Genomic DNA, 70,236 nt, shown 5'->3' with positions numbered 1-70,236 from the left:
TAAAGATATTTTTGCCAATAGTTGCAAAAAAATAACATCAAAATAGGTATTGAGTGATAATACACGTATAATCCAGTGGAATTGCTTGTCAGCTCTGGGAGGAGGGAGGGAAAAATGGAGGGATAGAACATGAGTCATGGAACCATGGAAAAATACTTAAATAAAATGTTTTAATTAATGAAATCATCCTGCTTTTTACTTCTTGTGGCATGGTAGTATTGCATTACAATCATATACCACAATTTGTTTGGTCATTCCTCAATTGATGGACATCCCCTCAATTTCCAATTCTTTGCCATCACAAAAAAAAGCTACTACAAATATTTTCATACAGATAAGTCCTTTTCCATTTTTTAAAGATCTTTTTGAGATACAGACATAGTAGTAGTACTATTAGATCAAATGGCACACGCAGTTTTATAACCCTTTGGGTATAGTTCCATATTACTCTCCAGAATGATTAGATCCATTCACAATTCTACCAACAATGCATTAGTGTTCCAATTTTCCCACATTCCCCCTAACATTTATCATTTTCCTTTTCTATCATATTAAGCAATCTGATAGGCATGAGGTGGTGTCTAGAATTGTTTTAACTTGTCTTTCTTTAGTCAATGGTTATTTAGAGAATTTTTTTTTCATATTGACTATGGACAGTTTTGATTTCTTCAACTGAAAACTCCCTGTTCTGACCAATTATCAATTGGGGCATGACTTGTACTCTTGATTTGGTGATTTTGTTTATTAAGAAACTGTTGATTTACAAAAGTTTAAGCAGGTTTTGGAAAGAGGAGGGAGAGTAGATGTAGGAAGACCACTGAAGAGACTAGTATGAGAAAACAAGGGGGAAAGCCTACTCTGGAGGGAACCATGGGAAGCAGAGGAGGGAATGGATACATTGATGTATTTATTCATTCAGCATACTCATTGATTATGTACCATGTGCAGACAACTGTGTTGGATCCTGGAAATGACAGGGATTTGGATAAGGCACAATTCTTATCCTCATGAAGTTGACAGCCTAAGAGGTTAAGATACAAACATAGATATTCTAAATTTGTTAGACACAAAGAACTAAAAGTAGAAATAAATTTTGGTGGAAAATGATGTGAACTTGGGAAAGAAGCTCACTCCATCTTAGAATTTGTAATTAAAAAGAGAAGGGAGATTGTGGGAAGAGGGCACATTAGGACCTTGGGGAGCCCAGATCTCACTCAGATACCCCAGTGAAGCTGTTCTAGGAAGAATAATGATAAATAAAGTTAGAAGGATTCAGCTATAAACTCTGCCATCAAGTACTGTACAGATACTTTCATAATTCTAGAGAAACCCTGAGGGAAGACAAGCCAGAGTATGTGAAAGAAGAAGAGTAAAATAATATGGCCCCATGATAAATGGCTAGAGCAGTGCCCAGCAAAGATGAACCCAGAGCCCCAGGTGCAGCAGGAAATACAACCATCCCAGTATCCAGGCAACCTATTCTTTTTTTTTTTAATAATAATTTTTTATTTTTAGAAAAATTTTCCATGGTTACATAAGTCATGTTTTTACTTTCCCCTTCACCTCCTCAACCCCCCTGTTCCCCTCCGCTGTAGCCAATTCACATTTCCATGGTTTATTATGTGTGGTCAGTCAAGACTTATTTACACATTATTGATAGTTACATGGGTGTGGTCTTTTCAGGTCAACATCCCCAATCATGCTTGGAAAGAGTTCTCCAGTAGGGTGCTCCAGAGATCTGTGCTGATCTGTTTAACATTATTGTCAATGTTGAATAAAAATATTGATAACATGCTTAACATAACAGATCTGCAAGTGACAAAGCTGATAGAGACCTCTAATACTCTGGACTTTATTCCTATTTTTGAATCCCCAGTGCTTAGCAAGGTTCTTTGCATATAGTTAAGCACTTAATAAACACTTACTGATTGATGACTGTGCAACAGTTAGGATTCAAAATAATTCTGACAGTCTAGAATTTTAGGCCAAATCCAACAAAGTGAAATATAATAGGAATAAATATAAAGTGTTACACTTTATTTTTTTAAAGATCAATTTCATAAGTATAAGATAAAGATGGTATGATTAGGCAGAAATTGTTCTTTAAAAAACTGAGTTGTGTTGGATATCAAGCTTAGTATGAGTCAATATTGTGATTTGGCAGCCAAGGAAATTAATAACATTTTAAGTTACGATGAGTGACATCAAGAAGTGATAGCCCTGCCCTACTCAGACAGCAGCTGAAATGTGTGGTTCAGTTTAGGACACCACATTTAATGAAGGACATTGATAGGCTAGAGTCGTGTTAGCAAATGCATGGCACACATGCCTCCATCTCCAACTGGAGAAATTTAGCCTGAGAAGAGAAGATTGAAGGGATGTGATAACAGTCTAAATATTTGAAAAGCTGCCATGTGGAAGAAGCATTAAGCTTGTTTTATTTGGCCCTCAAAGGTAGAACCAGAGGCAATGGATGAAAGTTTCAAGGAGATGAATTTAGGATTGATGTAAGAAAAAATTCCTGATGATTAGCATCATCGAAAAATGGAATGGGTTGCCTCAAGAAGCAGTGGGTCCTGCTATTATTAGTTTTCAATAAAAGGCTAGATAGCCATTTTGACAGGTAGATTACAGCAGATATTATAATAGGGGTTAAGTTCCTAAAGTTCTCTCTCACTCAAATTATTTTGTATTTATTTAGCTCTTTACAGATGATTGGTGAAGTTCCTTCAGAATTCTAAAACTCTATGAAAACTATAATTTTAAAAAAAGACGATAAATACCTTGAAAGACTGTTCTGGCATAGTAAATAAGTACTTTTCTTAGTCTTCAGTTCTTTTCCACCAAAAAAGAGCTGCCGTGAGTAGTTTTGTCCATATGGTTCTCTTTGCTCTTTCATTGTTCCCTTTAGGGTTTAGGCATAGTAGTAGTTGGGCAGCTAGGTGACAGTGTTTAGAATGCCAGACCTAAAGATTTATCATCTTGAGTTCAAATCTGGCTTCAGATACTCCCTTATTATGTGACCCTGGGCAAGTCACTTAATCCTATTTGCCTCAGTTTCCTGATCTGGGGAAGAAAATGGCAAGTCATTCCATTATCTTTGCCAAGAAAATCCAAAATTAGGTCACAAAAACTTGGATATAACTGAAAACTACTGAACAACAACTAGTAGTGGTAAACTGAGGCAAAGGGTATACCCAGTTTTCTAACCTTTGAGGACATAGTTTCAATTGCTCTCCATAACAGCACCAAACACCAACAGTACTATTAATGTACCTGTTTTCCCACAGCCCCTCCAGCATTTGTCACTTTCTTTTTAGGTTAACCTTGCCAATCTGATGGATATATTTCTCTTTATTCTTAAAGAGATTTTCTAGTCCACCATTTCTTTCCATTCCTTCCATGAGGCCAAGATCAAAGAGATTTCTGAGACCTAGGAGTACTCAAGGGGCAGGTGATAGGTTTGACCCTGAGACAGGAGGGATCTCACCTTGATGGACAGGGCTCTAAACAGAGATGAGTGATTTTCCCATTTTAGTAATTTTAACATAAATTCTCTGTCATACTCATAGATCTATAATGAGCATGGGTATGTCATAGGTATCTGCTCTTGGTAGGATATGGTATCAGCACACCCCTGAGTAGTTTGCAAGGCAGTATACTATTGCAATCTCTGGGAGATAGACTGATAATTATTTTATCTGGCAATCTTGGAGTTTCACCTGGAGAAGATAATGATTTTTTTTTTAAAAAACATGAAAAGTTCCCAAGATTTTTCCCAATCCAGGCTCATTTGGCTGTCGGGTCAGGGTTCAGTTGGGCTTCTCAAAGTTGGTTTATAGTTGGAAAGGATTATTGTTATGTATCAGAAATCCCTGGGGAAAATGGAGGCTTAAGCAAATCCAACTAATTACTATAGTTCATATCTTTTCACTTTTTTACCTTTTATTCAATGTTCCAGTCAAAAGTGATTACCAGTGGTTCCTGAACTTGATCTTCCATCTCCCATCTTAGTGCTATTCCCCAAGTCTGGAATAAACTTCCACATCCTCTCAGAACGATATTCTTTCACTCAACTCCTAATGCCCCTAATCTCTTATTGCTAATATTCTCTCCCTCCCCAAACTATTTTATTTTTCTTTAGCTCTTTACACATTGCATCTTTTAGTAGAATATAATCTCTTTAGGGCCTAGGATTATTCATTGTTTTTATATCTCTAGCTCCTAGCAACATTGCCTTCTACAGAGTAGCTGTCTAATAACTATCTGTTGAATTGAGTTAAATTGAATTGGACCCATTTCCCAGAGAGGGTTAATAGAGTTATAGTACAATTTTATGGTTGAGGACTAAGGAACTAATTGAGGAACAATCAGAAACACATTTAAGCACAATTAAGGCACACACAGTGCCTGGTGAAAGGGTATCTTTGTGGTCAGAAAGGTATAAATTCATTTGATTATTGGATATTAATAGTTTCTCATTTATTCTTTTCTGAAAACCTCTCAAAGTTTTTCCTTCTCTAGTCAGACTAGGCTTCTCTTCAGAGAACCAGGAAGAGATAGGTGGTTAACAATGTCGGAAGCTATGGAAGGGTCAGGGAAGAAAAGAACTGAGAAAAAGCCATCAGATTTATCAGTTAAAAGATGCTTGGGGGGGGGCAGCTGGGTAGCTCAGTAGATTGAGAGCCAGGTCTAGAGATGGGAAGTCCTAGGTTCAAATCTGGCCTCAGACACTTCCCAGATGTGTGACCCTGGGCAAGTCACTTAACCCCCATTGCCTACCCTTACCACTCTTCTGCCTTGGAGCCAATACACAGTATTGACTCCAAGAGAGAAGGTAAGGATAAAAAAAAAAAAAAAAAAAAAAAAAAAAAAAGATGCTTGGCTAACCCCTGAGAAGGCAGTTTCAGTAAAGTAATGGTGTCAGAAGCTAAATTGCAAAAACTTGGAAAGTGAAAGCAGTTAGAGCAGCCAACTTGAGGAGCTTGGTTGTGAAAGGAAAAGAAGCACAGGCAGACAAGGAGAAGACCACTGATTTGTCTACTGTGAATATGATCCAGATTCAAATGGGTTTGTATAGTGGGGGGGATAAAAAGTGATTATAAGTGCCTCACTCAAAAAAGAGAAAAAGTACCCCACACCAATATGTGTGAGATGCAAGTGCCCCACTCCCTCAAATAAACACAATCAGAGTCTGAAGGTAGGAGTAATAAGAGGCAGTTGTTTATTCCCCTTCAAGAAAGAGACACTCCAAGGATGGGCTAAGAAATGCTGACTGACTAGGCAGCAAACAGGCAATATATACACAATGTCCCTGCCCCCTCCTCTGTCAGACCCCCCACACCAGGTTTTGATCTACAAATCAAAATGCCGGTGTTTCCAACACAACTCAGGTGAAGGAAGGGAAGCAACTGAGCTGTTCATTATCCCTTCTATCCTTCATCAGTCTCTCTTCCAAGCCTGTCCTGGAGTTCTCAACCAAAAAAAAGGTAACAAACTAGCTTTTAAAAGCTAAATGCTCATTCTGAGAATAGCACACTCAATTCTGTCCCATACACATAGGACCCTATTTCTAATGTCTTTCTATTAGAATTACCTTAGTTTCTAGATCTTGGATTAACCTGATAAAACAATGATGCATGTCCTGGAAATAAAACTACAGATATTCCTGTACATGAATGGTTTAGACCAGCCCTAAACAGTTTATGAGTCCCTACAGCTAATTATTCTAAGGCTATCTTCTTTCATCATTACCTAAGATACCATCCTCGTTTATATTCCATGCTGCTGACCAACAACCAGTTCCTGTTCTTATACAGAAGTTTCTTTCTTGTTGTCTAATCTTAGAGATTCCCTCCCCTCTTTCTTAGAATACTATAAAAATTGTAACCTTCTCCTTTTCCCTGGGCTTGATTCTATTCCAGCCCCTGCATGTGTGTCTTGTTTCCTCTCTCTTAAAGGAAATAAACAATTTTGCTGAGCATACTGTAGTGCTGTGATTTTTAGGACTAACAGGCATATCACCATAGCTCTCTGGTTTCAGGGGAGCAATTATCCTGTTTCTCTCTAGTTTTAAGGATTGACACTACTAAACTGGATACCAAAGGGAAAGGATTGTTTTTTTCTGTACTGGATGCCTTGTTCAACCTGGTCAAGTCTATGGACTCAATAAAACATTTTTAAATGCACAAAATACATAGGATTACAAAGGAAACCAAATATATGTTGGGGGTGGGGTACCTAGATGGTTCAATGATTTCATAGAATGTTGGATGTGGAATCAAAAATATCTGCATTTAAATTCAGGCTCAGATACTTATTCTCTGTGAATCTGGGAAAGTCATTTTACCTTTTTCAGCCTCAGTTTTCTTATCTACAAAATGGAGATACTAATAGTTCTTAATTCACAGATATATTGTGAGGATCAAATGATGTGAGAAATGTCTTCAGGAGAGGGGAGCAGCCCACCTCCCCCACCCCCCTTTGACTTTCTAGCAATGAACTCTGTGCTGGGGCAAGAATGCACATGTCCACAGAGAGGGCTCTGAGTGCCCCCTCCGGCACATGTGCCATAGGTTCACCACCATGGTTATAAGCTAATGGGAGGGGACAACTGTTAAGTTTAAATTCTTTTGAGAATACTTTCAGGATAAGGATCTTGCCATCTCCCCAGAATCCAGACAACGGACCTGTTTGGTGAAGGCACCAAAAAGATGCCTAAAGACCCTTCACTGGACCATGAAGATCAAAATTGAACTTTGGGTGCAGTTGATTTGAACTATGGGGAGTTGAACGAGTTGGATGCATTCGTTTTGAATGTATACTACTATGCCAATAGGGGACTGCCCCCAAATTGGTTTTTTGTCAATGTGGCTAGTTTTATCCATTTGTTCATCTATTTCTTTTATCCCCCAAATTCCTGAAATTTAGAAGTTGTCTATGTTTACAGATCCAGCAAAGAAAAAGGGCCAACCTTTTTTTTGCCGGATCTCAGGGGGAAATGTATGTTTGGAATTGGGGAGATGCCATTTAAAAGTATGTTACAAATTTCCTATGGACACGTGGGGACTGTGAGACTACATTTCCCATGATTCCAATGGGTTTCCAGTTTCCGGTTTTTGGGCGTGGAGACGATAAACGTCCCCACGCATAGGGCAGCTTAAATTCAGAGGAGGGCCTAGAGAAGCTCTCCTTGGGTTTCCTGGTTAGCTGGCTGGTATACAAGAGAAAGAGGATGGGCACCAGTGGTAAATTTAAAAGATAGTCAAGTGTGGTCATATATATATATTTTACCAACAAAGCTATGGCTATTAAAATATTAATTTCTCTTATACTATCAGTCTTTATCATTTTTAATCGTAACACGACATGCAAATAACCATGTACAAACAAGATTATAGCTAGGATGAACTGGAGCTATTAGGATTAAGAGTAATTGGAGAGATGGGGGCAGCTGGGTAGCTCAGTGGAGTGAGAGTCAGGCCTAGAGACAGGAGGTCCTAGGTTCAAACCCGGCCTCAGACACTTCCCAGCTGTGTGACCCTGGGCAAGTCACTTGACCCCCATTGCCCACCCTTACCAATCTTCCACCTATGAGACAATACACCGAAGTACAAGGGTTTAAAAAATAAAAATAAAAAAATAAAAAAAGAGTAATTGGAGAGACCTTTCTAGCCCTGTGACCCTGGGCAAGTCACAACTCCCATTGCCTAGCCCTTACCATTCTTCTGCCTTTGAACCAATATATAGTATGGATGCTTAAATGGAAGGTAAGTGTTGTTTTTTGTTTGTTTTTTTAAGAGAGTGGGAAATCCCTTACTGCTAGTTATAGAATTAGGCAAACAGAAGTCTTCCTGACCTAATAAGTAGCATAATAACCATGCTGCCAAGAAGATGTCCAGAGTATGATATAAAATTGGATAGGCAACTATCAGTCTGCAAAAATCAAAGAACTACCAACATAGTTATAATAACAGGTCTTAAATAGGAGGATATAGTCAAGAGACACCACACCGAGTCACTATCCTGGGAAGAACATATTCCCAGGATGGAGCTCAGACCCCGAGATCTGAGACATCCACTGAAAAAGAAAATGGGGTGCTTATATATATTTTAAGAAAAGGGGAAAATCAACAGCCTGATTACATGAATTTCATTGAGGTTTGGGAAAGAAGGGATAGTCACAGTCACAAATACTTGAGTGATTGTATTGACCTTTAAGGTTTTTGACTTTTTTTAAAAACTCAGTCTTTGAGGAAAAGGCAAACCCAATTTATAGTTAATTCAGTCTTTGCCAGTCTTTACTAGTGGCTAGGGTGGAGACATGGAGAATCATAATCTCTAAAGATCTAAAAATGAGTACCATGCAGAAGGCAATGGGAAGCCATTTGAAGGCTTTAGGCATACTATAGAAGATGACAAATAGGGAAGTAAGAAGGATAAGGGGAAAATAAAAGATGTCATTAAAGCAAAGAATGGTCTGCCCCGTGGCAAGAGTAAGAGCTGACCAATGGACAGCTTGAGGAAGTGGGAAGGATCCTGGGGATGGGGGATGAGGAGGTATGGGATGGGACCTCTTATCATGAAACTATGGGAGAACGTGAACATAAGCTGGGCAAGCATGGATGAGCTGTAATGTAAATTATTGGAGGAACTAAGTCAGTGAGATCTGTAGGAAAATATAAGTGAGGTAATGGGGTCACCAGGGATATTACAATAAACTAAGTGGTTTGTGGGAACACACTCTAGGATTTATGAGAGACTGGACCAGGGTGAAGAGACCAGAGTTTTACTGGATCTCCACAGGAATGGCAGTTGATCTTAACTGTCACCCAGCTTCCACTAGACCAGAGTATAGTAACAGGCTAACAAGGTAAAAGGGACTTAACAGCTTTAATTATGTTAGACTAAAAGGTGGGAAAGGATTTCTATACTTAAAATCTAAGGGATAAAACCACAGGGCAATGGGAGGACTTATACTACTCTTATCTAAGTGATCTAAAGTAACAGGGCCCAAAGAGCTATAAATGGAGTCTCTGGGTTTCTGCCTCAAACCTGGAACCTGCCAGGCTTGAGTACAGCTAGGGCTTTTGTGGCTTTGGGAATTCTCACTGCAATCCACTGATGATCTCTGGATGCCAGGAGCTAAAGTTGTCTCAGGAACCAAGTAGTAAGGGTTTTGCTTGAAGCACTGTCCGCCAGAACTCAAACTACACCTCTTCTCTTGGCTCTGTAGATCTTGTCCTTTACTAGATGCCACACCACACAGGATCCCAGGGGAAAACAGGAAGCAGGATGTCCTTTGCTCTGAGGTCTCCCAGGCTGGCAACGGTTTTGCCCACCACTAATGGAGTCCACACACAGATCACAGACAGACTTCCTCCTCCTTCATTCCAACCTGGAATTCCAAGCTCCAGCTCCTTCCTGCTAGGTACATCTTAATTCCTAATAACTAGCTAATCTGTAATGTAAATTATTGGAGGAACTAAGTCAGTGAGATCATAGCTCCATTTGAGAGTAGGATCAAGTCAACTTGGAAGGAAGTCTCCAGTGGAGAGACTAAAGCAATTTATGCCTGACTCTATATTACCAAGGTGTCACAGGAGTGTATTTCTCTCTCTCTCTCTCTCTCTCTCTCTCTCTCTCTCTCTCTCTCTCTCTTTTTATCTCCCTCTCTCTCTCAACAAAGCATTGCATTTTAAGTGATGGTTTCCCATCATCTATTTTTAATAGTGGTTAAAGAGGGTGTACCTTGAAATTTTCAATATCCCCTTAAATTTGATCAAAGACACAAATAAAATGTGTCAACCCAGAAAAAAACACAGAACCACCAAATCAGTTACAAAGAACATGTCTTTAGGGGGTTGGCTCAGTGGATTGAGAACCAAGCCCAAAGATGGGAGGTCCTGGGTTCAAATCTGGATTCAGATACTTCCTGGCTATGTGACCCTGGGCAAGTCATTTGACCCCCATTGCCTAGCCCTTACCACTCTTCTGCCTTAGGACCAACAGTATTGATTCTAAGTCAGAAAATAAGGAGTAAAAAAAAGAAGAAGATATCTTTAATCAGGACAAGGAAGACAGTGCTCTTATGGCCATCCCAGAGTCCTGTTTCCCAGAGACATTGTTTCCAGATATCAGAGCTTAGTTCTGTGTGGTGTTGGTATATATGCATATGCTTCTATGTAGTGGCCAGAAGAGTGTTGTCTCCCTTCTCCAGATTAATGACATGTTCTTTGTAACTGCTTTGGTGATTCTGTGTTTTTCCAGATTGACTCAGGCTTACCAAATATGAAGATTACAAAAAGCTAGATTGAATAGTTAAGAGACGAGAAGACAGCCAGCATCCCAAAAGATCAACATGAGCTAGATAATTGGGTTAAAATTAATAGAGATAGATAGAAATCTTGTATTTGAGTTCAAAAAGTAAACTTCATCAGAAAAAATGCAAGAGGTATGTCTAGACATCAATTGATCTGAAATTTTTTTTGTGGACTGCCAGCTCAATGAGTCAACAGCTAGGGGAGGAGAACAAATATTTATTAAGTACCAAGCACAATGCTAAGCTCTTTACAAGTATTATCTTATTTGATCTTCCCAACAACTGAGGTGAACAGGGTTAAGTGACTTGTCCAGAGTCACAAAGCTAGTAAAGGTCTAAGGCTGAATTTGAACTCAGGTCTTCTTGACTCCAAGCCCAATATTCTATTCACTGCACATAGTAGCACATTGGCACACAGTAGGTGCTTAAATGTTGTGGTTGCTCTGAATTCTGAAATTTCTGGGATACTTCCAATTTATATCATATTGTACCCCAGAATCTATGAAACAAAAAAAAAAAATTTAACCCCCCCCCCCAGTTGAAACTTAAAGGGTTATTTTCTTTACCTCTTGGAAGGATAGTGTTGTTAATGAAAGCACATCCTAGAGGAAGATGTGTTTTCTTGGGGAAATCTCTAATATTTGCTTCCTAAATCCACTGAGGAGTAAACAAAAAGATTCCCTGCCCCCTTGATTTTTTAAGATTAACTTTTGATGGACAAAAGGGCCAGTCCCTATATCTATCTAGTCACTGGTTTTGATCTCAGGGGAAACAGAGTAGACACCTAATTCTGAAATGAAGCACCAGCCCTTTCTTGACCTGGGTTCTAGGGAGGCTGGGGAAGTTAAGAACACCAGATCAAAGAGAGCTACTAGCTAAAGTCCTTAGTTATTTATAATGCAACTAAAATCCTAGTGCTACAAGCTTCTATGAGGGTTTCCAAATCCAATTTAATTCAACAACCCTCCCCACCCCCTTTTTTTAGCACCCACTATATACAAACTACATATAAAACCAAAAACAAATAACTCTAGTCCTCAATGGATCTGAGCTTTGAGAGAAGCTAGGGAAGTCTAGAGGAGAACTTGTGAGGAAGAGTGAATTTCAGACATGGGAGATGACTAAAACAAGGCAAGAAGATGGGAGGTGGAATGACAAGTGAGGAATAGCAAAAAAAAGGAATAATTTGTTTGTTATTCAGTCTTCTCTAACTCTTTGTGACCTCATGGAGTAGTTTGCCATTTCCTTCTCCAGGTCATTTTACAGATGAAGAAACTGAGGCAGACAGGGTTAAGTGACTTGCCCTTGATTGCACAGCCATTAAGGACAGATTTGACCTCAGAAAGATGTCTTCCATTGTGTCACCTAGCTGCCCAAGCCTTCCTATCGAAGATGGGATGTTAGTGCTTGAAGCAAGTGAGATCAGTAGACAGAGCAGAGGTGTGAAAGTGTTCTAAGCATGGAGGATAGCCAGACAAAATGCCTGGAGCATTTGTGGAAGATCCAGGAGCCAGCATTACTGTATCAAATTGATGGGGAGTGGGGGTGGCACCGGCTTTCCCTAGACACCCCCAAACAAAAAAAATGTCCCAGGTCAGATAGTACATAAAGAATTCATTTTCCCTTTCATTCCTGCAGTGCTGAAGGAAGGTGACTTTAAGCTGAGAGGAATATCCTCTCTGGCCTCTCCCCTCATTCTCCATGAACACAGATAGGCATCTCCCAGCTTGCTTCTGATATCTTTTGAGCTCAGATATCCACCCATCCCATTGTTAGAATTAAAATTAATATTCAACTACTCCAAGTATTATATTTAACAAGATTTATTAATAACAACTTGAAGTAAAAAGGAAATAAAAAGCTAGAGTAAAAAGCCAGCTTTCCCAGCTGTGCACAGGAAAAAGAGAAAGAGAGAGAGAGAGAGAGAGAGAGAGAGAGAGGTGGGGTTACAGCCAACTATATACAAAACGTGACCATGCAACGTGGTGGAGAGATTAAAAGGAAGGGAAATAAGAAGGAATTCTGGGGAATATAGTTCAAAGGTACAAAATTTCTAATTAATACACCCTAAACTGAACAAGTTCACCCCCTTTTGACTTTCAGGAACAGGACATAAAGATATGACCCATCTTGAGTCACCCCATCATCATCTCTAGGCTCTGTTGTCAAGAAGGTATAAGTATCCCAAATCCCATTCCCTTTGGGAGGCAGTATTCCACCTGCTCCTGCCTCCCAGCCATTCAACCCAATGATTCAACTTGCATTCAATTTAATTTGGAAAATTCAATTTAAGATTGGAAAAATAGGAGATTGCTAGGCCATGAAGGCTTCGAATGCCAAACAGAGAATTTTGTATTTGATCAGAGAGGCAATAGGGAGTCACTGGGAGTTTACTAAGTAGTGAAGTGACTTAATCGATTTGCCCTTTAGGGAAATCACCTTGGCAGCTTTATGGAGGATGGATTGGAGTAGGGAGAGACTTGAGGCAAATAGACCACCCCCATCCCATCCCTAAAGCAGGCTATTGCAATAGTCTATGGGGGAGATGAGGGCCCATACTAGCCTGGAGGCAATGTTTTTATTGTTTTGTTTTGTTTTTTTTTATAACCCTTATTTTCCATCTTAGAATCAATGCTGTGTATTGGTTCCCAGGCAGAATAATTGGAAGGGCTAAGCAATGGGGGTTAAGTGACTTGCCCAGGGTCACACAGTTGAGGCCAGATTTGTACCTAGGACCTTCTGTCTCTAGGCCTGTTTCTTGCAACATGGAAAATGGAAGGGTGGAATTCCTGCAAGATACAGGGTCAAGCCCCACCCAGAATACCAGGGGACTTCCCCTGGAGAACTCTAGGTGAGGAAACAGTTTGAAAGCAGTTAAACAGTTGATTCCTGGGGGTTGAAGCAAGCAGGTCACATTGCTTGCTGTTCCAGGTTTTGGGATTGCTTTGGAGGCCATCTGGAGCAAGAACCATCTTGGTTCTGCTCAGTGGTTTGCTTGTTTAGCTGAACTAGACCTTTCTAGCAACAGCACAATTGTTATTTAGTTGTTTTAGATATTAGAAGTGATAATTACAGGCTTGAGGGAAAGCTAGGTAAAAGTCTGCCACTCCCTGCTGGGGGGGGGGGGGGGGAGGGGCAGGTTCTACCTAACAGTTCAGGGTTTCCCAAATCTTATCCAAGTCCTTGAAACCCCTTCCCTGCCTTCCCTTCCTCTTTTATCAGTAAAAACTTCATCTTTTGGGAGCAGTGCCTGTTTATTATTCTGGGGATACTTACATCCAACTTCAGCTAAGTTTCCTTCAGCTGTCTGGCCCATACAAGTTAGATTCATCTGTCCCTGATAACAACAAGACATCAAGCTTCTCCTATTGTCCCTCAGTCAAACCTGTGGAGAATATAAGTTGAGAAAGTGAACATCAAAGTTAGAGATTTGCCTTGCTGAGCCTTGCCAGAAGACATCAGTCCTGCCTCCATTTCCAACTGATTTCCAACTGCTTGGTGGGAGAGATGAGAGTAAGGAGTACCTACCCCTCCTTACTCACTCTAGCCTGTGTGTGTGGGAGGAGTGAGTCCTGCAGGTTTCTAGTTTCAGGCCATGTCTTCAGCTTCCCAAACATCTCTGTAAGATCAACATAACAGTTTTGGCCAGCCAGCCTAGGATTTTTATTTCAGAACCTGAGTGGGAAGTGATCAGTACGGCCAGCTTCATCAACAGGGCCATTGTCACACTGGGGTGCTCTGGGGTGCTAATATATGGGATTTGGCAGGCTTGTGCTACCTTTTGGCTGATAACGGTTCCCCAATTTTTCAAACAAATGACAGAAATATATGATACTTACATGTGGTTAACTATATCAGTGGGTGATGCTTTGGCATATGTGCCATCAGGGATAGCCATGGCTGCAACTTTCTATGGGTCCCTGATGATATTGAGGAAAGTTCTGGCATTTACCTTTGGGGGAAACAGAAATAACAAACTAGGTTTTGGAGCAATTAGTGGAGCACATGAAGACCTTAATTGAGATAAACAAGCAGATCAGGGAAGGAAAGGACCTAGATGCAAAGACAATCATGAAGCTAGAGATTATTGAGAGTGCAGTCACACCAAAAAAGGGAGGTGATATTAAACAACAAGCTACAGATAAGAGTACTGAAGAATAACAGGTCGCAGAGGCTGAAGCAGCTCCTATAACTATACTTCCCATTACTGATAGGACAGTGGTACAACCTGAGTTGGGCATTATACATGTTAAAGGCTACAAACCTTTCTCGGGGGTGATTTGGAGACCTTGAAACGGAGGTTTCCTCAGTTCTATACAAATACCCATAAATCTATAAAAGAATATAAATGGGCCATGAGACTTTACAACCCAACATTTGAGGACATGGAATTGCTCCTATCAGAATTATACATCCCTAGTGAGAAAGCAAAGTTTATAGCCAAAACAAGAAGCAACCCCAATCTTGCCTCGTGGCCAGAACAACACCAGGACTTAGAACTCTTCTCACATGCAAACATGGCTTATCTTAAAATGTGTAGGGAGGATTTAGCAGAAGCAATGAGGCTCCACAGCAAGAAGATCAAATGCATGGGGGTTCTTTGAGAAATTAAGGCAGGGGGAGGAAGAACACCCAAGCCTTTACCTGGACAGGCTCTTAGAGGCAGGCGAAACTATCCTGGTTTCAGGGACATGACAGCTGAGGATAACATCCAGCATGTCAGGAGGCAGTTTGTAAAGTGCAGTCTAAACCACATCCAGGCTTATTTCAAGTTGCATTGCCCACAATGGGAGACCACGCCCACTGAAGAACTAAGGAAGACTGCTGCATACGTCTATGAGTCTAGGGATAGCAAGCCTAAGCAATAGAAGGCCTCTGAAAAGGATAGGGAGATTGCAGAACTGAAGAGACAACTAAAGGAAGCTCAAAAGGCCAAGGAGATAGAGGAAATTAAGAATATGGCTCTGATGTCCAACAATCAGAGGAGCCAGAGCAGGCCTAGGAAATCTTCTGGCAATACTAACAACTCTGTCAAACACTGCTTCTTGTGCTCGAAACTTGGACATAGTGTTCATAAATGTAGGTTTAAATCTCAAACTTTGGGAATAGAAGCAATAACAATAATAACGACAACAGGAGAAATGCCTACTATAATTCTAGATATAGCAGCAATAATAGTAGCAACAACAGGGATAACAACAGATAGAGTGACAAAGTAAAGGCCAGATGTTGTGACCATAACTGTGCTAAATTTGGTAATTCCCCTCATTTATCAAAAATGGAGGAATACATGTCCCAAGGAACGAGACCTCATACCTTATGAACCAAGAAAGCAGCCTTAGTTGTTGCAAGGACAGATAAGGGCAATGACAATGATGTGGCAGAGGAATGTGGGAAAGACAAAATGGGTGCAGAAGAAATGTTGTTTTCCATGTTGCACTCTCAATCCACTGAGTCACCCAGCTGCTCCTTTGGAGGCAGTGTTAGAGGAAAGGAAGGGGGGATATTTGAGCAATGCTACATAAGTGAAGTTGACAGGCCTTAGCAACAGATTGATATGGGATGAGTGTGGGAGAAGAGAGGAGACTAGGATGACTCCTGGGTTGCCAGCATGAGGGGCTGGGAAAATGATGTGTTGCCCTCTACAATAATAGGGAAAATAGGCGGGGGCGGGAGGAGTTTAGGGGAATGATCATGAATTCTATTTTGGATGCACTCAACTTACATAAATAGAGGTAATAGAGTTGAGCCAGAAATTACTAACCAGTTAATCACCTGAGTTAAAGTTTGATGTCTCAGCTAAATTCTGCAGGTTCTAGCATGGTTATGGCTTGCTGTCTCAAGCAAATAGTGGCAATAGAACCAAGTCAGAAAAATCCTCCTGTAATAATAGATTTAATTAAATAGGCATTTATTTTAAGTTTCAACTATATGCTAGGCACTGTACTAAGGATCACGGTAGAAATAAAAATGTTTTTTAAAAGGAGCTAATAATTACCATTGTTGCATGGTCAAAGAGGTTGCTTTTTTTCACACTAAGGTGCTCTGGCTCTGGGTGTTTGTTTAGTAGACTAGATTTGATCCTGGGTGAGCCTGATCAAGAGAGGACCAGACTTTTCTTGTATTCTTAGGTATATCATCAAGTCTCTCATCCGGCATTCCAGAGAAACCTCCTTAGGTAAAGTTTTGATTTGGCTACTGTTTATGATCTCCTCAAAAGTGTGGTTGGCAGATCATCTCTTCTGGAAAAGTTACATGGATGTCCAAAGTATAGATATATGGTATAGGACAGCTATTTATTTGTTCCACCACAAAAGAAATGCTTAAAACAAAAAAAAGACCCATAAGTGTACACTGACAAATATTTGAACATGAAATAGTAACCTATAACAAAAAATATTCACAGGAGCCCATTAACAGATATAGAAAACACAAGAGTCATTTAAGAATAAAATTAATAATAATTAATAATATTAATAACTTAAGCCCATCACTACTAGCTACTATTTTTTTCCAGGCAATAAAAACTCTTATAAGATTAATAGCACTGATGAACAGATTCCCCTCTTACTTCATCCACAGTTTAAGCAGGAAAGAGGGAGAAAGGAAAAAAGCATTTAGATAGTACCCACTATGTTTCAGGCACTGTGCTAAGAATTTTCTTAATAAAAAAATTAATTTATTTATAATTTTATGAATAAAAAATGTTTTATTATTTGATCCTCACAACCCTGTGAATTAGGTATATGTTATTATCATTAATTAAGAAAACTGAAGCTAACAGAGGTGTTGGCTTGTGCAGGTTTGCCAAGCTAATAAGTGTCTAAGGCAGTAATGGTGAACCTTTTAGAGATGAAGTGCCAAGCTGCCCCACCCTCTTACCCCAGACAGAGGAGGGAAGAAGCACTCCCACTGGGCTGCTGGTCAGAGGGTTGGATGAAGTGAGGAATGTCCTCAGGTGCAGTGGAGAGAAGAAGGGGAACAGCTCCTTCTTGAGTTCCTCTGGCTTTCTAGTAAGGAACTCTGGCAAACAACTATAGGTGTGCCCACAGAGAGGGCTCTATGTGCCTTTTTGGCAAGTGTACCATAGGCTCACCATTATGAGTTTAAGGTGTCAACCTTGAAAAACAGAACCACCAAAGTAGTTAGAAAGAGCAAGTCTTTAATCAGGACAAGGAAGACATTAAATTTGTCAGCCACCATACAGAGTCATTCAAAAGACACCACACAGAGACAGGCTCTGGGACCGTGGGAATTGTCTTAGGGAAAATGGATATTAAAAGGAGATTTGTCCATAGAATTGAAGAACATGAGGTTGTGTATATATTTGGGGGTGGGGGCTAGACTCCCTGGGAGAGGGAGAAACTTCTAAGATAAAAGGGTACTTAAATTTTGATTATATCTGCTAATTCTATTTAGGCTGAGGTCATTTGGTATTTTATGGTTTATTGTTCAGTCTAAGTCAAGGGTCAGACTGGGAGTTCCTTAAAGGCAAGTTCCCAAGGGACAAAGGTAAATTTGGGGATTCTATAAAATAAGGTCAGTAAAAGGGAGACCAGAGCTCATTCACTTCTGATTCCCAGCTGCCTCACAGAGCAACCCATTCCTGATCCATGACTACTGGGAACCCAGGTAGGGATGGTTCATCTTCCTGACAGTAGTGGCAGGGATCTCTCAATAACTCCGAAATTATGAAGTTCTTACTTAAGTAGTTAAAAACAAGCCAACAACAATAGCTGGTATTTAGATAGCGCTTACAATGTGCCAGGTACTGTGCTAAGCACTTTACAAATATTGCTTCATTTGATCCTCTTAACAGCCCTGTAGGAAAGTGCTTTATTATTCTTCCTTTTATAGTTGATGAAATTAAGGCAGATAGAAGTTAAACAATCCTTGCCCTCAAGGTGCTCACATTCTCCTAGGTATGTAGCCACTAAGAGTTGGAAACATCTCTCACTCAGGAATTCAGTTTCATCACCTCTGCTGTAAGGAAGAAAAATAGCAGAAGAGGATGCCAAGGACTTGGGATTCAGGCATTTTTGTCTCAGGCTTATCTAGGCAAACAAAAGTATAGTCTGAAATGAATGTAGTCACTGTAGCTGCTGCTAGGAAGAGGGGTGTAGGAAGGGGGAAGACTTTCCTCTCTATCAAAGTAATGATCTAGGGCAGTGATGGCAAACCTTTTAGAGACCACATGTCATGCCTCCCCCCCTCACCTCCCCACCCCACCCCCAAGTTCAGGGGCAGGGGCTGGGCTCCCAGTTGACTGGTGCCTGGGGAAGCTGCCTCCTGCTGTCACAGGGACCTGCTGCTTCATCAAACCACACCAGGAGCCAAGTGAGGGAGCTGCTGCAGGACTTCCGCTCTGCAGGAGAAGACTAGTAGGGTCAGGAAGGTGGAGGAAGGCTAGGGGGACAGGTGGCTTCTTATTACAACACAAGGTTCATGTCCTTGTCCAGTCCAATTCAAATGCAGCCCCATGTGGCTTCTGCTAGGCTCAGTTGCAGAGATGCAGCCTCAGCACCTTTTAGGCTGCTTATATTTGCATAATATTGGTGCACCCATGAGGCAACCATTGTGCTGGGAGTGGGGTTGCCTACTGGCCTGCTACCCATTTGGAGGTGGAAGCAGGGGGCATAAGGAGTGCAGTTAGCCTTTGGGAGGTGGGGCCAACCCCCAGACTGGTGGCTAGTGGGGAAGGAATGAAAGTGGAGATCTTTTAGGGGGTGGGATGGCATGGTGGTGAGAGACACCCAACCCCATTCCCCTGTAGCCCCTAATCCCAGACAGGGGAGGAAGTAAAGGGAAGGGCGAAGTGTGGTGTAGAGGGGGAAGGGAGCATCTTTGCTGGAGTCCCTCTGACTTTCTAATAACTAACTCTGCCAAGGATGGCGAATGTGCATCTTTGGCATGCACGCCATAGGTTTGCCATCATGGACCTAGGAGGAAAGAGAAAGCCCAAAATTAAATCTGGTTTCTCCTTCCTAGCCTACTTAGGGTTGGGGGTGGGGTTCCTCTTTTTAGAATCACTGATTGATTTCTTTCTTAACTCCTACCTTCATCAATACTAAATATCAGTTCCAAGGCAGAAGACAGGTAATGGTTAAACAATGGGGATTAAGTGACTTGCCCAGGGTCATACAGCTAAGAAGTATCTAAAGTCAAATCTGAACACTGGCCATCCTATCTTCAGGCTTGGCTGTCTTTCCACTTAGCCACCTAGTTGCACTGACCAATCATTTTCAGCACAGCCCTGATATGTTCTGTTGAGAGGATACAATAGTTACACACATAAATGGAAAAAAATATACAAAGTACGTTGTAATTTTGTATAATACAATAGACACAGTCATAAATGGAAAACATATACACAATAAGTACATAGTAATTTTGTATAATAAGAAAACACCAACAATTTCTGTGATCAGCAAAAACCTCCTGTAGGAGGCTGCTCTTAAATGGAGTCAAAGGGAGCTAGGGATTCCAAGAAGCAGGAGTGAAGAGGGAGAGCATTCCAGGCATGGATGATGGAGGTGGGGGAGGGAAAGACTGGACAAACAAACAAACTGCAGAGGCCAGATATGGAATATTATGTCATATAGATAAGGAACCAGTTGGGCTGGAATGCAGAGCGAGGGGGAGTGATGTGAAACCAGTCTGGAAGTCTAGATTGTAGCCAGATTGTGAAAATCTTTAACCATCAGAGGAGTGTTGTATTTGATCCTAGAGGCAATGGGGGGGGAGACATTTCCTAGGCTGGAAGTGACAAGATCAGACTTGCAAATGGAGAGTCTTCTCCTTAGAGATGAGAATTGAAGCTGAGAGACAATGAGATAACCAAGGGAGAGGCTGGTGAGAGAGGGTGGAGCCAGGAGCCCAGAAGAGCCTTGAGGGGATACCCTAGATTACAGGGAGGAGAGATGATTACAAACCAGCCCTGGAGACTGTGCAGAGGCTGGAGGAAGAGAAGTCTCTCCTTTCCCTAACCTCACCCACCCACCCCAAACTCTAATCATTTGTTCAGCCTAACATAGTCCACTTCTATGGTACATTGGTCCCACTTGGCCCCCTCTTCCCATTCGGACAACCACCACTCTAGTACAGTCCCTTCCTTAATCACTTCTTGGCAGGCCTACTCCAATAGGCTCCTAGATCCACCTAATTCTTTTTTTTTTTTTTTTTAATCGTTATCTTCTACCTTAGAATCAATACTGTGTATTGGTTCCAAGGCAGAAGGCCTAGTAAGGCCCAAGTAATGGGGGTTAAGTGACTTGCCCAGGGTCACACAGCTAGGAAGTATCTGAGGCCAGATTTGAACCTACTGCCTAATTCTTCTGTTCTCACCTCCACCAGTCCTTCACACAAGGCCAAAATAAACTTTGGGTCTGGCCATGTCACACCTTTCCAAAAAACTATTGCTGATAAAATAAAACAAAATCTCAACTGGACATTTAAGGGACTCTTATATGAATCTAGTTCAACCTTGCATTCTTTTTTTATATCACTCCTTCATGTTACCTTGTAGCCAAAAAACAAATTACTACGGTTAGCATTTATATAGTACTTTAAGGTTTGCAAAGCACCTTACAAAATTACCTCATTGCATCCTCATGACTATCCTGGGAGGTAGGTACTATTATTATCCCTAATTTATAGATGAATAAACTAAGGCAGTAAAGTGACTTGCTTAGGGTTACACGGCTACTAAGTATTTGAGGTCAGATTTACACAGAGGTCTTCTTGAGTCCAAGTCTAACACACTATCTAACTTGCTACCTATCTAGGTTATTAGCTGTCTCTGAACTCAATATAACTTCCTCTCTTCCACATATTTTCATGGGCTATGCCTCCTCCATGCTGGAAATACACTCCATTCTCATTTTTGCCTCTTGAAAACCATCTCTTGCTTCTAGACTCAGCTCAGAAACCATTTCTTCCATGAACACTTCACTGATTCTTCTAGGTAAGCATGTTTTCACTCTCCTCAAATTTTTACTTTGATCTCTCTTTCCTATTTCATCATTATTACTTACCCTATATTAGTCTTGTCTGTATAAATAATGATCATCTCCTAGAAGGGTAAGAAAAATGTGAAAAATTACCCCAATCCTATTTACAAACCCTCAGACTTGGTGAGAAGTCTAAGTGGAAAACCTAGGCGGGAAGGGGATCAGAGTGCTAGATCAATCAATATCCCAAAAGAAGTCTTTTAAACACCCATTGGACTTCAAAAGCTAGAGGCAGGATCCTAGCTTTTTCCAAAATGGAGGCTTTACAGGAAACATGGAAAGTTACAGTCTTCCAAAGTATCTGAAGTTGTTTGCTTGGGAATTTTCACAAGGAACATTAATCTTCTTCCCCTCCTCCCACCCTAAACCATGCAGTCAACCGGTACCTTCTCAGGTGTCTGGTCCCATAGACCAGAGTCAAACTGAGAGAGAGATCAGGAACAAGAGAGTGAGACTTAGTTATAACGTAGTTTTCTATACTCCTTTAGTTACCCTCCTTCCCTCTCATAAAGATGAGCATCTCCACCCCAGCTTGAAATAACTTCGTATTTATTTTTCTTTGTCAAACATATCTCCCTCTGAAGAGTGTCAATTCCTTGGACAAATCAGTAACTGTTTGATTTTGGTCTTTGTATCTCTGAATCTCCTTCTAGGATAGACACATATTAGATTTCTAATATATTATCTATTCTGAAATGAATGGAAGTAAGAATTTGTAATATAACTGTCACCAATCACACTCAATAGAAAGAGTGAAGGAAGAATTTGGTAATGAGACAGACACAAAATGGATGGTTGAATAAATGAATGAAAAAAGCTTTTGTTAAACTGCTTACCACATTTCAAGGACTGTGCTAAATTCAGGGAATACAAAAATCGGAGTCCCCCATCTTAAGAAGTTTCCACTTTAAAAGGGAGAAATAACAGGTACAGGGGAGTGCTAGCCAGGGAAGGTTGTTCTGTTCTGTCGAGGAGGAATATAGGCTTTGGAACAATGGACAATCCAATCAATTGACAGGCCCTTCTTAAGAGGCCATGTAATTGTTTATTTGATTCGTTTTCAGAGCAGAAGATAGAAAGTAAAAATAATGATAGTATTTATATATTGCTTTAAATTTGCAAAGTGCCTTACAATATATTATCTTGTTTGATCCTCACCACCCGGGAGGTAGGTGCTATTATAATTCCCATTTCACAGCTGAAGAAACTGAGTTAGAGAGGTGAAGTGACTTCCCTACGCTCCTCCCCCCACCCTACTCCCACTCCCATACCCAGCTAGTAAGTATTTGGGAGCTGAATTTGAATTCTAGTCTTTCTGACTTCAGGTCTGGTGCTCTATCTAGGTACCACTATTTTATAGATGAGGAAACCGAGGCAAGGGAACCCAAAAGATAAGAGGGAAGAGGATGAGGAGGGTGGCCAATCACACTACATTTGGTTTTATAAGCTCGGACCTCAGTTTCCATTTTCAACTCGGAGGGGAGGGTGGATGATAGATCTGACACCTCCAATAGCGCTAAGACGCAGCCGATGGAGCTCCCCAGGCGACCCAACGGAACCAGGACAAGGCGGCGCGCTAGTCCCTACGCAACGACATACCGTGCGTGCTAGGGCTTCAGGGAAAACGCTACCCGGACGCAGGACGCATGCGTCCCAAGCCAGTCATCAGTCTCCGCCTCAATCTCCATCCCCCTTCGAACTCCTCCCACTTCACCGCCTCGGTGGCCCAGCCCTCTCCCCCATTCCAGGCCCCGCGCGGCCGCGCCTGCTCTCGCGAGAGCCGAGCCTTGGCACAAGATGGCGGCGACGTGAGCGTGTCCCCGCAGCGGGAGGAGCTGCAGCGGGAGCCACAGAACAAAGGCAGCGTGCGGACACGGGGAGGGATGGTGAGCGCGCGCTGGGGCCGGGACCGGGGCTGGGACCCAAATAGGAGGAGGGGATGGAGAAGATCCGCCGCGGAGGGAAAGGGGGATGAGGGGGCGGGGCGCGAAATTGACAGACTGACTGACAGCTGGGGAGACAAGGACAGAGACACGCCCTGCCTGCATTCTTAGCTCCACCCCTCTTCCAGGCCCTGCCCCATCACGTTCCAAATCCCGCCTCTATTCTATGTTCCGCCCCCGCAGAGACTCGCTGCCTCTGCTTAGTGCCGCCCCCTGAGGCCCAAACTCCGCCTCTGTTCTGGGCTCCACCCTCGCATACATAAGGCCTCTATTCTGTGCTTTCCTTCCCCCCACCCCTCCTTAACCACAACCCTGGCACTTCTCCCTCGGAACTCTAGTCTATATCCTGGGCCCGCCCCAGACAGGGTCTTAGTCCAAGACGTTGTCTCTGGCCTTCCCCCCTCTCCCCACTCCGTCAATATCTTAGGTCCCGCTCCCCAGTGTTTCTGTTCGTGTCCTGGGCTCACCCCCTCAATGTTCCAAATCTATCTGTTCTAGGCCTCTCCTTTATTTTAGGCCCCCGCCCGTGCAGATTCTACTTTTGTTTGAGATGTTGTGGAAATTCCCCAGTTTCTTTCTAGATCTCAGTCCTATAAATACTTAACCTCTTTTCTATGCCCCTCCCCTACAGGGTTTGCCTCTTCTGTTGCAAGGCCCTATCCTTCTATAGTCCAACCCAGCCCTTCAGAACCCTGGCTGTTCCAAACTGGTGCTATAGTGAAAGGAGCTCTAGTTCTGGTGAATTCAAACTCTGCCTTTGACAACATCTGGGTGTGACCTTAGGCTGGTCACTTAACCTAAACTCAGTTTGAGTTGGGCCTCAGTTTCCTTACTTATAAAATGAGAGGATTAAACTGTTGAGGACCTTATTCTAGCCCTACCTTTTATACTCTGCTTCAAAATTGCCTTCAACCCATTCTAGGCTGTGCTTTGTCTCAGTCTTTGTTCTTTGCCTGGGCTCTTCCACAGAAACAAACTCTTCCCTGCCCCATATACTTCTAGTCTCTGGTGAGATCTAGGATTTCCCCATGCCCAGTCCATCTACCCTACCCTTACCTTTTGTCTAAGTATCTATTCTAAGGGCAGAAGAGTAATAAGGGTTCTGCAATAGGGGTTAAGTGACTTGCCCAAGGTCACATAGTTAGGAAGGGTCTGAGGCCAAATTTGAATCCAGGACCCCAATTCCAGGCCTGGTGCCACCTCTGTTCCATCTTTTCTATAACTGGAAATAGGCCCTAATCGAGAACTAGTCCTTATCTCCAACTCTGACTCCATTTTTTTTTTAAACCCTTACCTTCCATCTTGGAGTCAATACTGTGTATTGGCTCCAAGGCAGAAGAGTGGTAAGGGTAGGCAATGGAGGTCAAGTGATTTGCCCAGGGTCACACAGCTGGGAAGTGTTTGAGGCCAGATTTGAACCCAGGACCTCCCGTCTCTAGGTCTGGCTCTCAATCCACTGAGCTACCCAGCTGCCCCCCCCCACTCCATTTCTAAGGAAAAGGGGGAAAAAAAAGCAGCAGCATTTGTTAAATCTGATGTGCCAGGTACTGTGCTAAATATCTTGTTTGATTTTCCAAGGCAGCTCATATAGAAATGGACTCCCAGGTGGCATATTGACTTAGAAAACCACATTATATCGATATCTTTACTTTGTGAAACATTTCCCAATTACATTGTAATCTGTTTCAGGCTTCACCCAGGAGTTTTGCAGGCAATTTTGACAACTTTGTCCTAAGAGACTTTAGAATTTGGCAATAGTGTTACTTTTAGAATCAGAAGACCTGGGTTTGAAACCGCTTTTGTCACTAAACTACTTGGGTGACTGTGTTGATTTATTGTCTCTGTACCTTGGTTTCCTCATCTGGAAAATGAAGGAGGGGGTTGGATTAGATGACTTCCAAGATCCTTTTCATCTTTAAGTCTATGATTTAGTGTGACCCATCCCCTCCTCCATTTATAGAGATAATGAAAACAGAGGTGTTTGGTGACTTATCCAAGATCATATAGGTAATAAGTAACAAAATTGGCTTGAAGGCAGATCCTCTGTCATCAAATCCAAGAGTGTTTCCAAAATAGTAGATTATCATTTCTTGCCTTAGTCCAGCCTTCCCCCTAACTCCACTCCACCAACTCCAAATCTCCTGGATCCTAGCTACTTAGGCCAACCTCCAACAACCCCAGCCAGTCTATGGCAACTATGGAATGGCATCAGGTCAATGTGAGCAGACTGAGCCAATCAATATTGTCCTTCTCAGCCCACCTTTCTCTTTCCATTCTTCTTTTCCCCACCTGGGACAGCCTAACTTAACTCTATAGCTAGGCACTACAATGTAGCCCCTGCTTTTTATCCTCTCAGTATACTACTGGAGGTTGGGGTCTACTTTGGACCTGAAGAAGGGGTACCCAGTGACAGCAAGCATTTTCTGGCAGGGAAGCAGAGGTAGGTGGATTCAAAGTCAAGCCATCTAGCATTCGAACCCCAGACTTGCTGGGAGATTTGGCCCAGGTTCGGTTCCTACCACCTTCCCATTCTGTCAAGTGAGGGCATTGGATTTGATGGTCCCTACATTTCTCATCTAGTGCTGTTTTATGACTCCCAGCCTGACATTCTATGGGTGGTTCTAGGCCTAGTCCCCTGGATTGGAGAACGTGAAGGGAGCCTGAGGCAAGGACTAGGACTTCACTAAGGCATTTCTGAACCCAAGTTTCCTTGTTGCTGCTCCCCCTCCTCTGGGTTGGTCTGGGGACAAAAGATTGGTGGAAGGGATGAAGCAAGCAGAGATTTGGGGTTGGGGCGCAGGGGGTGAGGGGAAAGAGGGAAGTTTGAGAGTGAAAGCCCAAGGGCTGACTTTTCCATATCTGATTCATTGCCCTTAGGAGGAGAGTTCTGGGATGGGGCCTGGGGTCCAGGCATGTCCTGCACCATTGCCCTACTCGGACGTCTATGGCAGCCCCAGTCAGAGCCCAGCAACCAAACCAGAGAAGGAGCAGCTGTCTCCAGCCTTCTCAGCGGAGGGTGAGTTGGGGAAGGACCATGGATTGGCATTTAGAAATGGGCTTTTCTTTGTAATCTTCAGGCCCAGGGACCTCCTAGGGAGGACTGTTGGTTTGGTGGGGCAAGGGGTATATAAGGAACCTGTCTTCCCTCTGTAGAATGCAAGCACTCCAGCAGGACCAACACAGGAGGGGGTGTAAACAGCAGCCCCAGTGAGGAGCCACGCCTTCCAAAGCGCAGGCCCCCCTCTTCTGGTGAGGAACTACAGCCTGTGGGGTACAGGGACCAAATGAGAGGGTGATGGGCACACACGTGGAGGCCTGGTAGGGAGTTGTGAAACCAGCTTGGGGTGAGAGAGCACAAGCCATAGCATCTGCCTCCATTATTCTCCTGACACCTCTTCCTCTGGTTACCAGTGCCTGCTCATCACTAATTCCAATGTTCTTTTCTCAAACCTTGTTCTCCTTGACTTATCTGCAGTATTTAACACCGTTGACCATAACTTTGCTTGTCTGACCGCTACTCATTGTGGGGCTTTGCTGGCTGCTCCTTCTTGGAGATGCAAAGCTACCTCTCATAGGTTAAATTGTCACTTCTCTGCAGGTGACACCCCCAACTAATATCTGTATTGCTACAGTCCATATCAAGCTTCTGGTCCACATTTCCAAGATCTTGGTCCACTAAGGGCCTAGGCTCATCTACCAGCTCTGTTCCTTCCTAGCTAGCTATGTGACCATATGCTGATCTCTTACTTCTCTGCGTCTTAATTTCCTCCTCTAAAATGAGAAAGTTGGTGGGCAGCTGGGTGGCTCAATGGTTTGAGAACCAGGCCCAGAGATGGCAGATCCTGGGTTCAGAATTGGCCTCAGACACTTCCTAGCCCTTATGACCCTGGACAAGTCATTTAATCCCAATTTCTAACCCTTACTGCTCTCTTTTGCCTTGGAACCAATACACAGTAAGGAAATGAGGGGCTTGGACTAGATGCTAAGGTCTCTTCTTGTTCCAAATCCTAGAATTCATTTAGGTATTGCTTTGGCAGCTCAAACTCACAGTGTCTGTGACTGAACTTTTGGTCATTTCCCCCCCAGAGCTGTTCCATCATCTGAGAGACAGCAGCATCTCTGTCCTCTCTGATTATCCTCAACCCCTTCTGTCCTTCCACTTAGGGGGTCCTGACCTTTTCGTTGTAATCCCTCTTGCAAATGGCCTTTTTTCATTCCAATTGCTTTTCCCTAAGAAAAAGCACTTACCTCTCTTCAGGAGTCTCCTAACTTGTTTTCCAGCCTTGAGTGACCAAGCTCATGCTAGTGTGGGAGGGTGGAGAAAGGAATCTTTCTAAAGCCCAGCCCTGATCAGACCATACTCAGAACTAGTGATTACCTTAGAGGACATCTAGTTCCCAAAGCCAGGCCAGGAGTCTCATGACCAGTTATTTCTGCTACCCATCCTTTGCTCAGATGCAAGCCTGTAGGTAGCCTGCCTGGCCCAACAGAAAGAGCCTTGGACTGGGTGGGAGTCTGGGTTCTAGTTTCAGGTCTGCCATTTTCCTGATGTGTACAAACAAGTAGACAAATGACTTCTCTTCCTGAGCCTCACTTTCCTTCCGTGGAGGGGGATAGGTGAAGTGAAGCAAGTGTAGAGGGGGCAGTTGAGTGGCCTGAGTGCTCTGCTCCCCTCCAGCTCTGGCCTGTTAGCTGCCCATCTTATCCCCTGGGCACTCCCATTGGGCAGCTGGGCAGAGGGGGTGGGGGATGTGAAAGAATGTCATTAGGAGGAGTGGAGAAAAGCAGCTCTGCCTGAGTGTCTGCCTTTCTAATAATGAATTGAGTCAGGGGGAGGGAGCAGCTGTGTGCCCAGAGAGGTCTCTACATGCCATCTTTGGCACCCGTGCCATTGGTTCACCATCACTGGGCTAGGCAATGAGCATTAAGTGACTTGCCCAGGGTCACGCACCTAGGACATATCTGAGACCAGGTTTGAAATTAGGATCTCCCACCTGTAGGCCTGGCTCTCCATTCACTGAGCCACCTAGCAGCCCCTACTTCCAGTTCTCATGTTGTAGAAAATTCTGTTTCCAGTGATCAGGCAGTCCATCTCAAAGATGGGCTCATCACTGGATAACTAACTGTTAATAAGTCATAGACTCAGCCTTCTTAAAAGGTCCTCCCCCTCTGGTCTTAGTACTTCCTTCTGGAGCGGAGAATGAGATTCCAGCCTTCTTCACAGTAATGGCAGTTTGAGGGCCAACATCATTTACTCCCTAAAGGTTCTCTTTTCCAGATTAGATAACCTCAGTTTGACTAATCTTCCCATGACATAATTTTAAGTCCTTTCTCTAGTCTAGCCACTCACTGTCCCATTACCTTCTTGCCCCAAACCCTTTGGTAGAATCTAAACTTCTGGACCAACATCTTTCTTCAGGCCAGAGTTGTCATTTATTCATTTTCAGTTGTGTCCAACTGTTTGTGACCCCTTTGGGGTTTTCTTGGCAGAGATACTGGAGCACTTTGCCATTTCCTCCTCCAGCTCATTTTCCAGATGAGGAAACTGAGGCCAACAGGATGAAGTGAATTGCCCAGGGCCACATAGGCTGGATTTGAACTGAGGATGATGAGTCTCTTTCAGGTCCAGTGCATTATCCCCTGCTCCTCCTAGCTGTCCCCCAGACAGAGAGGCCACATACTTTCCTTTGCACCTCTGTTCCCAGCCTCTTCTTGGCCTGGAATGCCCACCCTCACTCCTTCCCACCATCTCGATTCCTGTGTCCTTCAAGGCCTTTCATTCAGATCATGAGATTGCTTCTCTGTGGTCTCTAGTCCATTCTGCCAGGCACCTGCTCTTGCAGATAGAGAAGTTTGTGGCTCTCCTCCTCACCCCACAGAAGAGAGAAGAGAGAACAGTGTGAGGAAGACCTGGGCTCAAATCCATTTATTGTGACCTGTTGCAGGCCATTCCGTCTCCAGAGCCTGTACAGCAGGGGTCAGCAACCTTTTTGGCCGTGAGAGCCATAAACGCCACATTTTTTAAAATGTAATTTCGTGAGAGCCGTACAGTGCTCACAGTGCCGCTCCTGTAACAGTGCCTGAAAAAAAATGGACTTTATGGCTCCTGCAGAAAGAGCCATATGTTGCCGACCCCTGCTGTAGAGCCTCACCTGCTCGAGGCTTCGGTGAGATGATGCAGGTCATTCAGCTGGGAGCTCCTTGGAGGCCAGGCCCGGATCCTCCTGAGAGCTTGGCATGTGTGGGTCATGCTGGGGGTCCTCTGCAGTCTAGGGCCTGGCTCGGCGTGGGGAAGTGTGACCACTGCCCGCTTTGTGCCCTAGGGCGACAGTTCCCTTGCTCCAGCTATGGTTGCCGCCTGGCCTTCCCCAACCCTGGGGAACTGGCTCAGCACCTGCACAGTCACTTGCAGCCCACACAGTCCATGGAAGGTAAGCCTGGGGATCAGGGGATGGGGTGGGACTTCCTTCCCAGAATCCTCTCTGCCCTGACGGGGGTGTCCCCTCATGGGGATTCCTAGTCTTGGCTCCCAGTGGGAATGGTTCAGAAGCCTCTCCCTGGAGAGCCAGGAGTGGGACAGAAGGCTAGATTTGGAGTCAAGAGGACCTGGATTCCAGTCCTGGTTCTGTCACCGTCTGGCCTGGGGCAAGCCACCCGCTTGCCAGTTTGTGAACTGATGTCAGGAGGCCTTCTGCTTCTGGAGCTGGGATGTTGGGGCATGCGGGCGGCCCCCAGTGCCACAGCCTCGGGCCCTGTTCCTCCACAGGGAAACTCTTCTACTGCTCCACGGCCAGCTGCGCAGAGAGCTTCCCCAGCATGCAGGAGCTGATGGTCCACACCAAGCTGCACTATAAGCCCAATCGATACTTCAAGTGAGGTCTCTCCCCTCCCCCACTGTCCCTCTGGGCTCTGGGTGGTGGCCTTGGCCCATGTGCTCCAACTCTGGCCGGGCTGTTCCTGCCACCCCCTCAGCCAGCCTCTGTCTCCCCCACCCCAGGTGTGAAAATTGCCTTCTCCGCTTCCGGACGCACCGCTCCCTCTTCAAGCACCTCCATGTCTGCTCCGACCAGTCCCACAGCCCAGCCCCGGCCCCCCAGCCCCCTGCCCTGGAGAAGGAGCTGCCTGATGCTCAGAGACCGGCCGGCCCCAGCCCTGACAAGGCCCCGCTGCTCACGCCGCTGACCCTGCAGCCGGATCCTCTTCCCCGGGGCCCATTCCCACTGCTGGAGGCCTCACTCTACAGCTCTGCCGCTCTGCCCTCCTACTCTGGCCAGGCCTCGGGCTCTGTGCCACCCCCCTTCCTACCCTACCTTGGTCCCTCTCCCTATGGGCTGGCCCCTGGCTCTGGTCCCCAGCGCCTCCGTCCCTTCTTGCCTGCCCAGGCCCAGGGTCTCCCTAGCTCTGGTCCTGGCTCCAGCTCCAACACTAATGCCGCTGTTTGGAAAAAAAATCAGGGTGAGCACAGGGTCCAGAGTCAGCCCTTATGTCCAAGCAGGGGTCCCCCAAGTCATTGCTGTGTATGTTCTCTCCAAGCAGGGACCAGAAGAGGGAGAGGTAGGTAGCAGGTGAGACCATGAGACAACCCTCTCCTGATTCCTTCCTTCCTCCTCCTGCAGGTTCCAGCAATAGCCCCAGAAGGCCTCCGGGGAGCTCTGAAGGACCTTCAGGTCAGTGGCATCCTGGGGGGAAGGGGACACCCTGAGATCTAGGCCCTGTCATTCAGAGAGCCCCAAGTCTGGTAGAGTCCAGATTGCTCAACTTTCCTCAGGAAGGTGACCCAAGTTAGGACTTAAACTTACCCAAGTGCAGCCCAGGATTGTGTAAGCCCCCTCTGAAGACCTCCTCCTTCCTTGCCAGGCCACTCTTCTACCAGCCGAATCGTATGGGAGCACACCAGGGGCCGCTACACCTGCATGCAGTGCCCCTTCTCCACTGCCTCCAGGCCAGCCATGACCCTTCACTTGGAGGATCATCGCAAGACTCCGCCCCCTGCACCACCCCCACAGCCACCATCACCCTCCACACCCCCTCAGCTAGAGGCTCAGGGGGGTACAGTCTGGCCACTGGAACCTAGTCCAGGATCATCAAGCGGGCCTCCTTTACTCACAACTCAGTCACCCAGGGCCCAGGGCCCCTCAGGCTCAGGGGAGGACTGGGATTTCTAGGGCTGCCTCCCCCCCCCAACAAGGCACCCCCTGAGGTATGGAGCCACTGGCTGCCAGGCAGACTTTGCAGGTGGCTACAGAGACGGTCCACTCTCAGAGGCCCAGGCCCTGGTGACTGCAGGGGGTAGGGAGGTAGAAAACTATTTTTATAAATAACTTAAATGTTGCATTGGAACTCTGGGTCCAGTTGACCTGGCATGGCCCAGGCTCAGCTGGGGTGAGGATAATAAAACAGTTGTATAGGAAGAATTGGCCTGTCTAAGGATATGGGGGTCCAAGAGTCATTGGGGTGGGGCCTGGGGCCCTTGTAGTCAACAGTGGATAACTCAGGGCCCGCTCCCTCCCAACCCAATCACTATTTGCACTAGACAAAATAAAAAAACTCCAGTTTTTATTTATTTAAAAAGACCAATAAGAGGGAAGAGGGAGGGGGCTGCAAGGTTTATCCTGAGAAAGTGCCAGAGCCCCTGCCCCTTCGGGGCCCAGGCAGGGCATGGGACATGGTTTTCTTGGAAACAAAGATTTAGAAAGAATTCCAACAAATTGTTGCACAAAACACCCCTGAAAACGGAGAGAACCTTTGGTCACCAAATCCCCTGGCCAAGCAGTGCCTGTTGAGCCCCTTCTGGAAGAGAACAGACCCCAGAGCCAGCAGTGCCCAGGGCTGGGGGAGCAAAGGGCAAGGGCAAGCTGGCAGAGTCCATCCACAAGCCACTGCTCACTCCCTGACAGCAGGGCAGGGCAGCTGGCTCAGTCCTCCTCGTCATCCTCACTGTCCTCACCCTCATCATCTGTGGCTCGCTTCCTTTTCTCTCCATGCTGGGGTTCTGAAGCCAGAGAAGTCAGGGTCAGTGGAGTAAGGAAGAGAAAGACCCCAGAGAAGAGGGACCAGCACAAGTGTCCAGAGGCCCCCAGGCCAACCAGCAACCTCCCACCAAAGGTTCTAGAATTCAGAGTAAATTCATCAGGGTTGGGGCTGGAATGAAGAACAATGCAGGAAGGGCCAGGCCTGGTCAGTGGGCATGGGCAAGGGGTGTGGTTGACTAGAGCTGCCCCACCCAGGGCTACTGGAATTTTTAGCTCCCTCTCAGGAACCAAGCCCGTGGCAACTTATGGGGGGGAAAGACAAAGCCACCATTTCTGGGCCCTTCACTTGTTCCCTATTAGGGGATAGAATCTAGAATGTGGTTCCAGAGGATTGAGACTCACCTTCTCCCTCCTCTTCTTCATCTTCTTCCCCATCATCATCTTCATCTTCCTCATTCTCCTGAAGGGTTGGGTAAGATAGGGAAGATTGAATTTAAGAACAAGGGGAGCTAGCCTGACACCCTCATCATGGTACAAATGAGGAAATCAAAGACCTTAGAGGAGTAGAGACTGGCCAATGGTTACAAAGGAAAGAAGGGACAGAAAGAGAATTCAAACCCAAGTCTTCAGATTTCTCCTCCACCCCCATCAGGAACCCTCTTGATGGAAGTGAAATCTAGTGGAATGAACCTTAGATTGGGAACGGCCTTTGACTAAAAACCATGACCAATCCCAGACTTGATGCTCACCTTCTCTCTTAGGTTATAGCATCTCTGATGGGGGAGGACATAAGCTCTGTACTCTGATCTTCTCAGGGGAAAAAAGACAACAAAGGGTCAACTTGTTCCTTACCTCATCCTCTATGCCATCTTCCTCCTCCTCCTCTTCTTCCTCTTCATCCTCCTCCTCCTCTCCATCAACATCTTCATCCTCATCTTCATCCTCATCATCCTCGTCATCCTCATCATCAATGACATCCTCATCAAGCTCCTCTTCTTCTTCCTCCTCCTCCTCCTCCTCTTCACCTATCACTAACAATAAAAAGTTCATGACCAAATAACCCAGGCCCAAGAGTTTGCCCAACTTGGGCTTCCTGCCCCAAACAGGTGAACATGGCTTATTGCTGTGCCTTGATTTCCTCATTTATGCAGTGGGGAGGTCCATCCTCACTGACAGCAAAGACCAGAATAGTTCCACTTGAATTTGGGAGTTCACCTCAAGATGGAAGAAAGCCAACTCTTGACAGACCCTCACCTTCCCCATTCTCCCCGCAAACACTATCCAGGCCTTCCCTATCAGCCTCAGGGTCAGAGTCTGGAGCTTCTTTGTCATCGGCACTGTAGCCATCGAGGTAGGTGAGCTGGGGCAAGAGGTCAAATACGCTCTCCCGGTAGCTCATCAACATGGTTACATCGCAGTTAAAAAGGTCCAGGCTCTTGAGGTTAGGCAGTTTTTTCTACAAGAAACAAGGAGAAAATGTCAGAACCCAAGCCTTGATCTCATCCCACCCTGGCCCCAATGCTATTTGAGAATCTTGTCCTATCTCCATCTTTGCCAAGGGTACCCGAGAGTCTGGAACATCCCAGGAAAACTATGCTACCTCTGCAAGGCAGGCAAAGAGGTCCTCAAAGGTACTCAGAAAATGGAATGAATAAATTGGGGTAGAGAAAGGACTAGATTATATTTACCATTCAGTTGGGGAAAAAAAAAACACTTTAGCCCCATACTATGTGTGTAATAAGCAACCCACCCTGGGGAAGTCCAAATTTAGATAAGGAACAGTCTCTGCCCTCAGAAAGCACAATCTATTAAGGGTTCAAGTCCAGGCAGCCTCACCAGGGGCTCCAGTGTGTTGATGTCCTTGATTTTGTTCCTACTGAGGTTTAACTGGGCCAGACTGGGTGTTCGCTCCGCCAGGACCTCCAGGCCTCCAGAGATGTGGTTATCACTGAGGTCCAACTGTAGGGCCCAGGCAGAAAAGGGTAGGGAGAGTCAGGGGCCCAGGCCTCAGCCAGACATTCATCTGTATTCCCTGGCTCCCCCTCCAACCCCTGCTCCCATGCTTAAGGGCTTCCCAATGGCTGCCAGCTCCAACCCCCAAGTTCTCTCCACCCTATCACCTTTCGCAGCCGGGAAAGCTTGGGAAGGTTGGCCAAAGACACAAGGCTGATGTTGATCATGCTGAGAAACTCAAGGTTTTCAAATTCTGAAGACAGGCCCCCAATCTTGCCATCATCTGAGGAGCAGTTATCCAAGACCAGATCCTTCACCTGGGGGCGGGCAACAAGGGCTCGCTGGGTTACCTCTCAAATGGCCAGTCTGGGCCTCACCCCCCACCCCGCACAGTCCGGGGGCAATCCCACTTCTGCTCCCCACTGGGCCCCATGACCACCGCCGCCCCCCCTCTCCCGAACTGCCAGTATAACTTGACTTGACACTCCCTTAATGATCCCCCAAGCAGCCCAGCTCTTGTCACCCCAGGCCCTGGCTCGGCCCATCCTTCCCTTAGGTCATTCTGGGCTCCAGTCCACACATCCTGGCTCAGCTTAGTCCCTGTGACTCCAGAGAAACCAGGCCCTTTAGGCCCCTGGAAGGAGAGGGGACCCTAAAGCCTAACTTTCTCTTCTCTAAAGGAGGGAATCCTTCCGCTTCAAGCTTTGGACCCTGAACCCGAGCCCGCTTGTTCCGAAGCCCAAAGGCTCAGAATTTCTACACGGAAAGCCTGGGGGTGGGGAGGCGGCAAGCTTTACTGGAGGAAAAACTGAATATGGCTCCTTCCTCGGCTCTTCCGAGCTACCCTCGTCCCAGCCGCAGTCCTTCCGACTCTGGGACCCTCCACCTTCCCTCCTACCTGCGAGCCAGGGCCCACGTGCAGCGTCCTTCCGCTGAAAGGGCTCAGTGCTGCCTGCGGGCAGCCCCAGCGGGGTCCTGGCGCCATCCCCGACCTCCTAGATCCGCTCGGGCCCGCACGGACCGGTCCTTAAAGCCTGTATTCCCAAACTCCGGTCCCGACCAAGGCTTTCTAACCCCACATCCTGGCTCTGGACTTCCTAGTACGTAACTCGGGCCCTCAGCACCAAAGCCCGGGATCTCCTAGCGCACTCCAGACCCCACGCCTTCAACCCCAAAGCCCGAATTCTCCTGGGACACTCCGGACCCCGAGCCATGATCCCTAAAGCCCGGGGTCTCCTTAGAGCACTCCGGACCCCGGGCCCGCTGGGCCTTCAATGGCAAAAACCGGGCTCTCCAAGCGCACGTCCGGGTCGGCCTCCTTCCCAGGCCCCACATCTCGATCCCGCGCACGCAAAGCCCACATTCCCGGCCTCCAGGGGTCCATGTGCCGGGCCCTAAAGGCCACGTCCCCGGATCTCGGCACCCGCACTCCCCGGCCTCCCCTCCCGGGCCTTCGGCGCCAGCACCGCCGGTCTCCGTGAGGGGCCTTGGAGGCCACGTCTTCGGATTCCGGCGCCCCAGGCCCGGGCTCTAGTCCGAGCCGGCCAGCTTGCCCTGGCTGCGGCCCCCGCGCGGCTGCCCACGTGCGGCGCCCCCAACCCCGGGCCCACGTGCTCCGGCCCGCGCGGGCCTCACCTCCCCCGGCTTCCTGTTCCGCAGCTCCAGCGTAAGCCGCTTCTTGATGTCCATGGCCGCGCAGCCCGAGCCCAGCCCAGCCAGGGAGCCCCGAGAGCCCCGAGAGCCGCCGCCGCCGGGGAGACCGCCAGGAAGGCGCCAAAGGCACACAAAGGGGCGGGGGGAGGAGATCGCGCCCCCGAGGTCCCCGGAGCGCGCTCCCGGGCGGCCCAGACTATCCCCAGCACGCCCTCTGTCGGCCCCAGAGCGCTAAAATCCACCCCCCACCGCGTGGCCCCGCCTTTTGAAGCGCGCGGTCCCTCCCCCACAGCGCTAGTGCCGGTGGCCCGAGGGTGACCCCAGAGCGCCCTCTGCCGGCCCCACAGAGTAGCCCCGCCTATGCCGGCGCACGTTCCCGTCTCCACGGCGCCCTCTTTCGCCTGGGAGCATCAATACCCAGCCCCGCTCGGTCGCGAAGCCCCGCCTGTCAGCGCGTGACTCCGCCAATCCTAGCGCGCCTCGCCCCGTGGCTCCTCCTGCCGACCGTGGAGTGTCCCCACGTTTTCTGCCGCGACTTAACCCCTAGGAGGCTGAGCCTAGAAAGCTTCCCTCTCTTTCTGGCCTGCTGGGGCAGGAAACTGGCCTCCACACGCCCCCTGCTGGCCGAGAAACGCAGCCCCTCTGTCACCAAGACGCCCCCTGCCGGCGGAGCCTGGAGCCCCATTCTGCTCTCCCACCCCAATTCCGAAGAGGTTCCTGCAGCCCTGTCCAGCCCAGCTTGTCCCTAAGGGCCTTTTCGGACCGGGTCCTCATGCCTGGGACGGAGAAGGAAAAGCAGGGTCTGGGGCTCAACCCCGCAGCCGCGCCGTTTCCCCACCTTGTACCCCAAGACCCAATACCCCTGGGCTCCCTTGGGGCAGTGGGTTATTAGACAGGCAGAGACTGGCAAGAGAACCTGCCTTCCTGGACTCTTTCATTCCCTGGTGAAGAAACCTCTGCTATCCATGCAAGCCTTACGCCTGAAATGCCTTGTTCAGCGTCACATTGCCGATATGTAGCTGTCAACATGGAAGCTAGAACCCAGGTCTTCTTGGCTTTGAGACCAACCCTCTCCCCCTCTTCTCCAGCAGCCTTCCCCAGCCACTGCTGTCCTTATGCCTAGCTTTCTTTCTTAACTCTTACTTTCAGTCTTAGTAACAAGGGCTAGGCAAATGATGTTAAGTGACTGGCCCAGGGTCACACAGCTAGGAAGTATCTGAGCTAACATTTGAACTCGGGTCCTCTCCATTCCAGGCCTGATGCTTTTAACACTGTGCCACTTAGCGCATTTCCCTGTTGGAATGTAAGCCCCTTGAAAAGTAGGAATCATCTTGGTTTCTTGTATTATTTCCCTAGCACTTAACACACTGCCTGGCATATAATAGATGCTTAATATATTCCCTTTCAGGGCAGCTGGGGATAGAGAGCCTGGCCTAGAGGTGGGAAGTCCTGGGTTCAAATATGACCTCAGACACTTGCTAGCTGTGTGGCCTTGGGCAAGTCACTTAATCTCCATTGTCTGTCTCTGACCACTCTTCTGCCTTAGAAAACACAGTATGGATTCTAAGACAGAAGATAAGGTTGGGGGTTTTTTTTGTTTGTTTGTTTTGTTTTGTTTTAAATGCTCTATCCATTGTTTTAGATATTCCTACCTATCTGTTATCATTTGTTGCTTTTTAGAGTATCCTGATTCTTTGGCAGGTAGGTCGTCCAGTGGATAGAATGCTAGACCTGAAGTCAGGAAGACCTTAGTTCAAATGCTGCCTTAGAGAATTGTTACCTAGGTGACCTTGGGACATCAGTTTTTTTTTAACCCTTAATTTCTGTGTATTGGTTCCTACCTGGAAGAGTGGTAAGGGTGGGCAATAGGGGTCAAGTGACTTGCCCAGGATCACATAGCTGGGAAGTGTCTGAGGCTGGATTTGAACCTAGGACCTCCTGTCTCTAGGCCTGACTCTCAATCCACTGAGCTACCCAGCTGCCCCGCCTAGGTGACCTTGGGCAAGTCACTTAATATCTCTTTTCTCATCTAAAATGGGTACGATGATAGCACCTATCTCTTAGGGTTGCTGTGAAGATCAACTGAAACAATATTTATAAAGCCATTGTTGGGATTATTGATGGAACCTAGAGAAACGAAGAGGTAGATGTCGGTGGTCTTCCTACCTCCAAGACCATCATGACTAGCCATTGCACTCCTCTGCTTCTTCGTGCCACTCTCCCTCTTCAGGTACGGTCCTCTTTCTCTCTTCTCTCCAGGCTCCTGTCCTATGTTCCATGACCAAGTGAGGATGGAGATCTCTTGGTGGTAGAAGTCTCCCTCATGACCATTCATGGTTGGACAAGGGGTTGATCAGTAATCAGTCAATGAGTATTTTTAAAGTCCTCAGTATGTGCCAAGCCTTGTGCTGAGTGAGTTCTGTGGAAACAACAAAAAAAAGTTTATATTCTATCAAAGGAAGTAACCTGTGAGTACATACACACCCAGGTATATATGCATGTGTGTACGTATATATGAAATAAAATAATACAAGGTGCTTTCCAGGGTGGAAGGAGGAAGGAGAGACAAAGGCATGAGGGAAACTGGAGGGATCAGGAAAGGCTTTCTGTGGGAAATGGTGTCTGAGCTGGGATAAGAAAATTAGGCATGCTAAGAGGCAGACCCCAGAGGAAGAGGACGGAAGGCCATAGGGGATTGCTAGTTCAAAGGCATGGAGATGAGAGATGTCTTATGGGGGAGGAAGAGCAAAAAGGTCCAACAGGCACGAGAGCAATGTCTATTCAATCAAGAAAGCTTTGTCAAAGTCTGGTTGTAAAGGACTTTAATTTGGGTCCATTGTAAAGCATTGGTTTCTCCCTGATAATCCTGTCTAGAACCCCTCATTTTCTTTGTTGTCCTTGTAAAGCCAATCAACTCTGCTCCCTGTCCTCAGTCCCCTAAACGGTACATAAGTCCCCCAAATTCTGTCAGCTGATTGGTGTTCCCAGGGGTCTGCAGCCAGGATAGCCAGAGTCTCAGGCTCTGTGTGGGTTTGTGGCGTACAAGCTCATGTGGTTTTTCTGACTATTTAATAGTTCTGTGTTTTTTCCAGCTCAACACCCTTAAAAGCTGTATTTTAATTTACTTGCTGAGATAATAGTGGCTCCAAACCCCTTGAATTTCCCTAGGAACATCTCTGTCTCCTCCAATGCCCCTGAACCCTGACAGTTTCCTGGGGAAGCCTCTGAAGGGTCAACAGAGTATAGGGCTGGGAATCAAGAGATTCCATTCTACTTCCAGCTCTGTTGCACTGGACAAATGCCTTCCCCTCTCTGGACCTCAGTTTCCTTATTAGGAACATTGGGGCCAATGGCCTTCTGGGTCTGAAATTTTAACATTTTATGACCCCATTGCCAAGAATCTAGGGGGCCACTGTGAGGAATGAGCATGATCTTAGTTGAGTCAGATCTCCTCAGTCAGGGACTGGTCATGGGTTGGCAGGTCCAACATTCAAACACAGAAGGAAGTCTTTGGTAGGTGATTTGGGGTGATTTGGCTAGACGCTAGAGCTTCTTCTAGGACTAGAAACTCAAGGACTCATTCCCTCCTCTAGTGTTTGGAGGATTCAGTTCCTGCTCTCCCAGAGACAGGAGAGTTTAGGTTAGGCTCAATAAACCCTTAGCCTTGGTCCCAGGCCCATTTCTCCTGGAGCCCAGCAATACACTTCAATCTCCCTCTGCTAGGCGGCAACATAGTACACAGAGGAATGGACCTGGAGTCAAGAAGACCCGAGTTCAAATGCAGCTTCAGACATTTACTAACTGTGGGACCCTGAGCAGGTCACAGTTTTCTCAGCTTTAAAATGGGGAAAATAACCAATGTCTCCTACCATACTCTAGGATAAAGTAAAAAGTGGATGTTTGATCTAGAAATAAAGGGTGATGCCATAGGCAAATCAGAGAAATATGGAAAAGTTTACCTATCAGACTTATGGACAAGGGAAGAATTTATGACCAAACAAGACATAGAGAACATTACAAAAATTAAATAGATAATTTTGATTACATTAAATTAAATTACATTACATTTGATTACATTAAATTAAAACTGTTTTGCAAATGCAAAACCAAGATTAGAAGGAAAACAGGAAATTTGGAAAAAATATTTTATAGCAAGTGTCTCCAACACTTTTGAGTCTCAAATTCTCACCCTCTTACCTCTCTCACTGGAGCTGGGAAGCCATCTGATGCAGATTTTACACGTATAATAATCATGTAAAGCATTTCCCCATATTAATCCTTTTGTGGAAGGAAACTTGAGCAAAAAAAAATTAAGATAATATGGAAATAGGTCTTGATCAATGACTTGTAAAACCCAGGGGAATTACTTGCTGGCTGATGGGGGCAGGGGGAAGAAAGGGAGAGAAAGAACATAAATCATGTAACCATGGAAAAATATTCTAAATCAATTAATTAAATAAACATTTTCAATAAAAAAATTAAAAATTAAAAAAAATTAAGAAAGTGAAAAAAGTTAGCTTTGGTCCGGATTCAGTTCTTTCTCTGGAAGGAGATGGCATTTTTTTTTATCATGATTTCTTTGACATTCTTTTGGACCACTGTATTGCTAGGGTTAGCCAAGTTATTCACAGTTTTTGTGAGTATTCTTGTCACTGTGTACAATGTTCTCCTGGTTCTGCTTATTTCACTGTGCTTCAGTTCTTATAAATCTTTCCAGGTTTTTCTGAGCTCCTCCTGCTTGACATTTCCTACAGCACAAAAGTATTCCATTACAATCATATACTATAACTTAGTCATTCTCCAATTCTTTGCTCCCACAAAAAAAGCTGCTTTAAATATTTTTGTACATATAGGTCCTTCCCCCTCCCCCCCCTTTTTTTTTTATCTCTTTGGAATACAAACCTAGTAAGAGTATTGCTGGGTCAAAGGGAATATACTGTTTTTTAAAAGCCTTTTGGGCATAGATGCAAATTGCTCTCCAGAATGGTTGAACCAGTTCACAACTCCCTCAACAGTGCATAAAAATATAAACAGGAAAGAGAAATCAAGGCATTCAATAAGATTAAACTTCCTACATCCCTATATGTTTATATTTTTATGCTTCTTTTGAGTCTTGTATTTGAGAGTCAAATTTTCCATTCAGTTCTGGTATTTTCATCAGAAATATTACAAAGTCCTCTATTTCATCAAATATCATTTTTTTCCCCTTGAAGGATTATGCTCAGCTTTGATTCTTGGAACACTGCATATTCTTTGATCCTGTAATACCACTACTGGGTCTGTATACCAAAAAGATCATAAAAAAGAGGAAAGGACCTACTTGCACAAAAATACTTATAGCAGTTCTTTTTGTGATGGCAAAGAATTTGGAAATTGAGGGCATGCCCATCAATTGGGGAATGGCTGAACAAACTGGGGCACATGTTGGTGACATAATACTATTGTGCTATAAGAAATGATAAGCAGGATGATTTAATGATGCAGAGCAAAATAAGCAGAACCAGGAGAACATTATACACAGTAACAGCAATATTGTGGAATGATCAACAGGGAAAGACCTAACTACTTTCAGCAATGTAATGATCTGGGACAATTCTGAAAGACTTATGACAAAAAGTGCTATCCACCTTCAGAGAAAGAACTGTTGAATCTGAAGGATTAAAGAATTCTTCAGAAGAATCTGAAGAAGTTTCAGCTGAAACTGAAAGAATCAGAGGCAGATCAAAGCATACTATCTTTCATTTTATTTACAGTTTTATTTTGGGGTTTGGGTTTTGTAAGAGTATTATCTTTCAACAGTGACCAATATGGAAGTATGTTTTGCATGATAATTTATGTTTAATCCACATCAAATTGCCTACCATTTCCTACAGGGAAGGGAAGGGAAGGAGGGAGACAATTTGGATCTTATAATTTTGGAAAACTTATGTTAAAAATTATTATTACATGTAATTGGGAAAAGAAAATATCTCTGAATAAAAAAAAAATCCTGGTTGAAATCCTAGCTCTTTGCTCCCTGGAATATCACATTCTTGACTATGGATTCATGATACCTGAATTATTTCCTTTTGGCTGTTTGCAATTTTTTCTCCTTAACCTTCAAGTCCTGGAATTTGGCTATAATATTCCTGGGAGTTATCCTTTTGAGATCTCTTTCAAGAGGTGATTGATGGATTCTTTCAATTTCTATTTTACTCTCTGTTCCAAGCACTGTTCCAAGCTTCAAGTTCTTTGTGTAACTGTCTTCAGAACTAGCTGTGGGAATCTATCTGCTTTCAGTTCTTCCAGGGTAGTATGATGTAAGGTGAGGTAAGTTTAATACTCTCTTGGCCTATCTGGGAGCATTCTTTTTTTTTTTTTTTTTTCCCCGCCTTGGAACTATGATAGGGACCCCTGCTCTCCTGTGGCCACACGCATTGGTGTGTGCTAGTCCTCCTCCTCACCCTGAGACCAAGAACCAGGACTGTGACCTGGATCTGTGTATTGGTAATGCAATAAGAGTCTTGCACCCAGGACCAGCAAAGGGACTCCTGTGATCTCCTTCTGAACAATTGTCCCACTCCCCTTCCATCTGTGGCTGAGAGTGTTTCTTTTGCTGTTTGCTCATTTTCCCAGACTGTGTGTGTGTGTGTGTGTAATGGTAATTCTGAAAACTGCTTGCTGATTGTCTCCTCTGCTGCTGGCTTGCAGAGATTAGCACTGTGAGCTGTTTTGCTCTGGGGTTAGATCTTCACCACAGCAGTGCAGACTTGAAAGGGCCCAGTGCTATGGACTTCTGGGGCTCACTGCAGGCTGGTGCCAGGGCTGGGGACTTCAAGGGGTGGGTCTGAGGTACTCTTATGTTGGCGTAGCCTGCTTCCCCAGATCCCTAAGTTAGCCTATACCCAGTCTTGGAACCTACTGCAGTAGGCATGGGGGTGATTGGCCAGCATTCCTCTGTGTGCAGTTTTGCTTCCCATTCCCACTTGTCCTTTGAAAATCAACTTTCTCTGCCTGCTTTTCAAATTGTGTTCAGTGGGAAAGCCCCCTCACTTCATCTTGGTTTTTGGCTCCTGTTGCTTTGAAGTGCCCTTTAAAGATTGGTTTGGAAGGATCTTCAGAGTGATTTCAGCTTTCACTGCTACTAAGCCACCATCTTGTCCCTCTGATGGCTTCAAGTTGTTTTGGGTTGAAAAATTATTTCACTCCATCTTTTTGTGTGTTGTGCTGCTCCAGAATTCATTTTTGAGGTGTTATATCATAGTTTTTTGGAGGGTAATTTGGTAAAAGTCAGGTAAATTTGTGTACTTTCTTTTCTATCATCTTGGCTCCCCCATTTCTTTAATATTTAGAGAAATGAGCCAAATTTATAAGAATACAAAGCACTGCACAAGTGAAAAATGGTCAAACGATATGTATGAAGAGGTAATTCTCAGATAAAGAAATTAAAACTATATTTTGATACGAAAATCATATGAAAAAATTCTCCACATCACTATTGATAAGAGAAATGCAAATTAAAACAACTCTGAGATACCAACTCTCAGTTTGGTTAACATGACCAAAAAGGAAAATGATAAATGTTGGAGAGGATGTGGGAAAACTAAGACACTGATACACCATTGGTGGTACTGTGAACTGAAACAAATCATTCTGGAGAGCAATATGGAACCATGCTCAAAGGGCCAAAAACTATGCATACCCTTTGACCCAACAATAACACTACTGGATCTGTATCCAAAGAGATCAGAGATAAGGGGAAAGGATCTACCTATACCAAAATATTTTTAGTAGCTTTTTTTGTAATGGCAAAGAATTGGAAACTGAGGGGGTGTACATCATTTGGGGCACGGCTGAACAAGTTATGGTATATGATTGTAATGGAATACTCTTGTGCTATAATGATAAGCAATGATGAACAGGATGAGTTCAGAAAAACCTGGAAAGACTTATATGAACTGGTACAAAATGAAGTAAGTAGAATCAGGAGAACAATGTATACAGTAACAGAAAAATTATACGATGAAGAACTGTGAAGCAAAGCAAGTTCCCAAGATATCCACAAGGGACCTATTGTTATCCACAGCTGAAGAAGGAACTATTGTAAGTTTGATTGTAGACCACATATGCCATCTTCCATTTTATTTCCTTCATGAGTTTTTTATTGTATGTGTGATACTTATGCTCTGCATGAGCAATATGAAAATACGCATTCTGTGAAATCATTGATATAACCTATATCAGACCATTTTGCTGCCACTGGGAGAGGGGAGGAAAAGAGGGAGGAAGGGAGGAAGAAAATCTGAATTGTAAAATGTCAGAAAACAATTGTTAAGAATTGTTTCTATTTAATTGTAATGAATAACTTTTTTTAAATAGGTATATTGATAACACCTGCTATTATTATTATTGCTACCAAGATCAAATGAGATAATATTTGTAAAATACTTAGCAAAAAGTCAGTGCTATATACATGCATGTTCCCTTCCCTTTATTCCACTTTACAGAGCTAAGACTCTGGTGGTGACAACAGTGTCAACACAGCCCCAACCTCCTATAAAAGACTTCTCCTAATTCTCTTTAGTTCCTTTCTTCCTACCTTACCCATCATGCTTATTTTATATGATCATTGTGTTGTATACTGGCTGTGTATATAACCTTGTGCAAATCACTTAGCCCCTCGGCAATTGCCTAAGACTAAATTGCTCAAGTCACAGATTTGCATTGATAGAAGTAGTTTTATTACCTGGAATTTTCTACACTGATTAAATCACAGGTCCAGAGAAAATGAGGAGTATGTATATACATAAAAAATAAATTTCATACATACACTAATTTTTTAAAATTTTTTGAAAGTTTTATTTAATTAATTAATTTAGAACATTTTTCCATGGTTATAGGATTCATGTTCTATCTCTCCCATCCCTCCAGCCCCCTTCCATAGCCAACACACAATTCCCCTGGGTTTTACATGTGTCATGGATCAAGACCTATTTCCATATTATTAATATTTGCACTAGGGTGATTGTTTAGAGTCAATATCCCCATCAACCCATGTGATACAGTAGTTGTTTTTCTTCTGTTTCTGCTCCCACAGTTCTTTCTCTGGATGAGGATAGTGTTCTTTCTCTTAAGTCCCTGAGAGTTGTCCTGGATCATTGCATTGCTGCTAGTAGAGAAGTCCATTACATTGGATTGTACCACAGTGTATCAGTCTCTGTGCATACATACACTAATTTAAAAAAAAATCTACCCAATTATTTTAACAGGGTGTGACATACCTATCTGTGGATTTCAGGCTCATTGAGGGCAGGCACTACTTAATTGTATTTCTTGTACATGCACATAGAAGGTGCTTAATGAAAGCTTGGAGAAGGAAATGAATGAATTAATGTTAAGACACTGAAAGAGAAGATCAAAAGATTAGAGAATAAACAAATATAGAAAATTGAGTCAATTCCAATGAAAAAGAAAGTGGACAAACAATTCTCTTCAAAAGAATGGAAAACTTTAAACAATCATATGAAAGACTGTTCCAAATCACTTATGGTAAGAGAAATGCAATGAAAACAACTCTGAAATTTTATTGACTGGCAATTGGCAAAGATCACAAAAGACTGGAATGGTCAGTGTTGGAGAGGTTTTGGAAAGACAGGTGCCCTTATACCCTGTTGTGGATGTGTAAATTGATTAAACTATTGGGGAAAGCAATTTGAAATTGTGTTTTAAAAAAAGTAGTCACTAACCCGTTCATTCCCTTTGAACCACAGTTCCCACTGGTAGGCATAGATATATCCCCAAAAGGTCACAGGCAGAAAGAAAAGCCCCAAATGCATTCTCACATTTATAGCAGTACTTTACTATAGTATCAAAGAACTGGAAACAAAAGATCTAGTGATCGGGGAATGGATAAACCAATTGTGTTGCACAGATGGGATGGAATGTTGGTGTACTGTAAAAAATGAATTCAGAGAAGCATTGGAAAAAGTTCACTCCTGCAAAATGGAGCAGGAAAACAATACACACAATGATTGTTATGATGTATATGTAATAACAAAAATGAAACTCAGTGCTATGTTATTCTTTTACAAACCCTTACCTTCCATCTTAGAATCAATACTGCTTATTGGTTGCAAGGCAGAAGAGCAATAAGGCTAGGCAATGAAGATGAAGTGACTTGCCCAAGGTCACATAGCTAAGAAGTATCAGAGGCCAAATTTGAACTCAGAGCTTCCCATCTGGGGCTTGCCTCTCAATCAACTGAGCCACCCAGCTGCCCCTTATTGTTATGTAATTTTAAGGACAAAAGTTGGCTCAATAAATAGGTGAGAATGTGCATTTCTTCTCCCTCCCATTTTTGCAAAGATGGGAGAATTTGGGTACAGAAACTATATATATTGTCAGTCTTGATCAATGCTTCAGTTGATTTTACTAGATGGTTTTGTTTGTTGCTTTTTCAAAAGTCTTTGTAACAAGCATTGAGGATGGGGTAGGGATTTATTTGGAAATAAAGGTGATATAAAATATAAAATTTAAAAAAAGACCCATATGCATCAAAATATTCCCAATACGCTATTTGTGGTAGCAAAAAAAAAGTTTAGAAAGTCACACTTGAGGAATGACTAAGAAGACTGTGGTATATGAATGCCAGGGATTATTAGTATTATGCATATGAAGAATTAAGAAAAGAATGGGAGAGGTAGAAAAAGAAACACCATTTAAAATCACCCTAGGTAATATAAAATACTTAGGAATCTATCTACCAAAACAAACACAGGAATTATACAAAAACAACTACAAAACACTTTCCAAACAATTAAAACTAGATCTAAACAATTGGAAAAACATTGATTGCTCATGGGTAGGATGAGCTAACATAATAAAAATGACCATTCTACCCAAATTAATTTACCTATTTAGTGCCATACCTATCAAATTACTAAAAAACTTTTTTACTGAATTAGGAAAAACTATAACAAAGTTCATTTGGAATAACAAAAGATCAAGACTATCAAGGGAAATAATGAAAAAAGAGTGAAGGAAGGGGGCCTAGCAGTACCAGATATTAAGCTATACTATATAAAGCAGCAGTCATCAAAACGATATGGTACTGGCTAAGAGACAGGAGGGAGGATCAGTGGAATAGACTTAGGGTAAGTGACCTCGGCAAGACAGTGTATGATAAACCCAAAGAGCCCAACTTTTGGGACAAAAATCCACTATTTGACAAAAACTGCTGGGAAATTTGAAAAACAATATGGGAGAGATTAGGTTTGGAACAATATCTCACACCCTACACCAAGATAAATTCAGAATGGGTGAATGACTTGAATATAAAGAGGGAAACTATAAATAAGTTAAGTGAACACAGAATAGTATACTTGTCAGATCTCTGGGAAAGGAAAGATTTTAAAACCAAGCAAGAGTTAGAAAAAATTACAAAATGTAAAATAAATGATTTTGATTATATAAAACTAAAAAGCTTTTGTACAAACCAAAACAATGTAGTCAAGATCAGAAGGGAAATGACAAATTGGGAAAAAATCTTTATAACAAAAAACTCAGACAGGGGTCTAATTACTCAAATATACAAGGAGTTAAATCAATTGTATAAAAAATCAAGCCATTCCCCAATTGATAAATGGGCCAGAGACATGAATAGGCAATTTTCAGATAAAGAAATCAAAGCTATCAATAAGCACATGAGAAAGTGTTCTAAATCTCTAATAATTAGAGAAATGCAAATCAAAACAACTCTGAGGTATCGTAGAAGGGGAGAATAATGAATGTTGGAAGGGATGTGGCCAAATTGGAACACTAATGGATTGCTGGTGGAGTTGTGAACTGATCCAACCATTCTGGATAGCAATTTGGAACTATGCTCAAAGGGCTATAAAAGAATGCCTGCCCTTTGATCCAGCCATACCATTGTTGGGTTTGTACCCCAAAGAGATCATAGATAAACAGACTTGCATGAAAATATTTATAGCCGCACTTTTTGTGGTGGCAAAAAACTGGAAAATGGGTATGCCTTTTAATTGGGGAATGGCTGAACAAAATGTGGTATATGCTAGTGATGGAATACTATTGTGCTCAAAGGAATAATAAACTGGAGGAATTCCATGTGAACTGGAAAGACCTCCAGGAACTAATGCAGAGCGAAGGGAGCAGAGCCAGAAGAACATTGTACACAGAGACTGATATATTATGGTAAAATCGAATGTAATGGACTTCTGTACTAGCAGCAATGCAATGACCCAAGACAATTCTGAGGGATTTATGGAAAAGAAAGCTACCAACATTCAGAGGAAGAACTGCAGGAGAGGAAACACAGAAGAAAAACAACTGCTTGAATACATGGGTTGAGGCGGACATGATTGGGGATGTAGACCCAAAACTATCACACCAATGCAACTATCAACAATTTGGAAATAGGTCTTGATCAATGACACATGTTAAAACCAGTAGAAATGCATATCGGCCATGGGAGGGGAGGACGTCAGAGGGGGAAGGGGAAAGTAAGAGCATAAATCATGTAACCATGTTAACTTTTCTAAAAAATAAATATTAATAAATGTTAAAAAAAAGAAAAGCATGGGAAGATTTGTGTGAACTGATATAAAGTAAAATTAACAGAACCAGGGAAATATAGAGAATAACTACAGCAATATAAATGTAAAGAGAAAAAAAACCTGAATGCTATATAATTAAGATGACCAAGCTTGGCCGTGGAGAGTAGATGAGAAAATGCACCTTCCTACTTTCTTTTCCTAGTGAGGGGCTATGACTATGGAACATTGTATATACCAGTAATTCCCAAAGTGGGTGCCACTGCCCCCTGGTGGGTGCTACAGTGATCCAGAGGATGGTGGTGGCCATAGGTGTATTTATCTTTCCTATTAATTGCTATTAAAATTTTTAAAAAATTATTTTCCAGGGGGCTAAATATTTTTTTCTGGAAAGGGGGCGGTAGGCCAAAAAAGTTTGGGAACCACTGCTATATACTATCAGACTTTTTGGGTGTGAGGGGTAGTTTTGCTGAACCACTTTCCACTCCTTTTTCATTTTTATTCTTTGTTATGAGGGATAACTGGCTAGATTGAGGGGAAGGGGAATGATATATATAGAAATAAAGGTAATATAAGAACAAAAGATAGTAATATAAATTAAACTTTTTTTTAAAAATCCTTACCTTCCGTCTTGGAGTCAATACTGTGTCTTAGAATCTGTGTATTGACTCCAAGGCAGAAGAGTGGTAAGGGTAGGCAATGGGGGTCAAGTGATTTGCCCAGGGTCACACAGCTGGGAAGTGTCTGAGGCCAGATTGGAACCTAGGGCCTCCCGTCTCTAGGTCTGGCTCTCAATTCACTGAGCTACCCAGCTGCCCCCAATATAAATTAAACTAAAAAAAAAAAAAAGAATGAGGGCCAGCTGGTTGGATTGAGAGCCAGGTCTAGAGACCAGAGGTCCTAGGTTCAAATCTGATCTCAGACATTTCCTAGCTGTGTGACCCTGGGCAAGTCACTTAACCCCTAGCCCTTACTACACTTCTGCCTTGGAACCAATAAACAGTACTGATTCTAAGACAGAAGGTCAGGGTTTAAAAAAAAAAAAAAGAATGAGATGGTCAGTGGTGGATTCAGTAAGCATGGGGTGGATATCTAGAAGGTTGTACCCCACCAGCCCTTCCTTCATCCCCAAATATAATCTTTTCTTTAGATGTATCTCATAAAGAAGGAAAAGAGGAAAAGGTCACTTAGCCTCCTGTGGTCTTGGGAGACTATCCTGTAGGACTATCCAGAACTCTCTGCATTTACTCTAAATTCATTTAGTCATGCCAAGCTACAGGGTCTTATTGCTATGGACCAGTTAGTTTTCCGAGTTCTGAGGGCAGTCCAAAGTTTATTGAGTCCCAAAGATCTTTAGGTCAATGATTCAGAGGGTCTGAAGTTTAGCAGGTTCTAGGGTCTTTGGACCAAGGGTTGTTCCTTGGTCCAGTGGGTCATTAGGTCGGAAGATTCTCAGGTAGATGGGTCATTAGGTCAGAGATATACTCCTCCTTTCATTTACTCTAGAGTTCCAAATCCAACTGTTGTACGTCACACCATCTAGAGGTCAAACTTAGTATGCCTCATACTGAACTTATCCTTTATCTTCTTAAATCCTCATCACCAGCATTTGGCGTAGAACCAAGAATACATCATAAGTATTTCATAAATGTCACCTGAACTGACTTGGAGGTCAGTAGGTGCATTCATTCAGGCCATTGGGTCAGGGGATGAAGGTCAGTGGACCCTCTGGTAGATGGGTCTGAAGGTGAGACGCAAGGTTCAACAGGTCTCTCAGGTCAGTAGGGCTTCAGCCTGTCCTAGTGACTGCCAGGCCTCAAAACACTGGTCCTTCCCATCGGATAAAAGTAGAGGAACCCAGACTTGGGTTCTGCTCTGACTCTAGGACTCCCCATTAGAGGAAACCCAGAGAGAGACACACACATTCACCCATATACAGACTCTAACCATATCTGGGTTTAGGAAAGAAGTTGTTTAGAACCAAAAGATATCACCTAGAACTAGAACGGTCTTGGAGTGATTCCTGGAAGAGGCCCATGTGGAAGGAGGCCTTGGCATTGGGGGGGACACCTGTAGAAATCAGGAAGGTCCTTCCCCATTGTCCCCACCCCTTTTAACCTCCTGGTTTCTCTCCTTTCCTTCCTCCTTTCTCTGCCTCCCCCCCAACACATAGCATCATCTGGGTGTTTGGACTTACTTCCTAGAAGTAGCCCCAGTCATTGCTGCCACTCCTGCGCCCCTGGGGGGGTCCCAGAAACCAGCAGAACACTTCGATCCAGAGGCCACTGAAGCGAAGGACCTGGAGAGCCATGGTAAGTGGCCCTTTCTCCACCTTCCTCCCTGCTAAGCCCTCACACTCACTCTCCGGGGACGTCTGAAGAAAGCAGAAGTAGAAAGCCCCGTCCTAACAAGCTCCTTCAGCGCGGTCAAACCTGAGGGGTTCTCGTCCATATGTGTGTGTGGAGGGAGGGCGGTGGGGGGCGAAGGATGCCATATAGCAGAGGGAAAGGGAGGAGAGCAGCCGTCCTGGGGACTCAGGCTGTGTGTGTATGATGGAGGCCGGCTCTGAAAAGGTGGACAGAGGCGTTTGGGCTTTGTCTTCTGAGAAGCCTCCCTGGGCTACAGTGGAAAGACTTGGAGTCGGGAAAACCTGGTTCAAGGCTCGGCTCTGACGTTTTCCAACTTTGTACTTTTTGGATAAGTCATCCAACCGCTCTTGGCTTCAGTTTCCTCCTTTGTAAGATGGGAGACTGTGCACTACCGACCTTAGGTGGTTGCTGCGGGGATCAAATAAGGCAAAGGAAAGCAGCTTTGTGGTCCTTCGTGGGTAACCTGCCATTGTCCTTGGACCCACGCCAGCCTGGGACGGACTGGTTTAGGGACAGAAAACAGCCGACAGTGGCTGACTCCAGGGGCTGGGCAAGCCCCTGGGACCAGCCTCTTCTCCCAGGCCAGGTTCCTTTCTCCTTGGCTCCTGCCCAAGATGGTAGACCCTCTCTGGAGTTTCTCCAGGTGATAGTCACAGGACTTTCATAGAAGGTTCTGCCCATTACCCAGCCCTTTCCATCTCTCCTAGTTCTTGATTTTTTGTTTTGTTTTGTTCTTTTTCTCTCCCATTGGCATCCTAACTCATCCTTCTGAGTCTGGGGCAGCCCTAGTGGAAGTGAAGATTGGGCAAGGTTAGTAGCATGGCAGAGCTCCCGGTATCTGGAGTGAGGGAGTGTGGCAGGAAACATGAGGTCATGGCAGGGGGGAATGTGGGAAGGGGGAGAATGATAGTTAAACTAAGGGGAGGGCCTAGGTGGTGACCTGAAAACGGAGTCCCAAGTGGGTGGGGGCTTCCTGTGGGCCTCAGGGGTGCTGACTGCTAGGCAAAGTAGGTCAGAAGGACGTGCCCCTTCTTATGGGGTTGAGATGGGGTTAGCACAATATTTGTTACAACACTGAAGGTGATATTTTGGTCTTCAACCCGTCTTTCCCCTTAGTGCCTTAGTTTACTTGCCCCTGAAGCAGGGGTGTGCTAGTAAATGTTTAACAACCAGCTTTGGGGAGGAGGGAATGTATGCACATGACATACTTTAAAATCAAGTCTATTATTAACACTTTCTGCATTACTCTCTTAAATCTAGACAATTAGAAAAATAATAAATCTGTTGATTTCTGAAGTGTACATTAAAAATTGGCTTCATTTTCTTGAGAGCTCTATGGCTCAGGCTCTTCCTTCTATGAAAGCTTTCTCTCTCTCTCTTTCACTCTCTCTCTCCCCTCTGTCTGTCTCTCTTTCTCTCTCTCTCTCCTCTGTCTGTCTACCTGTCTCTCTCTCTGGTCCCACAAACTCACTTAAAAACCTTTTTAAAATTGTATTTTGTAATTTGAAAATATTGACATCTTTTGTTTTTAGATTGCCCAGATTTCCCTCTGTATTTTTCTTCCTTCCTCCCCCCAAAGAGTCTTCTCTTACCACAAAGCTATTTTTTAAAGGAGAGGAAAAATAAACGAGTCAAACAGATCAGTATTACAATATTACAAAAACAAATCTGCAGGTCTATGAGTGATCCACACCCGTGGAGTCTCTGACCCTGCCATGGACGGGGTGGACGTACCTTCTCCTATCTCTTCTTTTGGGGCTAAGTTTGTACTTTAAGATTTCACAACATTCCTCTTAGATTGCTGTGTGGAGATTGTTCTTTACGTTTACATCGCTGCAGGCATTTGGACCATTACTAGAAATATTCTCATGCTCCTGGAGATTGCTTGGTGTCAGTGACCTCCTTGGAGCACATGGTGCGGCCCAGAGGCTCACTTTCTAAAAGACCATCGGACGCTCACTTTTCCTAATGGAGTGAGAGAAACAGCAACAGTGTGTGTGTGTGTGTGTGTGTGTGTGTGTGTGTGTGTGTGTGTGTGTGTGTGTGTGTGTGTGTTTATCTGTGCATTCACATATTTCTGCCCATCTGTGCTCGTAAGATAAACAGATTTTGGCCTGATAGCAGAAAAAACATTCCAACAGTCAGAATTATCCCGAAGTCGAATGGCCTCCTGGGCGCTGCTGAACACCAATGACCCCATTGCTGAGAGTTTTCGAGAAGAAGCTGGCTAAGCACTGAGCAGGGATGATGGATACTGTAGAAAGGATTCCTGCTCACCCACGAGTTGGATTAGATTGGTCCGATGTCCTCCATTTCTGAATTCTGGGGTTCTGTGACGCTTTGTGTCTTACAGGGGAGTCATCAGGACTTTCAGAACCTTAAAGCAAAGTTCCAGGGCTTACAGGCTGGGTTTAGTGAAGTACCCAAGAAGCCGCCGCTGCCCAAGGGCTCTCAGCTGCCAGGCCTAGGGCGAGCCCATCCTGCTCCAGAGGGTTCCCCCGCTGCTAGGGCTCCTGATACTAACCAACGGAGGCCTCCGTGGCAAAGGCAAGAAGAAGCCCCAGTCAGCCCTTGGCCCCCTAACCTAGGGAGAGGCTCTCTAGCCAGCCCCAGGACCAGGGAGGTTCCCAGAGACCAGCAACCACCGTGGAGAATTGCAGGGAGTGCTGGAGAGAAGCCGTCCTCGGCTCCAACCTCTACCTCCTTGGGTTCTCCAAGGACTCCTAGAAAAGAGCTGGGCCAGGGTGTCCCTCGCAGGAGGCCGCTGCCACCTCTCAAGACTCTTGGTCCTCAGCCTCCCAAGCCCCCTCTTCCACCTGGTACCCTGCACCTAGAACAATTCAGGAGGACTGCAGGTGGGTGTTTGAAGCATGTCAAGAAAATTCTGGGAAAGGTCCCAGGGGAGGGTGACACTCAGATTTTGGACCTGGGGTTGGAGCTCCAATATGACTTGGGTTTAATTGTTCTGTTCCCTGTTTGACAGACTGATTTGCTCACGGGATTATTTAGCTCGGGTTGGCAGCGGGATTCAAACTCGGTGCTTGCTGTACAATCTTCCTCGTTGTGAGGAAAAGAGAAATTTCAAATCTTCCTAATAAACATTACGTAATTTGTAGGACAATGAAATGCATTGGGCTCCATTGGGTGGGTAAATGGGGTTAGACCCTCCTGAAAGCCATCGATTATCCTGGTATAATAACTATCTAGGCAAGAAAACCATCTCGGATGGGAGGACTCAAGTGATAGCTCTTTGCAAGTCAGGATCCTTCTCCAGTCGTTCCTGCCTGGATCCCCCAGTTCCTCCCATCCCACAGTAAGTCTGGGGACTTGGGGAGGGGGTGGGACATTTGGGGAATACTGAGGGAATCCCTAATCCCAACTCTCCCCTCAGAAATCAAGATGAGATCTATGACGATGTGGAGCCTATAAGCCTTTGCCCACCAAGTCCCAAGAAGAGAGGTGGGTATTTGTGAGGAGAGCTCAAAGGAAGGTGGTGTGGACTTCCCAGTCTACAGCCACGTTTAGGGTACTAGCTTACTTCTAAAGCACTTCCCTCCCAGAGGTCTCCATTGTATTTTTTTTAAAAGCCTCACCTTCCATCTTGAAGTCAATACTGCATATTAGTTCTACGGCAGAAGAGTGGGAAGGGCTAAGCAATGGGGGTTAAGTGACTTGCTCAGGGTCACACAGCTAGGAAGAGTCTGAGGTCAGATTGGAACCCAGGACTTCCCATCTTTAGGCCTGCCTCTCTAACCACTGAACTACCCAGCTGCCCGCAGGTCTCCATTTTAAAAAGAAAACTGATGGCCCAGTCTGGAAGTTACCAGGCCAGGGTCTGGGGATGAAGTTCCTAGAGGGGGCAGCTTTATTGCCAGCCAGATTCTAGTCATGCTCAAGACCAAGTTCCTCTAATCTAGCTGGGCTAGTCGATTGATGGGGTCCAAGTCTGTGGTGTGGGGGCAAAAACAAGGCTAGCAATTCTTAAGTGTTTTAGTTTCAGGGCCCTCCCTTCACACTCCTCAAAATTATTGAAGACCACCCCCTAAAGAGCTTTCCTTTATGTGGGTTTTATCTATGGAGAGTTACTGTATTAGAAATGAAAATGGATAAATTTTAGGAATATTTGAGTTCATTTTATAATCATAAACCCATGATCATGAACATAAACATTCTCAATGAAAATAACCATTTTTGAAAACAAACAAAAAACCTAGTAGAGTAGCATCGTTTGAATCTTTTCAAACTCTCTTTAATGTCTGGCTTCATAGAAGCTCAATTCTCCTGTGCATTCTGCTGCAATCTTATTTTGGTTGAGGTTAAAAAAATCCTGCTTCACCTAGTTGGAAAAGGGAGTATTTTAGGATGCGACATCTTGGAATGATGAAAAGTTCTGACCTACTGGACTCCCATTAAAAGGTCCCATTGTCCCCCCACTTCCGTGGCTTTTCCGTGGTGATCTCAGACCACTTAGCTATTCAGGGAGCACCTCTCCGAGTTTCCATTCGCCATTTACTACGTGACCTTGAGTAAGCTGCTTTCCTTTTCCCAGGCCCAGTTCCCTGAGTTGTAAAATGAGTTCAAAGCTGGTCCTCCGACCCGAAATTCCTTTTCTCTATGCCATTCGGGCTTTGGCAGAGGTCAAGGGAGACATGGAACAAAGGCCTCATGAATCCTAATGCTTTAGAGAAAGCTCTGGGGAGCCACTTGGAGGTTCCAATATCGCCCCTGCATCAATTTCCATATTCCTCCTCACTGGGTCCTGTTGGGTTTGTTGCCTTTAGGGATGCTGTGTGTCCCTAGGCGCCCCCATCATGCTTGCCCTGCTCCCCAAAGTCCCTTACTTTCTGTGTTAGTATTTCTAAGAAGAGTGATAAGGAGTGGCCAGAGTTAAGTGACTTGCCCAGGGTCACACAGCTAGGACGTGTCGGAGATCAGATTTGAGCCCAAGTCCTTCTCGGGTCCAGGGACATGCTTCAGTTCTGTCCAGCAGTGAGACGAGCTGCCTCTGCACTAGGGAGTTTTGGCTCTCCAGGCTGTCCTGCCCCTTCTGGGCCGCCCGGACCCTTGAGCAATCCAAGGGAGGGCTGCTTCTGATTGGTTTTTGTCTCTCCTGGCCTTTTCCTGAGGTTGCTGCTGCCGCTTGCAACATCTCATGAGCACACAGTTGACCACAGAAGCTCTGCCTTCCTACCACCGCCTCTCCTGGGTTTCCGGGCAAAGGCTGGAGGATGAAGCATCTCCACCTGCAGGTTCCCCTTCCAAAAGGGCTGAAATCTTGGTTGGGGCTGCTCTGGTGAGAGGCGGTCAGTGGCTGTTTTTCCAAGCCTGTAAGTCTTACCTGATCCCATCAGGCTTCATCATTTTTTAAACCCATAACTTCTTAGAATCAACATCAGGTATTGGTTTCAAGGCCAAAAAATAGTAAAGGCTAGTGGTTGACTTAACCTGGGTCTTACACCTAGAAATTGTCTCAGACTGGATTTGAACCCAGGACCTCCCACTCTATCCAATGAGCCACCTAGTTGCTCCTAGGTCTCATCATTTTTGACCCTAACCCTTCAACTACCTTATGGCCTAGTGAACTCTCCACAACCACACTTGCAGTGGAGAATTAAAATGGATTTAGCGGGGGCAGCTGGGTGGCTCAGTGGATTGAGAGTCAGGCCCAGAGATAGGGGTGGGGAGGGGGGGGCTTGGGTTCATATCAGGCTTCAGACACTTCCTAGCTGTGTGACCCTGAACAAGTCACTTAGCCTCCATCACCTAATCCTTATTGCTCTTCTGCCTTGGGACTAAGAACAGTGTTGATTCTAACATGGAAGATAAGGGTTTTAAAAAAATAAAATGGATTTAGCCCTGGAGAATGAAAAGCCGCTCTGGTTCTCCTCTTCCATTTGTTGTTTCTGATCCATTTGGCCATGAGTGACTATTCATAACTGTGGACCATGGCACATCAGGACCTCAAGCCCAGCTCATCTTCGGGTCATTGCTTTTAGCTTCTTATATAGCTATGTGGCTTTCTTGGCAAAGATCCTGGGCATTGCCATTTCCTTCTCCAGCTAACCACCTGGCAGAGCTTTCTGCTATGACCTGTTTGTTTTAGCATGACAAAGCTCACAGTTTCACTGAGCTACACAAGTCCCTCTGCCGCACTGAGGTAGTGATCCATGGGGGCTTCTCCCTATTTAATTTCAGGCAGTCCCAGGAACCTTATTCACTGCCCCATAAATCTCTTCTGGCTTCCCAAAGGCTGCTTTATTAGCAGATGTTGGATGCTCTGAGTCCCTCTTGTATTTTTGGTCTGCTTTCTGAGCAATAATGCAGCACAGAAGAGACTGCTGGGCTTGGACTCAGGAAGACCCGAGTTCAACTCCAACCTTGGGTGGACACTTCCCAGATGTGTGACTCTGGACAAGTCACTTAACCACTTAGTGCATTGGAGAAGCAAATGGCAAAATGTTCCATATCTTTGTGAAAGAAAACCCCAAGGACAGTTTTGGGGCGCTACGTAAGGTCCACAGGGACACGAAGAGGCTGACACCGCTGAATAAGATCTCTGGAGCATTCCTTCAACTGTTCTTTCAGAGACAAATTTGAGACTTCTGATCCTTCTTCCTGTTAGGGACCAATTGCTCAACCCCCACCCATCTTTCCAAAATGTAGTTGCCTAAGTGAAGAATGGTCTTTGGAGCCTGGTCTCTCAGTGATTCTAGCAGAAAAAAGAGTCTGACTCATTTTACAATAGTTGGTTAAGCCCAGGAAGGTGGAATATCTGCCCAAAGGAGCAGAGTTTGCCCTCGAACTGGCAATTCAGTTCAGCCTTTTTTCAAGTTTCATTCTACATTTCTCTGAGTGTTAAGGCTGAGAGAGGGGTGGGGTTGGGGTCTGAGCTTGCAGGACTCAGATGCAGTCAGCTTCCAGATCCTGGGGAGGGGAAGCCACCATGAATCTCAGGGCCATGTGTTACGGGGCCTCCTAATGCCAGTTTTTAAGATGGGGTTATTTCATGTACTATCCTCTCATGCTTGCTTGCTTATGCTTTGTAAACTTTCGAGAACTACATAAAAGTGATTTATTCTAAGTTAGGTAATAACATTTGTGAAGGGAGAGTAGATAAAGAGTCCAGCTTCAGAGTCCATTTCCTTAGGTCTTTGGTCTCCAAACACCAAACTATTTCTTGGCCCTGAGTAACTCCTTGAGATTCAATTCTCCCACTCTGTTCTGAACTAAGCTTAGCTTCTCACAACTATCCAGGAAAGGTGTCTTATGGATCTGAAGTTATGCAGGCCCATGTATAAGAATTCCATCGATGAGACCACCACCAAGGGGTCATTCAGAGATAGTTTGACAACTACCTGTGTGAGACCTTTTATCGCCTAATGCAATTCATTCTACTTTTGGACCACTCTTGCGTCTCTGCAACTTCCATCCACTGTTGCCTAGTTTTATCTGCTAATGCCAAGGAGAATGAGTCTAAGCCATCTTCCAACCATGACAGATGTTCTAATACTTTCCCTACTTAAGTCTTCTCATAATCCAGGTTCTTTTAGGTGCACAGAGGGCAGCGTCTCCAGTCTACTGATTCTGGTCATTTTCTATTCCTCCATCTATGGTCCTATCTGAGAAGAGCAGCATAACAGGACTTTAGCCTTCTGGTGTCAGGCTTGAAATGCGATTTGGTCAGATCTTTCATTTTTAGGTTTCTGGGTCTGACTTGCTTTATAGATATCCAGTATCTATCTCCAAGCTACCCTGGTTAATATTTCAAGTCATCATCATTCCTTCTTCATCTAGCCATTTCCCCCACATTCTTTCTCCACATTCATTGCATCTCTCCCTCATGATGCTCTGCCCAGCAGCGTTCTGGGGCAGTGTAGATGTGAGCTGCAGTTATCTACAAACATAGCCATCTTAAAGGATCCTCACCATCTACAGAGAAATCTCTCTTCACCTCGTCCACACAGATGATCCTCCACACCACACTGTTAAGTTTATTCTGTTCTTTCAATTCAAGTCCAAATTTCAAAACTAATCTCTTTCCTTGCTCCCTCCAGGCAGGAACTTCACTCAGACGTGTTGTTACTGTTTTTAATCCCAAAATTGACTTTCACCTTTCCTGTGGAAGACAGAACCTCCTTAGTTCATTCATAAATGACTCTGTTAAAGCGGGAACTTGTAGACACTATACACTCAAATCTATAGCATGGGGGCGGGGCAAAGAGGAAGATATATTATGGAGCACCAAGAATTAGGGGGATGGTGAGAACACAGGCTCTATGTCCCCCTTTGCCAGCCCAGCTCTTTGGCTTCCTCAGATGACCTGCTGGTCGCAGAGAGAACTCTCAAAGATTTCCAACCACGTGGCCTGCAACTACGGTAATTCAGGGCTCAAGGGAGGCCAGGGCTAGAGGGGCAAGACGTCTGTATGCTGTTACAGTTAAGAATGTGATTCTCCTTCAGGAGCAGCTGGAAATCCTCAGAAGAGGATAAGGTAAAGGAAATCCCCAAAGCCCTGAAGCCCCTGAAGCAGTACAAGAAGGAAGAGAAAGCAGAAAGGGAATTCAGAAAGAAATTTAAGGTCAGAAGTAAATATCTCTGCACCATCCCCACCTTCTCCCAAGTATGAACTGGACCTGGTGGAGTTTTAGGGTCTGGGGATGGTGATCAGAGTAGCTGTAATTGCAGCACTCTATTTAATAGACTTCCAGGGGATTCTATAAATATCTGGATGATTAACTGAGGGCAAAAGAAAGTCCCAGATAAGTGCCTGAAGCTAGACTACCACACTAAATTACCTTATGTGCTCCAGTTTGAAGGGGACATCGTGACTTTGACAAGGATGATGATTGACCCCAATGCCAATACCCGTCGTGGGGGTGGTAGAAACTTGGCTATCAGACGTGGGGAGATCCTGGACGTGATCCAGTTCACCAGCCGAGAACAGATTCTATGCCGGGATGTCAGAGGAAAATGTGAGTTGGTTATAGGCTCTAGGCATGGGTGGGCACTTGTCCTTATAACCCAAGCAATCCTAATGTTCCTTTCTTGCAGATGGTTTCATCCCTAGAACAGCTCTTCTCCCCCTGTAAGTGATCAAGTTGAAAACATATGGGCAAAAGCATGGGTGTTGGGAGGGTTAGTCTATCCTCCAGTCTACTTAGAGATGGGCTGGCATTTGCTGACTACTTATGGTCCATTTTCTCTCGACAGGGAGACAGAAGTATATGACGACGTTAGCTTCTGAGGTAGGTACCTGCTAGGCTATACACACTCACCAAGATTGGCTTCCAATGTGCATTCCCAAGTCATTTGTGGGGCAGCTGCAGCAGCAGGACCCAGGGTTGGGCCAAGTGTTCTATTTGCTCAGCTCTGTTCTCTTTGGACAGCAAGGGAGGTCCACAGGACTATTCCATCCGATCCAGCTCCCATCTCTTTAGGGAAACTTAGGAAGAGAAGCAAATAAAACCACTGACCTGCCTGAAAGGCCGTTGAATCCCATTTTCCTTTGCAGAACATCTTTGGAATCCAGGCACTGTCCTCCTCCTCCGTGGTGGGTCCAGAGAAAATTATATGCTTCTCCTTTATGCATTTAACCCATCAGCCTATACTGTTCTGTTCTCATGCATGAACACTGACTGTATTAAAATGACGTCTGAAGTAGTTCTCTGCTTCCTCACTTCTGTGTTCCCATCTCCTGTACCCTCTCCCTCTAGGGAGATGTGGGAAAGAGTTGGGTCAGATGAAAGGGGGAAAAGCATTGGAAGATGAAATGTTTACACTCCAGGGTTATATCTCACTTCACTCTCTCCTAGTAAAGTGATGGGCAAACTACACCTGGCCAGATGCGGCCCCCTGAAATGTTCTATCCGGCCACACAACATTATCCCTAATCTGACCAATACAATGAGTAGGATACAGTACAATGAAACTTTGAAAGAGTTGCCTTAGAAACAGACTGACAGATGAGCATTTCCTTTGGCCTCCTCTTTAAATAGTTATTTTGGTCTATCAAAAGAAAGTGGGAAATTCTTGAAGAATTAGCCCGAGGGGACTAATATAGAAAATACATTGATTTATATTTTCAACTTGATCACTTACAGGGGGAGAAGAGCTGTTCTAGGGATGAAACCATCTGCAAGAAGGGAACATTAGGATTGCTTGGGTTATAAGGACAAGTGCCCACCCATGCCTAGAGCTGGAGAGAGGTAGCTCTATTGGGGGAATATAAATATATTTTGCAGACAGTTAACTGTAAACTTAGGCTTGGATCTAACATACTGGTCAGGTTGTCATTGTGATTTCATTTGGTGTTTCCTTGGCAAAAATATTGGAGTGAATTGCCATTTCCTTCTCCAGCTCATTTGACAGATGAGGAGTCTGTGGGCAAGGGGGGGGTGGGGGTGGGAGTAGGGGGAAGGATTAAGTGACTTGTCCAGGGTTTACACATAGTTGGGTGTCTGGGGCCAAATTTGAACTCAGGTCTTCTTGACTCTATCCACTAAGCACCAAGTTGCCTCACAGCATGGGTACAGTGTAGGTGCATCTTAAATTATGTTAAAACAAACAAGCAAACCCCCACCAACTTCAAACTGTAAAATTGTGAAAGCACTAGTAGCAACTACTCTATCCATTATGTCGACCTATTTGTTCAACTTTTTTGCTCTTTGTAACCATTGTTGCTCTGAGGACTAGGGTCTGAGTATATAAGAGACAAGTTATGTCTCAAAACCTGTTGCCTGAATCCTCAGCACTGACAATAAAAGTAGTGAACTAGGACTCTATGAAGGGGAGAAATGGAAGGCGAGAATCCTAAGTATTAGATCTCCAGATATCTGAACACAATGTAATGACCATGACCTATTTAAATGGCCACCTCTTTTTAACAACCCCACCCAGACCCAGTTCTAGTAGACTATGAATTAAAAATCATTCATACTAAAACAGAGATGTTCAGAATATAATAAATACTTCCAACAAACTTCACAACAAGGTTAAGAGGCTTTCAGTAACTGGTATTTATTATCAAAGTCGTAATGTCAACAAGATGCCACAACTACAAAAAAAATTGCGTACATTGCAATCTCAATGCAAACAGTCAAATGGAATCCCAGTCATTAAAAAAGTAATTAAAATCACCCCAGAAAGCAACTGAATTTTAACATCTTTATACATCCAGCCAACAAATTAAAATGGTTAACAAGGAAAACAAAATACAAATTTGGAAGTCTGGTATTGATGTTAAAAAAAAAAAAAGGCAACTGCTTAAGCATTTCTATCAATTCGCACATCAATCTCTCTGCCACTGAGTTTTATCCCATTCATCATCCGGCAGGCTCTCTCTGCCACCTCCGGGGACTCAAACTTAACCACGCCACAACCCTTGGATTTGCCATTCTCCATCTTGATGTCTGCATACAACACATGGCCTGAACAGAGAAGGAGAAAAGACCAAACTAGATTAAGCCACCAGACAAATGAGAAAGTCTCATGTTCTTAAGCTTTTGGGGTGTGTGTGTGTGTGTGTGTATGTGAGAGAGAGAGAGAGAGAGAGAGAGAGAGAGAGAGAGAGAGAGAGAGAGAGAGATGCCTCCATCTTCATTTTCAGTCCAGAACATTTGCTGGATTCTGGGGTCAATAGTTACCCAGAAATAATTCCTTTCAAATTCTAACGCACTGACAAATACTTGAAATACGAACACTAAAATACAACAGTGTTTTTGATAGCTGAGCTGCTGCTGTTCCCCTCCTATGTCGACTGTATTTGTAAACCCATCAAATGAAAGAGGTTTCAGGAAATCAGATTTCATCTCAAAGGCTTTGGGATTTTGTCCCTTGACTTGGGTAGGTATACATACACATGCTTTTCCATGTTATTTATTGAATTGCCTAAGGAACTCTGATAAGTCAATTATTACACAGTGCCATAAAATCAACATAAAAGTTGATCTGTAGTTTTTAAATATCATCATGCATAAATTAGAATCTGATTGGCCATACTAGTTTAGTTGTGATTTAAAGGGAAATAGCTTCATTTACCACTATTATAGATCGTCTGATAACAAGATCTGTTTATCCATGCCAAGCTCTAAGAAATAGGGGCTGGGGAAGAAGATGGGCTTTTTTCGATTCCCACAAGCACAGGAGAAGGGAACCCTGAAGAACCAAGGAATGAGTTTCATCAGAGAAAAGACTTCAGGAACACAAAACCACAGGAGATATCAGGGTATTCAATGACATGTAAAACTGAGGAGGATGACTGCTGAGAGACTTAGACTTTAGATAATCGTTATCAAGCATTTTACACACAAAACATTGCAAAACTGTTAGTGGTAGGTAAATTCAAAAGTAATAGTTTAAAAAGTATTTACTGAGGCAATTTGAAATTTTAAAATGACATAAAAAAATGTTAGCAAACACAGCTATATATACACACACACCTGACCTAAAGAATTAGGGAAGTATTAAAAATTAAATGAAATTATTCAGGATGGGTAGAAAACCTCATGGAAGAAAGCTTATTTAGGAAAGACTAGTTGAAAAAGTTTAGGGATGGAGGCAAGCAGCCTGGTTAAGCAGATGTAGAAAATAGACTGAAATCGGTTGACAGAATTGATCAAGTGTCTACTGTCTGCCAATCACTATTCAAAGAGCTGGGGATACAAAGAAAGCCAAGAACTGGAGGTCTTCTGGCTAGTGGGAAGGACTTCAAGCTAATAGGAAAAGTCTGGGCAAAGGGACAAAACAGCATGGGCAATATTAAAAGATACCCATCAGCAAAACTATTAGGAAAGGCTTAATCTCATACAATGCCAATGAAAGGGATGCCAGGCATCTTCTAATAGACTGCCTAGGGAAGGTACAAAGGCTTCTCTTAAATTACTTTTAGTTTCATGTCTACCAAAGACAAAGTTTGCCCCAAAGTGATGAATCCAATATAAATAATCACTGGCAACTTTCACATGGGGTCAAGCAGGGTTGATAAAGAGAAATTTCCATGCTGCTAATTTTCTCTCACGGGAAGAAAGGTGTTAAGAAGGTAGAGAGGAGAAGGGATGGCAGCATACCCCAGGCCAACTGGGGCTCCTGGAGGTATGACTAAGGGAATGCTGACTGGATGGAGAGAAAAACTAGTTAATACCAAGTTTGGCAAGGCTGTTCTAGTGTGCAAGAAAATCCAACTACCATGAACTTTTTGGCAAAAGATGGATGGATATTGGCAGACCTTACTGTTTTCCCTCAAAACAACTTCACCCCCAAATCCTGGGCTTTCACAGTCTGGAAGCATGCTTATAAATATCTTAAAACACTTACCACATTCATTGAATTTATCTTTTAGCATTTTCCATGTAAAGTCAAAAGGGAGCTGAAGGGAGGAAAAAAACACATCACTACACTGTCAATTAAGAGATTACAGTTGTATAGTCAGCAAAAAATCTGTTATCAAGAAAATCAGCAATATTACTTCTGAGGTTAAAAGTACTCATTATAGAGAAGCTGATATAGTACTGATTTCAAAGGTAAGAAATTCTTGAATTATTTAACATTCCTTTACCATCAGTTCCATGAAAGGAAGGAGATTTCTAAGATTGTAACATGGAAGCTTCCCATAGCAATGAAAAGGCTGATCATTTGACAAATGCAAAGATGCATCAGATAGTCAACAAGGTGCCCTCCAACTCTAGAATTATGAAATTCTGTTTTGCTAATTCAAAAGAACTGCTGAGAAAAGGGGGACAGTAAGGAGAAGTTCTCATTCCCTGTCCTTTTTTGTGGGTGATTAAAGAAGAACAATAGAACATACTGCTGCTCAGATTGGGGTTTTGTTATTGGGGGGTGCGGTGGGGGCTTTGGTGGTTATTTTTTAAACCGTTGAAAGCAACTAGTTCCACAAACTGGCTATAAAGTCTGACTACAGTCATATGGGAGGGCAAAACACCGAATATCTACTACTGTTATTTTCTGTTAACCTCCTATGGAGCTGGGTGCCCATAGATCTGACAAGAGAGTTGAGGGCTAATGTCCTAGCAAGGACTAGAGGGGCTTTCTGAATTCTGAGTGCACCAGGTTATTTTGAGAACAGGCTAGAAACAAAGCAAGATAAGAGCCCTCAGTCCTCACCTAGTTCATGTGAAGGTTTACTAAAACAAATTCTAAAACAGTCAAAAATGGCAGTCCCACACACACCAAAATAAGTATTTTTTATAATAGCAAAGAATTAGGGACAAGGCCACATTCCAAAGAATGCATGAGAAAACTTCTATGAAGTTTCCTGATACAAAGTTAAGGGAACAGGAAAAGATTACACACTTAAATGGAGAAAATAACAATCAAAATTGAAAGTTAAGAAGTCAAAATGACTCCAAAGATACGAAAATGAATTCATTTTTTCCATGGGAGACTCTGGGAGAGCAAATTTCTAGCTTCTCTAGTATCAAACATGAATGCAACATAAAGCCTCACTGGACTAATCTTATTAGTAGGATCTTAAAAAACCATTGATCCCACTGAAATTCTATGGTCTCAGTATTATTATTATTTTTTGAACTAAAGGTGGCCCCCCTCCCGGCAGCAGTGTCTATTCAGAGAATACACTTCAAAATTTATGGAATTGCTGAATTTGATTTGATTTGCAGGTCTGATTATGCATTCTAGTATAATAGGAAAGGCAAGATTTTATGAACTTAACTATCACTAATGTTTTAATCATCAGATGGTCCATATGTAGTATGTGTGTGTACATATACAAAAATATGACTAAAAGTAGATTTGACTTATTGTAAAATATTCAGATGCAACACACATTACTAAATAGAGCTATCTTGGCTGGCCTTTGGACAACACAATACTGATTATGGAAGGTTTCCTGGGGTTTTGGACATTGAAAAGCCAAGGCAAGAGTGAAAATAAAAAGGTAGTAGACTTACATTTCTCACAAATATCTGGCAGGCTTTTCGAGCAACCCCAGGCACGTGGCCACCAGCACCTCCAAAAGATCCTGCAAAACTGCCTCCAAAGTTTCCCCTATCCATTTCCATAGCTCTGTCAAAACTACCTCCCATGGCAAGTCCCATGCGCTCCATTCCTGAACCTAGGGCTGGTCCCATAGTGGGACCCATTCTTTCTATGTTATTGGCTCCCATACGGTCCAATCCCATGCGCTCTATGTTATTGGCACCCATACGGTCCAATCCCATGCGCTCCATGTTATTGGCACCCATACGGTCCAAACCAGTAGACATTCGATCCATAACTGGGCCCATGCGATCTATGCCAGTTCCCATGCCAGCAGGCACCATCCGATCCATACTTAGACCCATGCGATCCATGGTGGTACCCATGCGATCCACACCTGATCCCATCCTCTCTATAGTTGAGCCAACCCGATCTATAGGAGCAGCCATTCTCTCAATACCAAAACCCATGCCAGCTCCCATTCGTTCTACACCGGAACCTATCCTATCCATGGTCTGGCCCATTCTCTCGATGCTTGTTGTCATGTGGTCTATGCCAAGAGGACCCATCCGTTCTATTCCTGACCCCATTCTCTCTACAGTAGACCCCATACGATCCATGACAAGGCCCATTCTCTCCATCTCAGACCCCACTCTATCCATTCCATGGCCTAGGCCAGAACCCATTCTTTCCATCCCAGCACCACCTATACGATCAATCCCAGGCCCCATCCTCTCGATTCCTGGAACACTGCCACCACCACCACCTAAAACAGGAAAACACAGAGGCAAATATTAGGGACTTTGGAGTAGCCAATGGAGGAAATACTATTAACTGGCTTAAAAGGAAACTTTCATAAAACTGTGACTTCCTTAAGCATTTTTTTACCAAGTTGGAAACATAATTGTAAGAAAAACAATGCATCTAATATAGATAGATAGATAGATAGATAGATAGGGTTTTCTTGGCAAAAAAACACTAGAGTGGTTTGTTATTTTTTTTCAGTAGCTCATTTTGCAGAAGAGAAATTGAGGCTACAGGGTTAAGTGAACTGCCCAGGTCATACATCTAAATAAATAATTGTCTGAAGATAGATTTAACTCAAGAAGATGAGTCTTCCTGACTATGGGGGCCAGGGTATCCTATCCATTGTGCAAACCTACATTTTAGAACAATTCTTCCCCTTACACCCATAGTTGATTCCCTGACCATAACTAAATGATCAGATGTTGGCGGGGAGTCCAAAAGACAGGAATTTGGTTTAATAACAAATCGTGTATTGTTTCTCTGCCTATGAGCTCACATTTCCAAAAGCAGGTCATTCAAGCAACTGTAGAGTTAAATCAAAATGTTTACAAGGCAATGGCTCTCCGAATCAATTAGAAATATGGGAATTAAGAATGTACAGCCTCATTTTAGCATTTACAAATAGGTCAAAAATTCAATATCCTATTAGTAAGTCATTTATTTGGAGGTTAGGCCCCTGCCAAATGGACAGTTTATACTTTTCCCCAAGATCTTGGAATTGCCACTTGGTAAAGTACATTAAAACTAGATGGAAACTAGGTAGGTCTACACCTTTATAGATATAGATGAAAAATGATAGTAGCATAGGGAACAAAAGACTAAGTCACATAGGAGCCATGTTGTTGTTTTTAACCCTTATCTTCTCAGAATCAATACTAAGTATCGGTTCCAAAGCAGACTTGGGGTAAACATTAGGCATTGGGGGTTAAATGACTTCCAGGGTCACATAGCTACCTAGCTGTCACTATGTTTTGAAAACATGTTAAGAGAAGAAAAAAAACAACAAATATTTTATACCATAATAATTCCAAGATACTCAGCTCAGCACACAATTTATCCTCTAAGACTCACACTATTATGTTGGATTCAAATGGCTTACCCATTCCCCTGCCAAGAGGTTCTCCAAAACTCCGAGCCATTCCCATCTCATTCCGTGCAAAGTCTCTCTCAAATCCTCCACCCATTCCTCGATCCATCTCTGTGGAAAGAATCACCTTGGGGGTTACAAAATTCTCAGCCTAAGTTTGGGCTATTCCCCAAAGAACCAACTATCACAAAGATGAAATGGTTATTTCTTCCATAGGCAATTCTATTTCTCATTCTTACTTCTTGAACAGTTTTCTTCAGAGAGGCTCACAACACTTTACTAGTACCTCTCCAAAGTATATGAATTCTGTTATTTGTCCACTACTCCAAAGGCAGTGAACTCATTTCGAATGGGAATTCATTTTAATTGCTATCTAGTCAGCAACTCAAAGGACAGTACAAGACAACCCCAATCTTCTGACTGAATGTCCAATGGCCTACTAGAAGGATGGCATGACAGAGATCAGGGATCTCAAATGCCTATTTCCTACTTCCTTGATATGGGACCATTTTTTCAGAACCTCTTTCATCATTTATAAAATGAGAATAATTATGCATTTTCCTACTTCTTAAGAAGGATGTTTTAAGGACTAATAAAGCACTCTTGACTTGATACACCACCATCCAAAAAGTCAGTTTATATTGGCTCTTACAGAGAACTGAAATTTTATATTATTTCCTCTCCAAAGAAGCAGGTCATTGATGAATTAATAAGCCTATCTTTTTTCCTCCCTCTGAAATTAAGTAATCTTTTTAGTTGATAGAGGTTGGCATTAGAATACTTCTCAAAATAAGATTTGTCCTACAGCTCTGTGCTCTTAGAATCAAGTTGATTTTAATCAGCTGGCCATTCTCTCAACACTGAGTAATAAGTAATATGTTAGTACCAACTCAGTCACTCTTTCTAATTAAAAGGGAATTAACATTTCCTTAACCATTTCATCTTCCACTTCACTTAAAAACTTTCCTCAGTTAGATCTACCTATGGGTGAAGTCTAAAGTCACTAAACATGAATTATACATCAATTACAGCTATATTACATTAAGTAACATGTATTTTCAACACGTTTATAATAATCATATTGAAAAGGTTCAATACTTGACATTTATTCTGCTGCATTTACTTTGCAGACATGCATACTCTGATTTTAATTCTCTATGCCTCCACTGGCCAACAAAGACACTAATAAATCACCTCTCCCTCTTTCTTTAGAGAATTAACTCAATGGTGAGAGCTAGGCTTTCTAAAGCACTTTACAGACACCATCTCATTTAATCTCAAGAACCAGTAGGTATGCAAACATTATCTCCATTTTAGAGATAGGGAAATTGAGGATCAGTGAAGTCAAGATTTGCTAGATCACCCAACTAATAAGCATCAGGTTAGAGCAGATCTTAGGATTCCAAACCTAGCTCTAGCCATCTTGTATATCTAGATGAGTTCCAAGTTCCCCGTCAGCTCTTAAAAGTCTGACAAAGGAATTAAAAAAAAAAAATCAAATACTGAAACAAGAATGCCATTAGTGGGACTCTCTTTACATTGGCCTATTCCCAAATAGTTTTCAAAACTGACTGGTTATTATGGAATAATCATGTTTTAGGAAAAAGTAGTGATTCATAACATATCTGAATTTATGAGCTGAACAAAAATCGTAAAAACGAAAACAAAAAAATCTTTACATTATGGGTTTTTTCATATTTCTCTTTTTTGTGTCAGACTTTACATAAATCCTTTAAACCCATCATATTCATATTTAAATTTGAGAATGTTTTGAAAAAGCTTTAAAACTATTTACTGTTTAGTGGGAAATTAATCGTAAGGCATTTTGGTGTTTAAGACAATCAACATCAAAGTTTTGTAAATTGGCTGGGAAATTCCTGATAAAATAGTACACCACTGTTAAGCCTGAAAAACCAAAGACAGCATCTAAAATAAATGTACATTGCATTTCCTGATTTTTTGGGCAAATTTAGAACATGTCTATGCTTAGAAAGCCTTTGTTGGTTTAGCGGCAGAGTGGAAGTGGAAATTGGTTTTACTAATAGTTTTTGGGGGAAAATACTGCTTTGCACCAAGCTGGGTCTTCCATCTCAAAACAGAAGACTCGGAGTCTAAATACTATAGCAACCAGATCCTCACCACTCATTCGGCCCATGTTCATGCCAGATCCAAACCGACCCATGTTTTCCATGCCGCCACCACCAAAGGGGCCCTCCATGCCTGAAATTAAAATGAAACCTTTAATCTCACTGCTAGGGAGCCATTGACACTAATTGGGGAAAACGGCACTTTTCATATGCTTCCAGCTAGGAACTGACCAGCACAGTGTTTGTGCCTTTGGAAACAAGCATATTACCTACCGTACTGGTTCTCATACCAGAGGGTATAAGGGGGCCTGCTGAACTAATATCAGGGGCAAAGGTAGTTCCTAGACTCAAATTCAAAAATTCACAGAGGGTGCTAAGAATGAGCTAGGGAGGGAAGATAAAAGATCACACAAATACTGGTTATATTAAGAATTTCTTACCTCCCATTTTGTTTATTCCAAATCCCATGCCTTCCATTCCCATTCCTTAAAAAGAAAAATTCAATGCAAACAAACTCTATCAAAATAGTAAATGA

At 43.9% G+C, this 70,236-nt stretch overlaps 4 protein-coding genes across 17 annotated transcripts in view; 2 read left to right on the top strand and 2 right to left on the bottom strand.

Annotated features, from left to right (window-relative positions):
- Nucleotides 1–22,976: 22,976 nt before the first annotated feature.
- On the top strand, nt 22,977–31,733 carry ZNF414 (zinc finger protein 414). Its single transcript, XM_044685377.1, has 8 exons — nt 22,977–23,216; nt 26,151–26,289; nt 26,427–26,522; nt 29,597–29,704; nt 30,040–30,145; nt 30,271–30,728; nt 30,890–30,940; nt 31,131–31,733. The coding sequence occupies exons 1-8, from the start codon at nt 22,977–22,979 to the stop codon at nt 31,436–31,438; spliced, it is 1,506 nt and encodes a 501-aa protein (XP_044541312.1). The 3' UTR covers nt 31,439–31,733.
- Nucleotides 31,734–31,812: 79 nt separating this feature from the next.
- LOC123244378 (acidic leucine-rich nuclear phosphoprotein 32 family member B-like) lies at nt 31,813–36,004 on the bottom strand. 10 transcript variants are annotated; one of them, XM_044672907.1, is made up of 7 exons: nt 35,834–36,004; nt 34,366–34,515; nt 34,082–34,204; nt 33,533–33,701; nt 33,112–33,264; nt 32,648–32,692; nt 31,813–32,250 (listed from the first exon to the last, which is right to left on the bottom strand). In XM_044672907.1, the coding sequence occupies exons 1-7, from the start codon at nt 35,885–35,887 to the stop codon at nt 32,189–32,191; spliced, it is 756 nt and encodes a 251-aa protein (XP_044528842.1). In that variant the 5' UTR covers nt 35,888–36,004; the 3' UTR covers nt 31,813–32,188. The 10 variants fall into 10 exon arrangements, with proteins under 10 accessions (XP_044528842.1, XP_044528777.1, XP_044528787.1 ...); XM_044672842.1 differs by having other exon boundaries at nt 31,813–32,265; nt 32,648–32,705; nt 33,098–33,270; nt 33,524–33,701; nt 35,834–35,991; XM_044672852.1 differs by having other exon boundaries at nt 31,813–32,265; nt 32,648–32,702; nt 33,098–33,270; nt 33,524–33,701; nt 35,834–35,991.
- Nucleotides 36,005–51,587: 15,583 nt separating this feature from the next.
- On the top strand, nt 51,588–60,362 carry PRAM1 (PML-RARA regulated adaptor molecule 1). The gene is made up of 10 exons (XM_044685376.1): nt 51,588–51,656; nt 53,122–53,315; nt 53,496–53,623; nt 54,199–54,227; nt 59,062–59,144; nt 59,229–59,346; nt 59,578–59,740; nt 59,820–59,853; nt 59,979–60,013; nt 60,280–60,362. Exons 1-9 carry the CDS (start codon nt 51,588–51,590, stop codon nt 60,010–60,012), a joined length of 852 nt encoding a protein of 283 aa, XP_044541311.1. The 3' UTR covers nt 60,013; nt 60,280–60,362.
- A 1,397-nt stretch (nt 60,363–61,759) lies between these two features.
- HNRNPM (heterogeneous nuclear ribonucleoprotein M) overlaps nt 61,760–70,236 on the bottom strand; it is a 45,255-nt gene continuing 36,778 nt past the window's right edge. For 3 of the 5 annotated variants that reach the window (XM_044672778.1, XM_044672804.1, XM_044672813.1), the window contains 6 exons: nt 70,142–70,186; nt 69,754–69,834; nt 67,627–67,725; nt 65,693–66,486; nt 64,080–64,131; nt 61,760–62,194 (listed from right to left, as the gene is read on the bottom strand). In XM_044672778.1, coding sequence (XP_044528713.1) covers nt 62,031–62,194; nt 64,080–64,131; nt 65,693–66,486; nt 67,627–67,725; nt 69,754–69,834; nt 70,142–70,186 — 1,235 coding nt within the window. In that variant the 3' untranslated portion in view covers nt 61,760–62,030. The remainder of the gene's footprint in view (nt 62,195–64,079; nt 64,132–65,692; nt 66,487–67,626; nt 67,726–69,753; nt 69,835–70,141; nt 70,187–70,236) is intronic. The other 2 variants (XM_044672795.1, XM_044672786.1) reach the window with 2 other exon arrangements.

Source organism: Gracilinanus agilis, chromosome 1 (assembly GCF_016433145.1).
Source record: "Gracilinanus agilis isolate LMUSP501 chromosome 1, AgileGrace, whole genome shotgun sequence".
Classification (NCBI taxonomy): Eukaryota; Metazoa; Chordata; class Mammalia; order Didelphimorphia; family Didelphidae; genus Gracilinanus; species Gracilinanus agilis.
This window is presented reverse-complemented; position numbering and strand designations above follow the sequence as displayed.

Coding starts and splice junctions, on each gene's coding strand:
- ZNF414 (XM_044685377.1), top strand. CDS start 22,977: ATGCGTCCCAAGCCAGTCATCAGTCTCCGCCTCAATCTCCATCCCCCT. Junction 30,146..30,270: donor AAGCCCAATCGATACTTCAA/GTGAGGTCTCTC, acceptor CCCCCACCCCAG/GTGTGAAAATTGCCTTCTCC. Junction 30,941..31,130: donor GAGCTCTGAAGGACCTTCAG/GTCAGTGGCATC, acceptor CTTCCTTGCCAG/GCCACTCTTCTACCAGCCGA.
- LOC123244378 (XM_044672825.1), bottom strand. CDS start 35,887: ATGGACATCAAGAAGCGGCTTACGCTGGAGCTGCGGAACAGGAAGCCG. Junction 34,516..35,833: donor GGAACAGGAAGCCGGGGGAG/GTGAGGCCCGCG, acceptor GCCCGCCCCCAG/GTGAAGGATCTGGTCTTGGA. Junction 33,263..33,482: donor AAGGTGAGGGTCTGTCAAGA/GTTGGCTTTCTT, acceptor ATAGGTGAAGAG/GAGGAGGAGGAGGAGGAAGA.
- PRAM1 (XM_044685376.1), top strand. CDS start 51,588: ATGGCAGAGCTCCCGGTATCTGGAGTGAGGGAGTGTGGCAGGAAACAT. Junction 51,657..53,121: donor AGGTCATGGCAGGGGGGAAT/GTGGGAAGGGGG, acceptor TGTGTCTTACAG/GGGAGTCATCAGGACTTTCA. Junction 53,316..53,495: donor CGGAGGCCTCCGTGGCAAAG/GCAAGAAGAAGC, acceptor AAGGACTCCTAG/AAAAGAGCTGGGCCAGGGTG.